General features: G+C 41.6%; 3 protein-coding genes across 5 annotated transcripts in view; 1 reads left to right on the plus strand and 2 right to left on the minus strand.

Annotated features, from left to right (window-relative positions):
* Positions 1-5,184: 5,184 nt before the first annotated feature.
* Positions 5,185-18,573, minus strand: LOC135513712 (interferon-induced GTP-binding protein Mx2-like). Its single transcript, XM_064936590.1, is given in 14 exon segments — positions 5,185-5,801; positions 6,586-6,783; positions 7,293-7,369; positions 9,443-9,601; positions 10,020-10,152; positions 13,992-14,114; positions 14,237-14,315; positions 15,573-15,771; positions 15,908-16,046; positions 16,334-16,488; positions 16,707-16,841; positions 17,095-17,276; positions 17,497-17,534; positions 18,510-18,573. Coding segments are annotated over 13 exon segments (1,827 nt in total). The 5' UTR covers positions 17,523-17,534; positions 18,510-18,573; the 3' UTR covers positions 5,185-5,579.
* Positions 18,574-22,056: 3,483 nt separating this feature from the next.
* LOC135513714 (interferon-induced GTP-binding protein Mx2-like) lies at positions 22,057-44,329 on the plus strand. 2 transcript variants are annotated; one of them, XM_064936596.1, is made up of 13 exons: positions 22,057-22,134; positions 31,181-31,377; positions 33,731-33,865; positions 35,521-35,675; positions 35,856-35,994; positions 36,130-36,328; positions 36,419-36,497; positions 37,714-37,836; positions 37,942-38,074; positions 38,327-38,485; positions 42,419-42,495; positions 42,682-42,891; positions 43,285-44,329. In XM_064936596.1, exons 2-13 carry the CDS (start codon positions 31,212-31,214, stop codon positions 43,519-43,521), a joined length of 1,812 nt encoding a protein of 603 aa, XP_064792668.1. In that variant the 5' UTR covers positions 22,057-22,134; positions 31,181-31,211; the 3' UTR covers positions 43,522-44,329. The 2 variants fall into 2 exon arrangements, with proteins under 2 accessions (XP_064792668.1, XP_064792667.1); XM_064936595.1 differs by lacking the exon at positions 22,057-22,134 and adding an exon at positions 30,133-30,371.
* A 1,063-nt stretch (positions 44,330-45,392) lies between these two features.
* LOC135513713 (uncharacterized) overlaps positions 45,393-72,089 on the minus strand; it is a 31,415-nt gene continuing 4,718 nt past the window's right edge. Inside the window, exons 3-17 of one of the 2 annotated variants that reach the window (XM_064936591.1) lie at positions 69,935-70,051; positions 66,733-66,849; positions 60,821-61,382; positions 60,618-60,672; positions 59,594-59,686; positions 56,892-59,330; positions 56,570-56,720; positions 53,939-54,370; positions 53,408-53,659; positions 53,042-53,296; positions 52,489-52,734; positions 52,068-52,364; positions 51,486-51,746; positions 49,212-49,292; positions 45,393-49,026 (exon numbers count right to left, since the gene is read on the minus strand). In XM_064936591.1, the coding sequence (XP_064792663.1) occupies positions 48,945-49,026; positions 49,212-49,292; positions 51,486-51,746; positions 52,068-52,364; positions 52,489-52,734; positions 53,042-53,296; positions 53,408-53,659; positions 53,939-54,370; positions 56,570-56,720; positions 56,892-59,330; positions 59,594-59,686; positions 60,618-60,672; positions 60,821-61,382; positions 66,733-66,849; positions 69,935-70,051 (5,440 nt within the window). In that variant the 3' untranslated portion in view covers positions 45,393-48,944. The remainder of the gene's footprint in view (positions 49,027-49,211; positions 49,293-51,485; positions 51,747-52,067; positions 52,365-52,488; positions 52,735-53,041; positions 53,297-53,407; positions 53,660-53,938; positions 54,371-56,569; positions 56,721-56,891; positions 59,331-59,593; positions 59,687-60,617; positions 60,673-60,820; positions 61,383-66,732; positions 66,850-69,934; positions 70,052-72,089) is intronic. The other variant, XM_064936592.1, reaches the window with a different exon arrangement.

Genomic DNA, 72,089 nt, shown 5'->3' on the forward strand with positions numbered 1-72,089 from the left:
TAATACTCTTTACCATATCGGAACGACATCCAGACGTAGGTGTAGAGAAGGAACGCTGCCGTAGTTCCACCCCAGCTTGGTAGCTTTGGCTAGTCGTCCTATCGTCCTCCCCAAGTAGGCAGTTGTTGCATTTAAAATTGGGTCGGTCCACAGTGTCCCGGGAAAGAGCACCTCAAAAACAACACTATACATAGAAGTCATTCGACACAGTGAGACAGACGCAGAGAGATGTAGAGAGGGACTTGTGGAACATACAGGATTCCAAAGCTGAGAGACACCAGTCTAGGACGTGAGGAACAACTCACACATTCAATTGACCTATAGCGCTGAATGTATGTGATACGGGTTAAATCAAGCCCTAAATTACCACAAAAACAACTAACTTTGGATTCTGGGAGGTATTGTAATATTGTTATTGTTTCAGAGACAGATTCAGGCTACAAAATAACCCACATGAAAGCTGTAATTCTTCATTAAAAGTTTTTTTTTTGTTGCTTTATCTCATGTATTCCTGCCTGCTAGAACATCAACCTCATATCAAAACACAGAATACAGTATAAATGTATTTAATGTAAAACAGACAAACATTTAAAACAACTGGGTACGACACTTAAAATGATTAACAAATGATTATGGCCATTACCATTGAAACGTGCTGAAGATAAGGAAAATTCTCGAAGCTGTCTTTGGACAAATTAACAAATTGTGTTCAAGAGAGAAGAAAACAACAACATAGCAAGGCAGCAACACATGACAACACAGCATGGTAGCAACACAACATGACAACAACATGGTAGCAACACAACATGATAACATGTAGGGGTCGGGACGAGACAGACAGGCAGCTTTTCCCAGCCAGCCAATCATGACCCTGTATTATTTGTTATTTATATATATTAATAAATGTCAATAGGAAAACATTAAATGCAGCTAGTTTGCTGTCATTCCAGCTTCAGGTTGAAGTGATTGTGTGAGCTATGTAGTTGGCTATCTCTTCTGAACAGTGACCTGGCAAGAAAGCAAATGTTCTATGACAGGCGAAATCGCACGTCATTAGCTCATTGTTATGGATGTATCCCCCCCAAAATAACTAGAAAACAAGTTAAACAAACAGAAATGCAGCTACTTTGCTGTTATTCTGGCTGCACTGTTTGACGTGTTAGCCAAAGTTGGCTAGCTAGTAAGCAAGGGCAACGGTACATTTATAATGAACGACTGGGTTGCGTCTCTGGCAACCGAACCAATTGAACGAACGACCAGCCGGCTTGGGTAGCAACCCTAGATTTGTGTCGATACTTTATCTTGTGGAAGAATGAAATAGGATGAATAAATTCATCAAAATAACTTTTTTAATGAATATACAGTACCAGTCAAAAGTTTGGACACAGCTACTCATTCAAGGGGTTTTCTTTATTTTTACTATTTTCTACATAGTTTTCTACAATGAAATAACACATATGGAATCATGTAGTAACCAAAAAAAGTGTTAAACAAATCAAACTATATTTTAGATTGTTCAAATTAGTCACCCTTTGCCTTGATGACAACTTTGCACACTCTTGGCATTCTCTCAACCAGTTTCATGAGGAATGCTTTTCCAACAGTCTTGAAGAAGTTCCCACATATGCTGAGCACTTGTTGGCTGCTTTACCTTTACTCTGCGGTCCAACTCATCTCAAACTATCTCAATTGGGATGAGGTCGAGTGATTGTGGAGGCCAGGTCATCTGATGCAGCACTCCATCATTCTCCTTGGTCAAATAGCCCTTACACAGCCTGGAGGTGTGTTGGGTCATTGTCCTCTAGAAAAACAAATAATAGTCCCACTAAGCGCAAACCAGATGGGAGGGCTTAACGCTGCAGAATGCTGTGGTAGCCATGCTGGTTAAGTGTACCTTGAATTCTAAATAAATCACAGACAGTGTCACCAGTAAAGCACCATCACACTACCTCCTCCTCTATGCTTCACAGTGAAAACCACACATGCGGAGATAATCCGTTCACCTAATCTAATGTCCATTGCGTGTGTTTTGTGGCCCAAGCAAGTCTCTTCTTATTGGTGTCCTTTAGCAGTGGTTTCTTTGCAGCAATTCGACCATGAAGGCCTGATTCACGCAGTCTCCTCTGAACAGTTGATGTTAAGATGTGTCTGTTTCTTGAACCCTGTGAAGCATTTATTTGGGCTGCAATTTCTGAGGCTGGTAACTCTAATGAACTTATCCTCTGCAGCAGAGGTAACTCTGGGTCTTCCTTTCCTGTGGCGGTCCTCATGAGAGCCAGATTCATCATAGCGCTTGGTGGTTTTAGCGACTGCACTTGAAGAATCTTTCAAAGTTCTTGAAATGTTCTGTATTGTCTGACCTTCATGTCTTAAAGTAATGATGGACTGTAATTTTTCTTTGCTTATTTGAGGTGTTCTTGCCATAATATGGACTTATTATTTTACCAAATAGGGCCATCTTCTGTATACCACCCCTACCTTGTCACAACACAACTGATTGACACAAACACATTAAGAAGGAAAGAAATTTCACAAATGAACTTTTAACAAGGCGCACCTGTTAATTGAAATGCATTCCAGGTGACTACCTCATGAAGCTGGTTGAGAGAATGCCAAGGGTGTGCAAAGCTGTCATCCAGGCAAAGGGTGGCTCCTTTGAAGAATCTCAAATATAAAATACATTTTGATTTGTTACCTTTTTGGTTACTACGTGATTCCATATGTGTTATTTCATAGTTTTGATGTCTTCACTATTATTCTACAATGTATAAAATAGTAAAAATAAAGAGAAACCCTTGCATGGGTAGCTGTATCCAATCTTTTGACTGGTACTGTGTCAATCATTGTTTGAATATGTTGGTAACCCTGTTGTATAAAACTGATAATGCCCTCGAAGCTGGTGTTGGGAGGATATAATGGCAGGGTTTGCCAGCCCTCGGCTTTGTCCTACCCTAACATCCACGCCAATATATCAATCCTCCAATCAGTAGCTTCTCAGACATTATCACTGAATCAGATGTCTGTTACATGTCTTGCTAATAGATGTTCTCTTCTCTCTCGTTCCACAGATCTACTCTGCTAAGTAGAGTCTAGAGTTTCTGAAGGAGGAACCAAGTCAACCCAGTCTGACAACCAAGCCGTGCCCTGTGGGGATGCCCAAATAACAGAAGTCCTGTTTGGATGGGAAACGACAATCTGACCTGTTCTGTTGAGCAGATCAGGAACTTTTCTGTTCTCCGGTCATGGAGAGTTTGGTCTTCTTCATGTTGTATGTTTCCAGGGAAACTTTTTTCATCTCTTTTGAATGAATTTCTATACTTTAAATTATTTTGGAAACAAATAAATAATAAGTTACGACCATCGTGAGGAGGAGAGGAAAGTCCAGGGAAACTTTTTGTTGTTGTCCTTTTGGCTACGTCTGTTGAAAACGTAACAAAACACACCGTGTATTTACACCAGGTGACACTGTTCTCCGGACATTTTGAAGATGTATTTGACTTTCTACAGGAGTTGAGAGTTGGCTGCTGGATGGCCAACTGATTCAGTCCTAACGTGTACAACGAACAGGCTGCTTTCTCTCTCTCTCTTTGTCTCTCTTTCTCTCTCTCTCTTTGTCTCTCTTTGTCTCTCTCTCTTTGTCTCTCTCTTTCTTTCTCTCTCTCTTTCTTTCTTTCTTTCTTTCTTTCTTTCTTTCTTTTAAAAAGCCAGCATTGTGTTTACTGGGAATCAGGATACTGTATAATGGTGTCAAAGCTAAGCTACAGCAGGGTTGGTATAGAAAATATGAAGCTAATGTTTGTGTGTGTATGTGTGTCACATGTACCGTTATACGTGACTCTCTTGCTCCAGTCGGTGTGGTCGGCCAAGCACTGAGAACTTTACTGCTCAGTATGTTTACAATGCACTGAGTGCATATGGATTGGAAACATGATGTCCATTCTTTTGTTTGTATAAAAGCTTTGTGATACTCTACAACAGGAAGCGACACCTTCCTTCTCCTCTCATCCTTTATCAATGGGACACTCAGCCATGGGCAGAAACAGAGGGGTGGGTGGGGATGTCAAGATGGTATTAACGTCCACCCCATGAAGTCCCCGGGACCGAGTTTGGGAAACACTGATATAGAGAATAGTGTGCTATTTGGGACGCAGCTCCTGATGATCAGTGTTATGGTGTTCTGCCACTAACCAGTGTGATCCTGATGACCAGTGTTATGGTGTTCTGCCACTAACCAGTATGATCCTGCTGATCAGTGTTATGGTGTTCTGCCACTAACCAGTGTGATCCTGATGATCAGTGTTATGGTGTTCTGCCACTAACCAGCCACTTTGATGGAATAAATATAGCTTTGGAGGACTGTCCTGTGCTGAACACTCAAGATGATCCATGCTGTGATAGTGGCGTACCTAACCACTATGCCCCTCCCATGAGTATGGTAGTATAGAAATGCAATGCGGTTGTATCGCCCCCTTGTGGTTGAGTTAAGTAAGTGCTGTGGCGGAGCAGAGTTGAGTCGTGAATGAGTTGATTTATGTAATGGTGGAGATTGTGTTGTGAGCTGAGGAGTTGGACATTTTTTTTCCTCAGTTAATACTGGATCAAACGTTCTTCCTAATAGGTTGTACTTTCTTCATATTATTGTTTTCATCATGTTTGTTTTATTTATGATCCTCTCTGTAGTCGTCATTTTTTTAATATTATGGATATATACAAATATTTTATTGTATTTGTTATATCATTTTGTACGAGGTACATTTCATTGTTATTAGATTTTGCCCTAAACTGATTATTTTTTGTTCAGGTTTGTATGAGAACACTTCATTTTTAGAATTCGAGTAAACACTTTGAAGTTAAACATGTTGGTCACGTTCCAGGCCCACTACATTGTAGGCGTGGCAAAGCTGATATCTGTCCAGGCGTCTGCAATGTCGTCGTTCTGGAACGCGGCCATTGACTGACGTATAGCTTTGCCTTGTCTTTTGCAGTTTCTCCTCTCTACATGATAATGTGGTTTGACTGTGTAAATACAGTCAAATCAGACTAATCAGACTAATTCAATTTCCATGTGAATTGACATATTTCATGGCTTGACCTTGTATCAAACTGAGTTGACAGAGGAATCTCCATCTGTTATGGTGGTTAGGTGCTATATTAACCCTATAATCACTGACAATGGACTACTGGTAGAGAATATACTGAAGCTGCCCCTACCTTTTTTTATTGAGGTTATTATTCACAATTCATGAGCATTTGATCCGGAAACATTTTGAGACTAGGGAATCATATTACTCACATTTCTGCTGAATAGGAATAGACAAGCTATAGCTTCGTCGTCGTCGTCATCATCATCATCATCATCATCATCATCATCATCATCATCATCATCATTATTTAAAGACATTGCATTTGGAAATTACTGCCACTTCAAATAAAACAGTGTATTTTGCCTGTCTGTAGACCATTTGTAAAATAGGAATGACATCAAAACATTTTTGTGTAAAATTGAATCAGATTATACTTAAACTAATATTTTGTGACAAAATCTCAGATTTTTGGCATTGTCAAAACCCACTCTGTTCTCATAGGCTACTGATCTTGTCATTGGCCAGTCCAAGACGCTCCACACGGGACAGTAAAGCTGATCTTCTTCGGCCAATCTCTGATTCCTCCGTCAGCATCTCGTCCAAGTCATCGCTGTTCAGCAGGCCCAACATCTTACTGCAAAGGATCCTGGCTGACTCCTTCAGGATGAAGTAACGGATCAGCATGGGCACCTGGTCCGCCAGTCGCTGCACCACGATCTGAGAGAGAGGTAGGCGGGAGAGGAAAAGAAAGTTTAAGTGAGACCGAGAGTGACGACTGACAATTCTCTGTTTTGTCGGGGCTAATCTCGTGGCCAGACTACGTAAACATGAATGGTACCATAGGTCTGTCTTTATACTATTGGACAACGAGCAGCAATAGTTCCACTGCTTGTTTTTTTTTCATAACTGGTTATTTAGACAAATCACAATTTCACAGATGTTAGCATTTGTTTTTGCATTTCGGGAAGGGGTAGGGGATATTCGGCCCGTAAACGTCCCGTAATTTGTAAAGAGAGAGATGATGGAGCATCTCGATCACTGCATCGCTTCTTTTAACGCGTTTGGATGGACTCAAAACGTCATTGAGCAGTTGACCAATTACGTGAGACTTTTAGTTCTGGGTTAACCAAGATTGTCAGAACTAGCGTGTTAACTTCAGAGCGAGCAATCAATTGTTAGGGATGTTAGGGGTTAATTTGTGACTATGGGTATTTTAACCACGAAGGTTAAAGGGATACTGTGAAATTCTGGACATTAAGCCGTTTATTTATTTATCCAGTCAGATTAACTGGAGTTGGCGCAATACCTGTTAGATGCTGCATGGTTTTCATCCTGGTATATATCCTTCTGCATGTAGCTACTGTACTTTATATCTCCAAGTTGAAACTCACACACTGGTCGAATCAACGTTGATTCCACCTCATTTCGAGGAAATGACGTCGAACCAATGTGGAATAGACGTTTGAATTGACGTCTGTGCCCAGTTGGTAGTCCATTCTACCTCATAGTATGCCTTGAGCAGCTCGGGATATTTGCTCCTGGTGTCGTAACCGGAGCAGTCTGGGGTTTCCTCCTCTGGATTCAATGTTTCAAAGAAGATATCATCCTGTGTGTAGACCTGCATCTCCATTTTAAACTGCTCCTCGATCCTCTTCATCACTATGTTTGACTGCAATTCCTGGATGTTTTCAATGTTTTTCTATGAGTTCAAACAAAAAGTAAGTGCTCTATTCAGTCTTTATTGTGGATGTTCAGCTCTATTCAATCCGTAATTGCCATTTAAATGCAATTTTCCGATTGACCTGACGTATTCAGCGTTGACCATGAATGCAGCCTCCGCCAACGCCTGAACAATGCCTTTAAATTTCAATTGACCAATAGCGCTGAACTTCAGCGATACTGGTTAAATCAAGTCCTAAATTACAATGAGAACAAAAACAACTAACTTTGGATGCAGGAAGGTATTGTAATACTGTTATTGTTTCAGAGACAGATTCAGATCCAAGTATCTTGTGGTGGGTTTATTTTGAACATTTTACGCTACAAAATAACCCACATGTACTCGTAATTCTTCATCAAAAGTATATATATATATATATATATATATATATATATATATATATAAATGTATTTAATGTAAAACAGACAAACATTTAGAACAACTGGGTATGATACTTAAAATTATTAACAAATGATTATGGCCATTACCATTGAAACGTGCTGAAGATAAGGAAAATTCTCGAAGCTGACTTTGGACAAATTAACAAATTGTGTATGCACCATTTCTGAAAAACACAAAGGAATGCATTTGTTAAAGGGATATAGACTAAATGTAACATTATTTTCTATTGACCTTTTAGTTGTTGCTGATTCACCAAAACGTCCTTTACTGAGTGCTTAATAAGCATGTTTGTCTTGTCAGAAGTTCCTCAGAGCCCCCCCATACACGATGCATCAGAGCCCCCCGCCCATACATGATGCCTCAGAGCCCCCCCATACACGATGCATCAGAGCCCCCCCCATACACGATGCATCAGAGCCCCCCCATACACGATGCATCAGAGCCCCCCCATACATGATGCATCAGAGCCCCCCATACATGATGCATCAGAGCCCCCCATACACGATGCATCAGAGCCCCCCCATACACGATGCATCAGAGCCCCCCCATACACGATGCATCAGAGCCCCCCCATACACGATGCATCAGAGCCCCCCATACATGATGCATCAGAGCCCCCCCCATACACGATGCATCAGAGCCCCCCATACACGATGCATCAGAGCCCCCCATACACGATGCATCAGAGCCCCCCCCCATACATGATGCCTCAGAGCCCCCCATACATGATGCCTCAGAGCCCCCCATACATGATGCCTCAGAGCCCCCCCATACATGATGCCTCAGAGCCCCCCCCCCATACATGATGCATCAGAGCCCCCCCATACATGATGCATCAGAGCCCCCCATACATGATGCCTCAGAGCCCCCCCCATACATGATGCATCAGAGCCCCCCCCATACACAATGCATCAGAGCCCCCACATACATGTTGCATCAGAGCCCCCCCCCATACATGATGCCTCAGAGCCCCCCCCTACACGATGCATCAGAGCCCCCCCATACATGATGCCTCAGAGCCCCCCATACATGATGCCTCAGAGCCCCCCATACATGATGCATCAGAGCCCCCCCCATACATGATGCATCAGAGCCCCCCCCCCATACACGATGCCTCAGAGCCCCCCATACACGATGCATCAGAGCCCCCCCCCATACACGATGCATCAGAGCCCCCCCATACACGATGCATCAGAGCCCCCCATACACGATGCATCAGAGCCCCCCCCATACACGATGCATCAGAGCCCCCCCCATACACGATGCATCAGAGCCCCCCATACACGATGCATCAGAGCCCCCCCATACACGATGCATCAGAGCCCCCCCATACACGATGCATCAGAGCCCCCCATACACGATGCATCAGAGCCCACCCATACACGATGCATCAGAGCCCCCCCCCATACACGATGCATCAGAGCCCCCCCCATACACGATGCATCAGAGCCCCCCCATACACGATGCCTCAGAGCCCCCCATACACGATGCATCAGAGCCCCCCATACACGATGCATCAGAGCCCCCCCATACACGATGCATCAGAGCCCCCCATACACGATGCATCAGAGCCCCCCATACACGATGCATCAGAGCCCCCCCATACACGATGCATCAGAGCCCCCCATACACGATGCATCAGAGCCCCCCATACACGATGCATCAGAGCCCCCCATACACGATGCATCAGAGCCCCCCATACACGATGCATCAGAGCCCCCCCATACACGATGCATCAGAGCCCCCCATACACGATGCATCAGAGCCCCCCCCATACACGATGCCTCAGAGCCCCCCCCATACACGATGCATCAGAGCCCCCCCCATACACGATGCATCAGAGCCCCCCATACACGATGCATCAGAGCCCCCCCCATACACGATGCATCAGAGCCCCCCCATACACGATGCATCAGAGCCCCCCCATACACGATGCATCAGAACCCCCCATACACGATGCATCAGAGCCCCCCATACACGATGCATCAGAGCCCCCATACACGATGCATCAGAGCCCCCCCATACACGATGCATCAGAGCCCCCCCCATACACGATGCATCAGAGCCCCCCCATACACGATGCATCAGAGCCCCCCCATACACGATGCATCAGAGCCGCCCCCCCCCATACACGGTGCATCACAACAATACATTTCACAGGTGCAATGAAGGGACTTTCAGAAATTGCAATGCAGTATGGGACATCACATGGAATCTTGGGCTTCTGGTCAGTTACCTCTGATTTTCTGGAGCGTCATCATAGCTGGTTCCCTAAGTTCAGCCACTAGTATTCGAACAAAGCGTTTAAATACCATGTAGTTAGTGAATCCTGGCAGCTCACTTCCCCTGTGCTTCAGATCATAATCATCCACCACTTGCTGCACTACTTCGTGGTCTAAATTGAGAAAAAAAAACAGAGATTTAGAGAAATTGTTAAATGTTAATAATTTTGGAAAATATAATCGATTATAATTACTTTTTGTATGACGTTACTATTAGTATAATAACAATAATATTGTGATTGAATAATTATGTTGTACACAGTGTTGTAGTAGAGGGTAAATGCCTGTAGGTGGCGTTTACTGACCTATCGCAGAAAAATGCTTTGAAAATACAAGGGACATTTTTTTTCTTCACCACGAACAGCGATCAATGTTTACTCACCAATTTATTGTTGTGCATCTTACTGGTTGTGTGTCTTACACAGTTAACAATACTAGTGTACATATCTGTGTGCGTGTACTGTAGTATCAGTACAAGTTATGGATATAGACATGTTGAGCAATAGCCTGTCTATTCAAAAGTGTACCTACAATTTGGCTTGGCGTTTTGAAGACATTTCATCCAATCTGCAAATTCACTTCGCATGAGGACAAATAGATTTTCCTCGACAATATTATCCCCTGTGGACAGATGAGTAATCTTCTCATTGAACTCTGTTATGATCTGAAGGGAGAAAAATAACAAACACCTTCTGACTCCTCTGTAGTTCACATTTAATCCTCTTTTAAAGAACTAAAGTTAGTATTACTTTTAGTAACAATGTTTATTGATTTTTTTTATTTAAACTTGATTTAACTAGGCAAATTAGTTAAAGAACAAATTCTTATTTACAATGACATCCTACCAAAAGTCAAAAGACCTCCTGCGGGGATGGGGGCTGGGATTAAAAATATATATATATATATATGTAAAAATATAGGACAAAACACACATCATGACAAGAGAGACAACACAACATTACATAAAGAGAGACCTCAGACAACCACATAGCAAGGCAGCAACACATGACAACACAGCATGGTAGCGAAACAACATCACAACAACATGGTAACAACAAAACATGGTAAAATTTAATGTTTTAAATATGAGCAATAATATTGACAACGTTGTTATTTGTATGGAGGAAAAAATATACTTTACTCCTACTAAAGGTGTGTTTGGATCCTTTTCGGGGGAACTCGTAGTTGGTGAATGCATTGGAGTGCTTTTGAAGTCGGAAAAACAATGAATCCAAAGAGATTTTAACTAGAATTGAGCAAGATGCCTAAGCTAGGTAAAATTGCTAATAATATTAGCTTGCTTATGTTGACATTGGGTCAAACTAGATACATTGTCCACATTATTGGGATTTTCAATATTGTAACGACTCTGGGTTTATAGGGCGGAAATCGACCTTGCAGAAGGAGCATGCTTTTGCGGCACAGTCGAAGGCGCACCGGACCTCGGGCTCGAGACCTGCTCCCTGCTGTTTCATTACATTGGTGTCAGAAGTGATCGGACCTCGTGTAACAGTATAACTTTAGACCGGCCCCTCGCCCATAACCGGGCGCGAACCAGGGACCCTCTGCACACATCAACAACTGACACCCACGAAGCATCGTTACGCTATTTAGCGCGCACCGCTAACTAAGCAAGCCGTTTCACATCCGTTACGACAGTGCGTGTGTTTGACCGGCGCGTTCCTGTAAGACGTAGACTCTCAAGCTAGCGCGAGGACGCGCTCTTTGAAACGAACCGGGGTTTATAAGCCGGAAATCGACTCTGCGGCAAAGTCGATAGCTCGAAGGTCGAGGGTTCGAGACCTGCTCCCTGCTGTTTCATTACAATATGTTTTACCGTCTTTTGATCGGAAAGGTGAGTGATGAAACATATACAACGCGCAAACTCGGTATAATCATTCTGGTCCGAGTTTTCCATTTCGAACTCGGAGGATCATTCTAGTAGCTATTTCTAACTCGTATCTCAGAGTTTCCGATAGCATCCGAACGCATCAGCAATTGATGTGTTCTGTGAGCTCGCAATGAGTCATCGAGCCACGGAGCGGGAGGGGAGGACCGAGCCGGCCTGGAGGATAGGGGACATAGAGAGTCAAAGGATGCAGAAAGGGAAGAGAGGAGGGTTGAGGAGGCAGAGTCAGGAGAAAGGTTGGAGAAGGTATGAGCAGAGGGAAGAGATGAAAGGATGGAAGAGGAAAGAGTAGCGGGGGAGAGAGAGCGAAGGTTGGGACGGCGCGATACCATCCGAGTAGGGGCAGTGTGGGAAGTGTTGGATGAGAGCGAGAGGGAAAAGGATACAAGGTAGTGGTCGGAGACTTGGAGGGGAGTTGCAGTCCCTTCCGTCTTCAAGAGAGCGAGAGTTGCACCCCTTCTGAAGAAACCTACACTCGATCCCTCCGATGTCAACAACTACAGACCAGTATCCCTTCTTTCTTTTCTCTCCAAAACTCTTGAACGTGCCGTCCTTGGCCAGCTCTCCCGCTATCTCTCTCAGAATGACCTTCTTGATCCAAATCAGTCAGGTTTCAAGACTAGCCATTCAACTGAGACTGCTCTTCTCTGCATCACGGAGGCGCTCCGCACTGCTAAAGCTAACTCTCTCTCCTCTGCTCTCATCCTTCTAGACCTATCGGCTGCCTTCGACACTGTGAACCATCAGATCCTGCTCTCCACCCTCTCCGAGTTGGGCATCTCCGGCGCGGCCCACACTTGGATTGCGTCCTACCTGACAGGTCGCTCCTACCAGGTGGCGTGGCGAGAATCTGTCTCCTCGCCACGCGCTCTCACCACTGGTGTCCCCCAGGGCTCTGTTCTAGGCCCTCTCCTATTCTCGCTATACACCAAGTCACTTGGCTCTGTCATAACCTCACATGGTCTCTCCTATCATTGCTATGCAGACGACACACAATTAATCTTCTCCTTTCCCCCTTCTGATGACCAGGTGGCGAATCGCATCTCTGCATGTCTGGCAGACATATCAGTGTGGATGACGGATCACCACCTCAAGCTGAACCTCGGCAAGACGGAGCTGCTCTTCCTCCCGGGGAAGGACTGCCCGTTCCATGATCTCGCCATCACGGTTGACAACTCCATTGTGTCCTCCTCCCAGAGCGCTAAGAACCTTGGCGTGATCCTGGACAACACCCTGTCGTTCTCAACCAACATCATGGCGGTGGCCCGTTCCTGTAGGTTCATGCTCTACAACATCCGCAGAGTACGACCCTGCCTCACACAGGAAGCGGCGCAGGTCCTAATCCAGGCACTTGTCATCTCCCGTCTGGATTACTGCAACTCGCTGCTGGCTGGGCTCCCTGCCTGTGCCATTAAACCCCTACAACTCATCCAGAACGCCGCAGCCCGTCTGGTGTTCAACCTTCCCAAGTTCTCTCACGTCACCCCGCTCCTCCGCTCTCTCCACTGGCTTCCAGTTGAAGCTCGCATCCGCTACAAGACCATGGTGCTTGCCTACGGAGCTGTGAGGGGAACGGCACCGCAGTACCTCCAGGCTCTGATCAGGCCCTACACCCAAGCAAGGGCACTGCGTTCATCCACCTCTGGCCTGCTCGCCTCCCTACCATTGAGGAAGTACAGTTCCCGCTCAGCCCAGTCAAAACTGTTCGCTGCTCTGGCCCCCCAATGGTGGAACAAACTCCCTCACGACGCCAGGACAGCGGAGTCAATCACCACCTTCCGGAGACACCTGAAACCCCACCTCTTCAAGGAATACCTAGGATAGGATAAGTAATCCTTCTCACCACCCCCCCCTTAATGATTTAGATGCACTATTGTAAAGTGGCTGTTCCACTGGATGTCAGAAGGTGAATTCACCAATTTGTAAGTCGCTCTGGATAAGAGCGTCTGCTAAATGACTTAAATGTAAATGTAAATGTAAACCAACGTGTTTCTTTTGCTAAGCGTCCTTGTGAGAGTAACGCAAAATTAACATAAGTAAGACACAACTTTCCATAGAAAATAATATTGTAATAATAAGGTGTTTATTTTATTGAACAAGTCATTTTTACTGGACCCCTACACTGCTCATAAGGGTTTTATATCTTTGTTATCTGTTATATTACTGTTTACTCCTGAAGAATCAATGGGCACCATTGGATTGGTTGAAATTGAACTGACCATTGAACAGTAGGAAATATACCAGATGTGCTTTATGTTAGTTAAAACATAGACTTAACATTTGGGAGACGGAAAAAACAATATGTATATTTAAGACGTCATAGTATAGGTGGAGACGGGAAAAAATATGTATATTTATTAAGATGTCGTAGAATAGGTGGAGACGGGAAAAAACAATATGTATATTTAAGACGTCATAGTATAGGTGGAGACGGGAAAAAATATGTATATTTATTAAGATGTCATAGTATAGGTGGAGACGGAAAAAAATATGCATATTTAAGATTTCATAGTATAGGTGGAGAATATTGCACAGAGAAGAATCTTCCCAAGTTGATTCAGGTGAAAGACAGAGAAAGGTGAACGGTTACTTACGCCAATGAGGAACTCCTTCCTTTCTGCAAGGTCTGACGGGGGCCCACCCTCACACTCTAACAACGCCTACCTCACGTTCCACAGCTGCTTTTTAATCTGATTAGACATATCTGGTAGGGATTTCTGACCAAAAACAAACCAAATACACAACTTAAACAGACTGTCAGACACCAGACCTGGGGTGTACATGAGGCATACGGTAAAGGACAGATGCTCGAATGATAATAGCACGTGGTTGGACTAACTTTGATGTGGCTGACCAGGGTATAGGTTAGCTTTGTGGCTAGGTGCTTGGTGGTTGCCCTTTCCTCAAGCAGGAGGGATCTATACATTGAAAAGGAGAGGAATTTAATTAACACATTTTAAAGTGTTACAAAAATGAAATGTAATCACAATAATATGGCAACATGTACAGTTAGGTCCACAATTATTGGCACCCTTGATAAATTTGAGCAAAATAGGCCGTATAAAGTATATAATACAAATACGAAGCTATATTGTATGCTAAAAATAATGAAAATTATATTTTAGACTCTAACCCAATTGCTCCAAAAAATATATTTTGTCTAATAAGTAAAAACATGTTTTTCAAAATTACTGGCACCCCTGTTTTCAATACCTCACCTTGCCAGAATAATGGCACTGAGCCTTTTTCTCAAATGTGTTTTGAGAATGGAGAACAGATTAGGAGGGGTCTTAGACCAGTCCTCCATACAGAATCTTTCCAGATCCTTGATATCCTTCATCTGCCCTCTTCAATTCAAACCACAGGTTTTCAATGAGGTGGATATTGCAAAATGTTGATTTTTGGGTCAATTAATGATTTCTTTGTGGATTTTGATGTGGCCTTGGGGTTATTGTCTTGCTGGAATATCCACTTGGGGACACGATTCAGCCTCCTGGCAGAGGCAACCAGGTGTCTGGCCAAAATGTCCTGGTACTTGGTAAAGTTCATGATGCCGTTGACCTTAACGTGGGTTTAAGTACCATTGAGACTTGCCGCAAGTGGAGCTTCCAGCAAGACAATACGTTGAAAGTCATTGCTTGCTATTAAAAAGGTTTTAATGGTTAATCATAGCATAATGCATTTGAAAAACAACATCAATTCAAATGTACTTTACAAAATGCTAAAGGCTACCGTAGGTACTATCAAATGCCTTGTACATCTGAGCAGTGATCTGGTACTGGTACTTCCTGTATATAGCTCCACATTGATTTGGTACTGGTACTTCCTGTATATAGCTCCACATTGATCTGGTACTGGTACGTCCTGTATATAGCTCCACATTGATCTGGTACTGGTACTCACTGTATATAGCTCCACATTGATCTGGTACTTCCTGTATATAGCTCCACATCGATCTGGTACTTCCTCTATATAGCAACATTCTTGTGATTTTATTATATTCCTCGTCTTACTATTTTATTTTGTATTATTATACTTATTATTATTTTTTACACTCTGCATCTTTGGGAAGGGCTCGTAAGCAAGTATTTCAGAGAAAAAAGTCTACACCAGTTGTATATTCGTGGCATGTGCCATTTGTTTTTTGTTGCTGTTGATTTCATTCGAAATTTTACTTGAAGTGCTCGTGATCTTGAAAGAAGTCAAACTCCTCTTCAAGTGCCTGAGCTATGGACATTTTATCATCGATCTGCTTCTGACCACGACATTTCACCATGACGTAGCCCATATTGAGTGGAAGGGTTTTATTGCGGACAATTTCCAACACGTCCTTCTCCGTCCCCTTGTCTATCAGGTCTGGCTTTGTCAGAATGGCTGGAAGAACAAATGAAAGAAATGAAATGCGTTACGATACGTAGATATCTAAGTGCTTAATAGTGACTAACCATTTTCATCAACTGTATTAAAAAAAAAAAAAAAAGGAAAGAACTAATCTTTATCATTTTTTTACCCAGAGTTCTCGTTCCTTCAGGATCCACTTTTTGCACCATTTTCAGGGCTTCTGTTGTTGCTATGTCATTATAACATGGTATTACCACTAAGTTAATGGTTTTCTTTTTCGAAATGTATTTCATGATTAGACTTTTGATCTGCGGAAAAAGTAGAAGAGCAGGGAGCCACGTGGTACATTATCGTTTCGTGTTACATTATCATTACATGGTACATAATCAGAAGTAACACTGCTTTCCTTTCCTTCACCTTCTACTCTACATTACCAGGAAACAACAGAAACATGACTCATTTTAAGGTTAATTCACATCCGCATGAAGGTAAACCTCTGTAATCAAAATGGTGGACTGTTATGATGAACTACAGTACGAGAGAACCAAGAAAGTCTACTGGACAAACTCCAAAAAGTGATCAACTCGAGACTCACTTGGGCTTCAATGTCTTCTGGTTGTCCTGGTACTGGTACCCTGGCGATCCCAGGTAAGTCAATCAGACTGAGATCACATACCATGGAAGACTTGATTTTGAGAGTGATCAGATCTTCACATATCCCCACTCCCCTTCCAGCTAACTCGTTCTGAGCTGTTAAATCAATGTGAAAATTGTGATGGGAATACAACTGCCTCATGCACAGAAAAACTGTTAAAAAACCCCACAAAGGACAAAGGAAAATCCCTGATATCACAATCGTACACTGTGTAAACCAGGGTTGGTCAACCATTCTCCCGGAGAGCGACTGAGTGTACTCCTCAAAGAGGTAGTTTCTGGTCTAAATCCGTCCTCGTTTTTACCCATCATACCTTGCTCGACGTGCCTCGCAACTTCTTCTCGGTCATCAAATTCAAAAGTTTTGTTTTTGTATGAGATGACAGCCTTCCACGCCACTCCGCTGACATAACAGAGTCTGAGTTCCAGGGGACACCTGGTGACAATACCTGGATGGGGAACAAGACCGTACTAATGACAGATCAGTATAAGGTAATATAACACTGTCACGTCTAGCCCAAAGAGGTTTTAATGCCCTGACAAGACCCCTATCTGACACCTAACATTATTGGTAGTGTATGTTAAATAGTCTCTCAGCGGCAATTCTAAGAGAACAGTCAACAGGTTATGCTATAGCTTACACACACAAAAAAGAAATGCTTCACCGTTTGATAATGACATTGTGTCAACATAATTACTCACCATTCCCTCTGGGCAGTGCCACCCCAGATAGGGCCTCAAGCACAGAGCTCTTTCCTGAACTCTGGTCTCCCACCACAGCAATGGATGGCAGAGGCAGCTCCTTCTCTATCCCAATGGATCTCAGGTAGTCTATTAATTCAATGAAGGGCCGGACCTTCTTCGCCAACTGGTCTTGAAACATGCTTGGGGTTATGTCGGGTACAAAACAACGACATGTTAAATGGTTAATTTGTTGATTAGACTAATGTATGGCTAAATTGATTGAAAATGCAGCCGATGTAAAACTATTGTGTTACAGATATTTTTTTATTATTGCGCTGCGAGAGTGCAATAACAGATTGTAAATAGAGGCCAGTATGCCTTTGTCATTAAAATCCAAAAACTGAAAGAATGTTGTCCCACCTTGGTCCATCTTCATCATCTGACATTTCTTTTCCTGTCTGAAATCCAAGAGAGGGCCCAATGAAATACCATTTTAGATTAAATGAAACAACTGAAATTTCCCTAAATGTTTTCTCTAGATAGATAGATAGACAGACAGACAGACAGATAGACAGATAGATAGATACCCAAGCATATGTCATATTTCATCAATGTATTTAAGTATACAGAAGTATGTCTGTGATAAATATACTCGAGTATATTTAAAATGATTTAAATTGGAACAATTTTAAATAGATTTAATGCATTTTATGCTAACTTAGTGTTTTGTTAACATTTAAGTATTATAAATACATAAATTATCTACATTTTTGCTTCTTTTACTTTCGGTTTTGTACATCAGCTGAAAATACAATATTTTTTGGTTTATCGAAAATATATTTCAAAGCAGTTTAGAGTGTACACTGATTCTCTACAACTATACTTGCTTGTTTTGTCACATAAACTAAAATAATGCCAGCTATTTGAATTTTAGCAACCAGAAAATGGTGCAGCGATTTCTGCATAGTGCATCTTTAAGTGTAATGCTAGTGAACATACAGTATACTTAAAGACAGAGAAGTGTGTTGAAGTCTAATGATAGTATATGTATAGTATACTTAAGATATACTAAAAAAGTGCATATCCTATTTAAAGTATATTACATTAATTTGTAGTATTTGTAATATATTAAAATATACTTTTTTTCCCCGCTTGGGTAGATAGATTGAAAGAAATGATTTATGACACTACCTATGCCCAGTTCTGAAGTATAAAATGTAACCTACAACATTTCCATGAATAACACCGACTTGAATTTGTTTGCACCTTGTCAGCTCTGGGCGGCAGGGTAGCCTAGTGGTTAGAGCGTTGGACTAGTAACCGAAAGGTTGCAAGTTCAAATCCCCGAGTTGACAAGGTACAAATCTGTCGTTCTGCCCCCTCAGTTAAGAATTTGTTCTTAACTGACTTGCCTAGAAAAATAAAAATCTTACCTCGTTTTAAATCGAATCACTTAAGACTCTAAACTGACCTCAGTCAAGACGTTATCTTGTGGTTTCTCTTGGGGATACAGTGAAAATGACTTGTTCAATTGCATTTTATAATCCAGGCAGTTCAAAGAGTAATGATATGAAGCATATTAAAACTAGGTTCAAATTCCTCAGGTCAATGTGACTTTCCATTGATTTCTAAGGTCCAACTCAGTTAAAATACAGTAAAATGTGTAAAATACAGTCTAAATGGAGAATACATATTCATTTGATTTGTCCTGCAGTGATGAAAGATAGGTGCGTTTAGGCTTAGACATCCTCAGCTTACAATTGGCTCATTCATCCCCTCTCTTCTCCCCTGTAACTATTCCCCAGGTCTTGGCAGTAAATGAAAATGTATTCTCAGTCAACTTACCTGGTAACATAAATGTAAAATAAAATAAAATATTGATTGATTTACATATGCAGAGTTGGACTATTGGTCGTAGAATTATCTAGGAACAAGGCAGGGGCTTCCCCTATTAGCTTATGTGTTTTGATCATGGAGTATAACGTTTTGGGGACCAGAGTAATTGACACATACATCATGGCAGCTTGACCTTGTATTAACTTTTGAGTTGATGGAAGAAGCTCCATATTATGGATGTTAGGTACTGTAGTAAAGCTATAATCCTATGAATCTTTATATACAGTATATTGGCCCAAATTTTATGATTTCCTTTGAGGGTTGTTATTGTCATTTGTGAAAACGGAAGAATCAAATCAAATCAAAATGTATTAGTCACATGCGGGGGGGGGTCAGGAAGACCAGGATCCAGTTGCAGAGGGTGGTGTTTAGTCCCAGGGTCCTTAGCTTAGTGATGAGCTTTGAGGGTGCTATGGTGTTGAACGCTGAGCTGTAGTCGATGAACAGCATTCTCACGTAGGTGTATAAGTAGTTACAGAAGTCAAAGACGCAGACAGATGGACAGAAAGAAGACAGTTGGTGAACAAGAGAAGATGATGGGAATAAAGGTGACAACATGAAGACAAATCATTTGAAGATAAAGGGAGGAGACAAATAAAAAACAGAGTCGGGTTGGGCCGGCAAGCAGTAATGCCATATACCAGTTGTGGTTTATTACTCCAGTCATTCATACTGTACATTTTTATAAACTTACAGTTGAAGGTATAAAGTTTTTATGGATTTACTATGCTGCTATCTGTCGTTGCTGGAATGCTGACTTGCGTCTTTCAAAAGACACTTTAGAGGGTTGCCAGGGTGATGTATGACGCTTACTGGCGGCCATGTTGGAAGACCACCCACATCAATTCTTCTGTCAACAACAGCTGAGTGGCTAGCCCAAGCTGTGTGACGGGAATGGGAATTCATTGCCAAAGACCTGGCACAGCAGCTGTGGCACTGTTAAACAAGAATGGAATTGGAGGAGGCACGGATGGTCTCATCCTTCCTGGAGAGGAGCGAACAGGGAGTTGACCTGACCACCCCTCCACATGGACCTGACCTGTCTGCCTTTCTTTCCCAATCTGCCCCTCTGGTACGGCATGGCACACAGTCCCCGGAGGCTCCCGAGGTCAACAGCCAACATGGAGCACGGGGGACAGGCCACTCCACCAAAGCCCTCTATGCCAGTGACACAAGTTAGCATACCTCCATCTAGACAAAGCATCATTCCTTCACCTGAGTTGGAGGCATGCATGGCCACGCAGTCATGGGTGAACAGGTTAGTACAGGAAGGGGCTGAGCACGCACTCTTGTGAGGCCACAATGTTGAGGATCAGCGAAGTGGAGATGTCGTTTCCTATCTTCACCACCTGGGGGACGGCCCGTCAGGAAGTCCAAGACCCAATTTCACAGGGTGGGGTTCAGATCCACAGCCTCAAGCTTAATGATGAGCTATGGTGTTGAATGCTGAGCTATTGTCAATGAACAGCATTGTTAAATATGTATTCCTCTTGTCTAGATGGGAAAAGGCAGTGTGCAGTGTGATTGCAATTTTTTCTAAAATGGAAAACAAATCTGTTTTTCCTTTGCCTTCATGTGGTATTGTGTGTAGATTGATGAGAAAGACAAACAATTTAATTCCTTTTAGAATAAGGCTGTAACGTAACAAAATCTGGAAAAAGTCAAGGGGTCTGAATACTTTCCGAATGCATTGTGTATAAATAGGTGGACATTTATGATTTCCTTTCTCTTTGATGGTACGGCAACTGCTCCGCCCACAACCGCAAGGCTCTCCAGAGGGTAGTGAGGTCTGCACAACACATCACCGGGGGAAAACTACCTGCCCTCCAGGACACCTGCACCACCCGATGTTACAGGAAGGCCATAAAGATCATCAAGGACAACAACCACCCGAGCCACTGCCTGTTCACCCCGCTATCATCCAGAAGGCGAGGTCAGTACAGGTGCATCAAAGCTGGGACCGAGAGACTGAAAAACAGCTTCTATCTCAAGGCCATCTGACTGTTAAACAGCCATCACTAACATTGAGAGACTGCTGCCAACATACTGACTCAAATCTCTAGCCACTTTAATAATAAAAAATTGGATGTAATAAATGTATCACTAGTCACTTTAAACAATGCGACTTTATATAATGTTTACATACCCTACATTACTCATCTCATATGTATATACTGTACTCTATACCATCTACTGTATCTTGCCTATGCCGTTCGGCCATCACTCATCCATATATTTATATGTACATATTCTTATTCATTCCTTTACACTTGTGTGTATAATAAGGTAGTTGTTGTGAAATTGTTAGATTACTTATTATATATTACTGCACGGTTGGAACTAGAAGCACAAGCATTTCGCTACATTCGCATTAACATCTGCTAACCATGTGTATGTGGCAAATAAAATTTGATTTGATTTGAAGCCACCCAGGTCATAGACTGTTCTCTCTGCTACCACACGGCAAGCGGTACAGGAGCGCCAAGTCTATGACCAAGAGGCTTTTTAAATAGCTTCCACCCCCGAGACATAAGACTCCTGAATTTTGTTTTCTCTTTTTCCTCTTTAAAAAAAAAATTTATTCAGTGAATATTTTTATTTCTTAACTCTTATTTTTCTTAAACATTGTTGGTTAAGGACTAAGTATTTCACTGTGAGGTGAAACACCTGTTGTAATTCGGTGCATGTGACAAATAATATTGCATTTTATTTTATTATTATAGTGAAGTCAAACATAAAGACAAAGAATGTGAAGAAAGGGAGGAGACAAATAAAAATTTGAGTGGTATATCATTTCTGTTTTATTACTTGAGTCATTCATACTGTACATTTTTATAAACTTACAGTTGAAGGTATAACGTTTTTATGGATTTACTATGCTGCTATCTGTCGTTGCTGGAATGCTGACTTGTGTCTTTTCAAAGTTATTATTACGGAATTCTTTCAATGTGTCATTATGCTCATATGATCACATATCACATGTCAGAATGATTTTGTTTATGTAGTTTTACGAAAGTTCAATCCGGTGGGCTCATCGTCATTCAGCATAATATGATTTCCTTTGTTTCCTTTTCTACAGGCGTAGTGGGAATGAATACAAAACATATCATCATTATTGTCACGGTTGTCATCGTGGAAATGACTGGACCAAAGCGCAGCGTGGTGAGCGTACATTTTCTCTTTATTTATAAAAATGTCACCAACAAAACAAGAAACAAAGAAACGACCATGAAGCTTACAAGGGCTGTAGTGCCATTAACAAAGATAACTACCCACAATAACAAAAGAGAAAAAGGCTACCTAAGTATGATTCCCAATCAGAGACAATGATAGACAGCCTGTCCCTGATTGAGAACCATACCCCGGCCAAAACATAGAAACAGAAAAACATAGAAATTAAGAAACTAGAATGCCCACCCTAGTCACACCCTGGCCAAACCAAAACAGAGAAATAAAACGTCTCTCTAAGGTCAGGGCGTGGCAATCATAGTGGGAATGAATACAACGTAGCGTCTTGTTTCTTCTCCTCTTTCCAATGTGCGGAATGTTGTTCAGCAACAGTTTTCAAATAACGGTCTCTGCTTTCCGTGTTGTTTAAGTCATTTCAGACGCCGAAAGGGTCGATTTAATACATTTTAGACGAAGGCTGTAATCTAAGAAAAATGTGGAGAAAAAAAAAATCAAAGGGGTCTGAATACTTTCCAAATGCACCGTGAATATACACAGGATAGACGTGTGTAAGGCTTCACCGGTCAATTAAATGCTTACTGGCAGCAATCTCATTCTCTCATCAAGTCTATTTGAATCATGTCATGTTTCTTCCAGGTGTGTAACCCACTGGCCGACTCTTTCCCCTTAACGTGTCGTTCTGTTTCCTCTCCCCTCGCCTCCACTCTCCTCCTCTCTATACATTATATTGGAATGCCATATAACACCTGAAACACAACGAAAAAACAAACAGAAAATGCACCCCAAAAAGGTTTGAAGAGTCACAAGTTTGAGGTAATCATTGCGTGGTAGGAATATGGGACCAAATATTAAACTTTTGACTATTTTAATACACACATACATGAATTTGTCCCAATACTTTTGGTCCCCTAAATTGGGGTGACTATGTACAAAAAAGTGCTATAAACGGTTCACCCGATATGGATGAAAATACCTTCAAATTAAAGCTGACAGTCAGGCACTTTAACCTCACAGGCATTGTATCGTTTCAGAGTACAGAGCCAAAACAACAAAACTATTGTCACCGTCCCAATAATCAACTAACTGTGACTTTCAGCTTCAGTTATGTTGCCTGTAGCCTATTCCTGTTAATTATCATTCTAATAATTTATTTCATTGTTACAGGCGAAGTTTCTAAGAACCGAGTTACATCTTGCCCAAACTGATGATTCGGGGAAATGCATCTCTATGCAAGCTTCAAACCTCATACCCATCTAACAACGGTTGGTCCCACAGTCACCTGTAACGTAATACGAAAACCGAAACAGCCTAACACTGTTGCTAAGTAACACACGACAGAAAAAGGACATAAGGACAATCACCCAGAAATCCCAACACCAAACAGGATACCTAAATATGGTTCCCAATCAGAGACAATGACAAACACCTGCCTCTGATTGAGAACCATATCAGGCCAAACACAGAAACAGACAAACTAGACACACAACATAGAATGGCCACTCAGGTCACACCCCGACCAAACAAAACATAGAAACATACAAAGCAAACTATGGTCAGGGTGTGACATCACCAACCTCTGTTTGCAAATGAAAGCTACCCAGCAATGGATTCCACCTCGGTGTTTCCCTTACTGCTGGCGGGGCAAGGTTCATTTGGAACCTGCTTGTCCTGTTTTAGCACTCAGAACTTTATAACACTTTTACTCAAGTGCCTTTTCACGGTTGGTCTTACAGTTTCTATGGATTATCAGGGTGATTCCCATCCGTGTACTTTTAGGGGGTTTTCAGGCTCAGTAGTCTGCAGTTCATTGAGCTTACGTTACGGGGAAAATGGTAAGTCTATAGTGGGCCTCAACTCACAGGCCTAGCCAAAGCACACTAGGTGAATCACAATATTTCAGGCAACTATTAGGTCCGGTTGCTTTGTCTCGTGCCACTTTTGCCCATTCATATTCAATCAGCATGACTGATACTAAGCTACTTTCTATTCTATAGCGTATAGGGCTCGCAGCCCTCAGGCAGTTCTGTCTGCCTCTGAACAGGCAGTTAATCCACTGTTTCTAGACCAGTTAACCCACTGTTTCTAGACCAGTTAACCCACTGTTTCTAGACCAGTTAACCCACTGTTCCTAGACCAGTTAACCCACTGTTCCTAGACCAGTTAACCCACTGTTCCTAGACCAGTTAACCCCACTCTTCCTAGGCCAGTTAATCCACTCTTCCCACTGTTCCTAGACCAGTTAACCCACTGTTACTAGACCAGTTAACCCACTGTTCCTAGACCAGTTAACCCCACTCTTCCTAGGCCAGTTAACCCCACTGTTCCTAGGCCAGTTAATCCACTCTTCCTAGACCAGTTAACCCCACTGTTCCTAGGCCGTCATTGAAAATAAGAATGTGTTCTTAACTGACTTGCCTAGTTAAATAATGTAACAATTTGAAGCATTCACAGGCCGGCATAGAGTCAGACACTTTGTCATGTGTCCCTATTGTTTGATAGGGTTCAAATCACATTACAGCATACGTGGTGTTGTTCTATGGCTAAACACATCAGCAAATGTTTTGTTCAGGCACTCAGCGCGCCATACTTTATTAAAAAAAATGCAATATAATACTTTCCATTACAGTACAATCTCACTGTTGTTATTTTCCTCGCATGCATCTCTTTTTTTACCTCAAATTAATAATTGATTTCAATCTTTAGATCCAATTGTTGTTTAGTGGTGTCCCCTCTCCTGCGCCTCTCACCGAGACGCACCTTATCACATCTCCCTCGTAAGTATCTTACTTAAATTCCACCCTCGCTCTCCAGAAACTAGGTTACTGGTTATGTTCTGCTACACCTCATATGTCTGGCCCAAGCCCAATCTATTGGCTATCCTCTAAGCTCAATGGTTCTTTTACCATAGCTAGCCATTGGCTACATTAGTTGGCAAGTGTCCAATTACTCATGCATATAGCTGCAGGGGCCCTTCATTATTGTATTTGCAAAGCACTCAGCAGGTCTGAACTGGACGGAGACTTTTAAGACTGGGACTTTTCCCACATTTTCAGCACTATTGGGTTCAACAGCTAGTGTTTCATGTTAATCATACATATCACATTACGTGGTTGTGTAGCCTGTCGTGACTTTACTTTCGTTAATCTGATGACTGTTACTTATTTAGTCCACTTACTATGTTTAATTGTTACCCGATTTAAATGAATCATGTAACAATTAACTCATTAGGAATTTGTGGCACAATGGAAGAGGTTATTTAACTTCATTGGGATAGGAGGCAGCATTTTCACTTTTGGATGAAAAGCGTGCCCAGAGTAAACGGCCTGCTACTCAGTCCCAGATGCTAATATATGCATATTATTAGTAGTATTGGATAGAAAACCCTCTGAAGTTTCTAAAATTGTTTGAATGTCTGTGAGTATAACAGACATCAGGCAAAAACCTGAGAAAAAAATCCAATCAGGAAGTGGGAAATCAGGTTTGTAGTTTTTCAACTCAGCCCCGATTGAAGATACAGTGGGATATTGTTAATCTTGCACTTCCCAAGGCTTCCACTAGATGTCAACAGTCTTTAGAACGTTGTTTCAGGCTTCTACTGTGAAGGGGGGCTGAATGAGAGCTGTTTGGGTCAGGTGTCTGGCAGAGAGAACGGCTCGTGACGCGCGGTCATGTGAAAGTTACCTCTCGTTCCATTGCTTTTCTACAGACAAAGGAATTCTCCGGTTGGGACATTATTGAAGATTTACATTAATCAATCTTTAGGATGTTGTTCTGTACTTCGTTTTATATGTTTCTACGACCAATAATATAACTTTTTGGACTTTGGACCTTTCCGCTGGACTTGCACGCGCGTTTGGATTTGTTTACCAAATGCCCTAACAAAAGGAGGTATATGGACATACATTATGAACTTTATCAAACAAATCAAACATTTATTGTGGAACTGGGATTCCTGGGAGTGCATTCTGAAGAAGATCATCAAAGGTAAGTGAATATTTATAATGCTATTTCTGACTAATGTTGACTCCACAACATGGCAGATATTTCTTTGGCTGGTTTGGGCTCTGAGCGCTGTACTCAGATTATTGCATGGTATGCTTTTTCCGTAAGGTTTTTTGACATCTGACACAGCGGTTGCATTAAGGAGAAGTTTATCACCAATTGGTTTAATTATTAATTAATTATTAATTTTTTAGCTAAGTAAAATGAGAACACAGGATAACATAATACAGGAGAAGAAAGTCCCTAGCGGACTGACAATATGACAGCGTTTTACTCAGAAATGGAGAGGGGGGGGAGAGATATTATCTATTGTAGATATTAACTATTCTCCCATTAATCATATACTGTGCACACAAACCACCGCCTGTTTAGAATAAGAAATCATGAATGTATTTACTTGTGAGTGCTCATTTGCCCTCCACCTCTGTTGGAATCAGGCCTTCTTAGGAGGGAGGTGGGTTGGCCTTTCAGAGGCAGGCTTGTAAGGGTACGGACCCGTCTCTTCTACTGTTGTTCACTCTGGAAGACAGTCAGCCGTGTCGACGATTCCCATTGGTGATGATAGTCGGAGAATACAGTGATTTGAGACTTGTAGTAGGATGGGATGTTTTGAAGCGTAGTAGGATGGTCCCTCTTAGATTAGCTTTCCTCGATATCTGACTTAGGACAGCTAATCAGCCGTGATTGTCTGCGAGAGGGGAGCTTCTCGCCTACACCTCGTGTTGATTATTCAGGGTTCAGGATTCAGACCACTTTACACGCACAACAGCAACCTGGCAATGTTCTGGTCTAGTATGTTAATTCTTAGTCAATCCTTTTAAGCACTCTGGTCAAAAAGGATGGTTCCATCAGACTGGCACGCTCTTCTGACCTCACTCGGGACGTGGCTACTTACTGTGCAAAGGTATATGATTGGAAGTTATCACATTCCTATTTAAACAAAAATACAAAAATCACAATTTTCCATATCATATGCACAACATATTGGATGAACACTTGACAGATAATGGGGATATACTTTCCAAGTTACAGTATTTGGTCCATACAGTTTTTAATGACATCACAAAATGAAAAACAATATGACATTAGTTTTCTACAGCTACCCCACTGACCATTCCTCAAATTCTTATGTTAGAAATATTGTTCCATTATCCATGTTAGAGTTTCAGCAGGAAAAGTCTGTTAACAAAGAACATTCCTTAGTTTAAATACTTGGAGGGGAGAGAATGCCTCCTTCTCCTGTAATTTACAACAGGTTGTGAACGGTTGACCATCCAGCAGCTCCCCCTCTCCCCTCTGTGGGAGAGATGGAGGCCTGGTTACTGTCACCTCCCACCAGTCTGATCTGACCATTCTGATCCTTACAGGACAGTCATGAAAATGCAGATGTCTGATTTCAACCAATCAGATTAAACAATGTTTTGATTTCTGCACTCAGTGCGCTTTCATTAATAAACATTTCCTATAATACTTTTCATTACAGCGTAAAACACCTTTGTTCTATTCTTCACATCCATCTGTTTTACATCTAATTATCATTGTCTTTAATCTTCAGGTCCAACTGTTGCTCCACGTGTCCCTTCCCCTTAGTAAGTTATTTATGTTGGGGGGGGGGGGTTCGGGCTAACTGTCATCAGCATTTGGCTCCAAGGAGCATTCCTTCGGAGATGAGACCATAGCCCAAACTATTTAATAAAATTAAACAATAATAAATAATGCATTCTATCTCTGGTGTTCATTCATTTAAGCCAGTACTCGATGAAACTGTACTTGAGTGTGCTGTTCTGTACATTACAATGCACTTTTAAATTAAATGTTTGTAGGATTTAATACAATTTATTGTGGCGGATTTGAGGGGTAGCCCCGACCCGGTCTTGAACACAGGTCCCTGCGACTGTCAGTCTAACACCTTTAGGGTCGTTTGACCAATTAGGTGCCTTTTTGGAGTGTAACTTGGTAAAAAAACAAACATGTTATTTCACCTAATTTTAACATTCTGTCATAAAGAGCACATGTTTTTTCACCTAATTTTAACATTCTGTCATAAAGAGCACATATTATTTCACCTAATTTTAACATTGTCATAAAGAGCACATGTTCAACTTAATAAAAATGACATCTTAAGATGTTAAAAAGTGTGCATATATATATATATACTTACACTTACTCATATATATATATATATGAGTAAGTGACTTAAAGTAATAGGGATTGAAATAATATTAAATCAGCCATAAATCCCCTTTGTTACAGGGGGAATGCAAGCTTGTTGTGTGCAACAGAGAGGGGCAATTGAATACAAGCTTCACAAAAAAAATTCAAATAGTTAAAAACGTTTCTATCCTGTCTATCTATGGTTAACAGAGTTGATGTGTTATGCTCAACTTGCTCAGTTTTCCACCACAAAACACCAGACAGAGTAGAACCAGCTCACCTGCTTTTACACCATGATTTGATTATTAGATATTCAATGTTTCTTTTGGGAAAAAAAAAACTATTCACCATATTAAAACAAGAGTTCAGTTCACGTAACAGGGTAGACTTTAAAATGAGGGACATGGTTGCGTTATTGGAGAAATTTTGGGGCTAGGTGGATTAAAATCATCCTAGAAGATATGTCAAAATTATGAATTAGCAAGTCTTTATTCATATAACACAATCTGATTTATTGAATTGTTCATGTGGTCTATATTAAAGGGCACTTCATTCAATATCACATGCTTTTAAAATTCAATATTTATGCACAATTTATACTTAAAATATCGAAGTGACGCAAAAGGCACTAATTTCATGGAACGACCCTTTAAACCAATATGCCAAAAAGGTCAAAACCTCTTTGAAAAGTCGCTAGGTATTGTACAGTCACTACACTACACCCTTTCTTCGGTGTGGGAAAAGCACGTCTACAGAAACCAGTTTAATTGGCCTCACTCAGTACAATCCCATTTCTGACACCAATGTAGGCCTTGGCGAAATCAGGGGTGACCCTGACCAAGACTTGAACCCGGGAACCTGAGATTTTTAAGAATGTTTTTTTTTGTTGTTGCTAAAGATGGCAAAAACACACAAAAAAATACATTAAGAAACACATTTTTGTGAGACAATTTTTAACTGACGAAGGTGAATGTAGGTGAGAATGTCAGTGAAGCAGCCATACAGTTTATAGGTATCAATAAACGTTGGATGGTTATAAAATTATTACTGTTTATATCGATTGCATTCTTCAAATGTTGCCAACTGAAACTGTTATGTAAAGCCTTTATTGTTGCTGAGTTGATCAGAGAGACTGATGATCTGATTGGCTCTTCCTATAGAGATAAAGTTATGTCCACTCACTGTTTCCTTTCTCCGCCAGGGATCTGAAATGTTGAACTGACAGGTTTCGCCTTGATTTTTCTTCCTCCTCATTAAGAAATTTGACCGAGAAGAGAATTTTGGGGAATTTTAAAACACTTCTGTGTTTTTTCTGATTTTGAGTATAATCCAATCCAAGTCTATAAACTGACAATTTTACGAATACAAGTAGCTTTGTAGCCTAGGCATTACCATCCTGTGTTAGTGGGCGTGATTGAAATCAAAACCCAACCATCAAATATCCCAAGGAAAGTGGAGACGTCATCGATTCCTTAAATCTCAGATATTCTCGTAAAAAAACAAATGCTGACTTCATGACCAAAGTTATCCAATTTACAGTTTTTAGTCAATTCTGGGACTCAAAACAGATGTTTATGACTTCCACCACTCGCCAGATAGACCATTTCTTTTATCAGATTTATTTGTTTATTTTTGCTTAATGCCCCTTTAAATTCCGTTTTTTTTTAAAGTATCTTGTAAACTTGTTAGAGAATCACTTTGGAAGTAGAAAACAGACAGCACACTTTTTTTAGGGGGGGACAAACTTCTAAATATTTACCTGACACCCAAACTACTTCAATTTGCAAGTTTGACCGTTGGTGTAAGTGGAATGTCCTAGAATGCCACCAAGATTATTTTACAACTCCGAGGATATCACCATCAGGAAAAAGAAAGGGTGGTGTGCAAGCACTTTGGAACAATATCCCAACTACGCTGAGGTTTATGGGTATTCAGGACAAAATACATGTGATTGAGCATGTCGTTTTCATAGAAGTGATTTCATCCAAGAGAAGATACTCTTATTAACGTTTTTTTGTTTTGTTTCCTTGGCAATTCAATTTTTTAAAAATGAGGTGAGATTATTTTAAAACTAATCCAAACCAATTGTTGAATAGTTCTTGTGTACAATATTTTGATATTTTATATGATTTTGTTAATACAAATTCTAAGTTTAGGAACTGGGCATGTACATAAATTACAACAGTAAACAGTCATAATCTAAATGTAAAATGTGATTTGATGATACATTGTGTTGAGAGGGAAAGGATAATAAACAAGGTAATGATAAATAAACAAATCGTGAGAATGGATCAGGTGTAACGTTATTGCAGGTTGTGATAATGACATACTGGCTTAATTTCTAACTTCTTTGGGCACCGTAACAATGTACAGAAACACTGTATTTCTCACAACAGTTGAAGATATTCTGAAAACTCTCATTTATAAAAATATAAAAATAAAAAATAAATCTGCATGTGGAACTACATTTTTTTCACGCAATAATACGTCGGCTGAATTTTTTGAATACCTGCATTTGGCAAAAGGATTCAACCATTAGTCCATGATAATTATTCATGCATATATTAAGTAAAACAGTGTGAAAGTGTTTAAATTTAAGTGTAATTAATAGAACATGTTATAGTTCCTTTCTGCACGTTTCAATTAGAGGAAAATCTATTTAGCCATACATTGGTAATTTCAAATAATCATTCATCATTTCAAATCAACCAATCAATCAAATGTATTTATAAAGCCATTTTGACATCAACCGATGTCACAAAGTGCTTATACAGAAACCCAGCTTAAACCCCCCCCCCCAAACAAGCAAGCAATGCAGATGTAGAAGCACATTTCATTGCTTTAAAATGCTTTTTTCCCCCAGTGAACCAACAAGTGGACAATTCCAGGACCAGATGGTTGAGCGGGTCAGGCCCTACATTGACTTAATAGACTACCTGAGATCCATTGGGATAGAGAAGGAGCTGCCTCTGCCATCCATTGCTGTGGTGGGAGACCAGAGTTCAGGAAAGAGCTCTGTGCTTGAGGCCCTATCTGGGGTGGCACTGCCCAGAGGGAATGGTGAGATACTCTGTTCTGTGGCGTCTAATGTTATTATGGAACTATAGGCTATATTGCGATCCAGTTATCGAAACTGTTCCATTACTTGAGTGAATGTTATTTTTTGGGGGGCGATATTTCTTCGTTTTGTTGTGGGACTATTTTGACAAAAAAAGCTTTGTTATAAATTAAACTAGATTATCCTTGTGACATTGTTACCAACAAGGATATACTATGACATTTGACAGACTTAATTTAAATAAAACAACAAACTTTTGAAACTAGTTTTTAATACTGGTGCATTGATTTACTTCTGCTGTGCATTTATCCCTCCTGGCTGCCCTGACAGTGGTATACTGTTGTCCCCACTTCAAATAGCAATTCCACGCATGTACCTAACAGAGTTTCCACAAGACCTGACACGGATCCAATGGCGGACTGGCCGTCGGGAGCACCGGGACATTTCCCGGTGGCCTGAGGGTCGTTTTGGCTGCGGTGAATAGTCAACTTAACCAGCAAAAATATAGCAAGCAGGAATAGACTACCTGAGATCCATTGGAATAGAGAAGGAGCTGCCCCTGCCAGCTGCCCCTTGTCTGTTCCTAGGCCGTCATTGAAAATAAGAATTTGTTCTTTAACTGACTTGCCTAGTTAAATAAAGGTAACATAAAAAATGAGTTGACGGAGAATCCACGCCTCAGGCGCGGATCTCGCAGCAGTGTCCCCGCACCAAAAATGACATCAGGTCTCTCCGCAACCTACATAGTCTACGGTCTACCTGCCTCTCTACGGATAACATTTTAGACAAGTCGCACGGCGAAATGGACTGTCAGAAGAGGAAAGGTGGAGCAGAGGGAGAGAATATAAAAAAAGAGAAAGGCCCTTGCCACAGACGCTGCAAAATAAGTGACATGTTCGCCAGTAAGGGACCAGGTCAGTCAAAAACACGAGCTAAACCACTGACACACACACACACACACACACACGCACACACTGACACCCAGCATGTCTAACTAAGTAGCCTAGCTAATAATAGTGATACAACGGCCGGTAGACTAAACAGTTTGCACGTTTTACGTCTTCGTGGAGGAATTATATCATAGCAATGAGTGCAACATAGCGATCATAATATGACATTGAAGTCAATATGTTTCAACTAGTAAAAAAGAGTCAACCTAGTCAATGGACTTGCCGGCATTAGTTCATGACTCATGCCACAAACTAGGGAAAGTGCACATCCACTGTACAGAGAAACAGGCTACAGTAACCTAACCATAAAACATCATGAACGTAACACAGTAGCTTGTGTGACACAGCACAGGAAATGACAAAGATCATTAGCGCCATTAGTACCAGCATTACAAGTTACGACAATCATATACAGCTCTGGGAGAAATTAAGAGACCACTCCAAATTAAAAAAGAGACCACTCCAAATTAAAAAAGAGACCACTCCAAATTAAAAAAGAGACCACTCCAAATTAAAGAGACCACTCCGAGTTAAGAGACCACTCCAAATTAAGAGACCACTCTTAATATAGCCTACTGATACACGAATGATAGTGAGTATGATAATAGAGTATTTTCTTTGTAAAGGTGGAGGAAGGAAGGAAGCAGCAACACTAGAGCTTCAGGTTCCTGCAGAACTGGAGGTGATGGTCAGTGCAGACTCAGAATAGGAACCTTCAGAGCACAAACCTAAACATGGAGGCTATGATTTCAGATTAATATGTGCTTTATTATGAGATCATCAGTAGGACTGTAATCTTGGAGGGACATACAATCTATGACTGCACAAGTAATACAATGTTAATCTCATTCTGCAGAGCAACTAGATGTGGAGAGAGAGAGAGAATCAGACAGAGAGACAGAGAGACAGAGAGACAGAGAGACAGAGAGAGAGACAGAGACAGAGAACTGAAAATCCATTTCATTATTTTGCCCGTCCTCAGTCCAAGGATTTGTTTTGTGTGTCGAGCCTTGTACATTTGTATGTGCTATGATTGGTGTATTCCTAGAGAGTTTATGAGGGTGCACCCATAGCCATACATTACCTTGAAAACTCAGTGTTCAGATAGGCTACTTGTTGGTAAGTCCCAAATGTTTGTATTTTGTCATGTGGATAACTTTCTTCCCAGATGAACATAGTGGCCAAATTTATAACCAGTTTGTTATCCGTTACATCAACAAATAGGGTTGGCCTACAAAATTAGTGTTCTGGTGGTTTGCGTGAACAGGGTGGCTTGGGATGGAGTCAAATTCCCAGCTTGAATGACTGTTCTGTACAGGGGCAGGCTGAAACAATGCTCACCAGAAAACTTTTTTTAATTTTTATATAGCATTGGTTGTATTGTAATTTCATGTTAAATGTCCAGGTATTGTCACCAGGTGTCCACTGGAACTCAGACTCTGTTATGTCAGTGGAGTGTCGTGGAAGGCTGTCATCTCATACAGAGACAAACGTATTCATATTGGTGACCCCTCAGAAGTCGCGGGACACGTTAAAGAAGGTTGGATTAAATGTTACTATTTGTGTAATCTATTTAAAAATAACATCAAATCTTGTGGAAACGATGTATTGTATATTTACATGCATTTTCTGATCATTTAGCCGGATCTTGAACATATACAATGTGTTTAGTACATGTAAACAACATTTACATTGGTCTGTAGACGACAGTAATTATGCTTTTGTTGAGGGGGTTTAAAAAAAATAAAAAAAAATAGTCCCAGTTCGATAGTGCTCGTTTGTCTGGTCAATCCATAACTGACTGTACCGTTGAGGTTCTAGTGTACATACATACAGTGGGGCAAAAAAGTATTTAGTCAGCCACCAATTGTGCAAGTTCTCCCACTTAAAAAGATGAGAGAGGCCTGTAATTTTCATCATAGGTACACTTCAACTTAGTAGCGTGCCGTGGTTCTGGGGCCTGGGCCTTCAGTGAAGTCCTACACAGTCCCACCCGAATTAATCCACCTCTTATTACCATCATTATGATGCCATGGCTCTAGACACTATACATTTAGACAGAAACGCAGTATAACAAGGCGTTGCGTCACCTTGAAATTCACATTTTTATTCAGAGAATTGCAGGGGAAGAGTACAATACCTTTTCATTGTGCAGCTTCGTTGCCCTGCGCGCTTTTTCGTTGAGCTGTAGATCCACTCGGGTGTCCCCAAAAGTTTTCAAAAAGTACCTTTGCGTGTAAGTGCCCAGCCGTACTTTGGTGTCTCGTTGCTGCCTTGGTTTGACAACTCAGGTTTGCAAAGCCAGTGTGGCTCCAAACACCAAATCGATCACTTGCAAATAGACATTCCCAGCAGTACAGTTTGCAGTGCTTCTCGGAGCCTGTCTTTGTAGCGTCGGCTTTGTAGCGTCGGCGTCTACCTCTCCTGACAATGTCTAACTTTTCTTGAAAAGTTTGTCTTGAGAATGCCGTTATAATTATATCCTCGACCAAATCGATATCTTCTCCTTCCGCCATTGTGGGTTGAAAAAACAGTTTAGTAGTACGCAAATTAATTTGTTGATCAATTTCAGTTTCCTAGTTCTGAGACCTACCCATATAGGACCTGCCTCTCAATATTGGTAATCCAATCAAAAGACGTGCAGGCACTACGCCTGCTAGCTGGCTCCTGTGTAACACTGGAGCCAGCCAGCAGACGTACAATAGCCAAATAAAGCTGATTGGTTGACACTAAATTTCCATTCACTTTAAGCTACAAGCGCCAGCACTGTTGATTCTGAAGGCCTGAGGGCAGATTTTAGACCCCTGGCAACACATGATGGCTGAATATGATTGGATAAAATATCTAACATAAAGACCAGCCCTCCAAATCTCAACCTGGGGCTGGAAGCAGTGCAACCAAGAGGAACGCTATGAAATGAAGAGTGTAACTCTTACTCTGGGGAATAATTTAATACATATTTGTGGGAAATTATATTTAAAAAAATATATATATTCTGATGATGTTTAGGCCAGCAGAGAAGGCCTTGCTGGCCCTGACAGCCCACCACTGCTTCAACTATGACAGACAAAATGAGGGAAGAAAAATCCAGAAAATCACCATGTAGGATTTTTAATTAATTAATTTGCAAATTATGGTGGCTGACTAAATACTTTTATGCCCCACTGTACATATTTCTTCAATTGCATTTAACAGCCCAGAACGAGTTAGCAGGAGAAGGAGTGGGGATATGTGATGAACTGATCAGTTTGAAGATCATGTCCTCTTCAGTGTGTGACCTGACTCTGATAGACTTACCTGGGATCGCCAGGGTACCAGTACAAGGACAACCAGAAGACATTGGAGCTCAAGTGAGACTTGATTTTGTTAACTTTCGGATTTTAGCCAATCTTTTTTTCGATTCAAGTAGCGTGATCTCGACATATCAATACATAAAACATCTGTCACATTAAAACATCCATAAAAAGTGACATTACCAAGATTGATAAAACAAAACCACACCAGTCATGTCTTCTGGCTTTTCTCTCTAGATTAAACATCTCATTCTGAAAATATTATCAAAACAAAAAACCATTAACTTGGTGGTGGTGCCATGCAATGTTGACATAGCAACAACAGAAGCTCTGAAAATGGCCAAAGAAGTGGATCCTGAAGGCACAAGAACTCTGGGTAAATAAATCATAGAAAGTAGACTAAATAATAACAACATACTACAGGGAAGGTTTATTTGCACTGAAATGTCTTCAATGTGTTGTTGCTCAAAGAGTAATGTTTTCTTTATTTGTGTCTTTTTTTGTCTTACAGCCATTCTGACGAAGCCAGACCTGATTGACAGGGGAACAGAGAAGGACGTGTTGGACATTGTTCGCAATAAAATCATCCCTCTCAATATGGGCTACGTTATTGTGAAATGTCGTGGTCAGAAGCAAATTAACGATGGCGTCACCATAAATGACGCCATTGAGGAGGAGAGGGACTTCTTCGAAAATCATGACGAATTCAGGTGAACCGTTTACCTGTTTCTCGACCTCTTGACACTCAAGTTACAATGATGTCCTTCCACTATATCTTGTCTCTCTTTTTCAATGTATAGCTCCCTCCTGGATGAAGAAAGGGTAACCACCAAGTGCCTAGCCGCTAGACTCACCCAAACCCTGGTCAACCACATCCAAGTTAGGCCAACTTCTAATCATCTGTCCCTTATGCATTCTAGTTTAGAATGGAGGTAGTTATTTGCTTAGGAGCACAGTTAGATAGAACACTTCCACATCCCATCCCTAGGGGGCAGTAGCAACCAGAATAGGTGCTTAACCTCTAGTGACACACCATCCCGTGAACGGGACCGTTGTCATCATGACACTAATTAGCATAACGCAACGGACATAAATCTTCCTAGAAAATATTCCTATTGATGAAAATCACAAGTGAAATATATTGGAACACAGCTTAGCCTTTTGTTAATCACCCTGTCATCTCAGATTTTCAAAATATGCTTTACAGCCAAAGCTGGACAAGCATTTGTGTAAGTTTATCGATAGCCTAGCATAGCATTATGCCTTGCTAGCAGCAGGCAACCTTGTCACGAAAATCAGAAAAGCAATCCAATTAAATCGTTTACCTTTGATGAACTTCGGATGTTTTCACTCACGAGACTCCCAAAGTTCATTTTTTCCCAAAATATTATTTTTGTAGGTGAAATAGCTCCGTTTGTTCTTCACGGCTGAGAAATCGACTGGAAATTGCGGTCACGACAACACCAAAAATATTCCAAATTAGCTCCATAATATCGACAGAAACATGGCAAACGTTGTTTATAATCAATCCTCAAGGTGTTTCTCAAATATCTATACAATAATATATCAACCGGGACAATTGGTTTCTCAGTAGAAGCGTTTGGAATAATGGCTACCTCTGTATTTTACCAGAGAATTTCTCTGGGAGCATCAGGTGACCACTTGCGCAATGAAGCCGCCTACGGGTATTCTTCAACATAAATGCGTAAAACTACGTCACAATGCTGTAGACACCTTGGGGAATACGTAGAAAGCGTAATCTGGTTGATAGGGCATTCACAGCTCAATAGGGATGCATCGGAACGCAGAGCTTTCAAAAGATGAGTCACTTCCGGATTGGATTTTTCTCAGGCTTTATACTCACAGACAATATTTTTACAGTTTTGGAAACTTTAGAGTGTTTTCTATCCTACGCTGTCAATTATATGCATATTCTAGCATCTTGTCCTGACAAAATATCCCGTTTAATTTGGGAACGTTATTTTTCCAAAAATGAAAATACTGCCTCCTAGTGACAACAGGTTTTAAGGCTTCTTGAATGACAATAATGTTATATATCAGATGAAACCGTGTTTTTTTTTTTTTTGTCTTTCAGAAATCCATGCCACAGATGTCTGATCAGATAAAACAGCAGCTGTGGGTTTATCAGACAGAATTGACTAAGTATGAGGGTGGTCCTCCGGTGGATCCTGTAGGGAAGAGGAAGTACCTTATTGAGGTGAGTAATCACTCAACCTATCAGCTGTCATCATTACTATAAAGTTGTATCAGTAAAACAACAACACATCACCGGCTATTTACTGTGGTCTGTTTACCCCCGCAGGTGATAAAACAGTTCAATTACAAGATTGATCAGCTGTGCAGAGGGGAGCTGAAGAACGATGAAAATCTATTCATTAACATGCAAAACATATTTGCAAAATGGTTTGAAAAGCTTGGACACTCCAGGGCAGGTTGTAAGTACACTATTTTAAATCGATAAACAGGTTATTGTCGGGATTGCACAGGAATAACTATTTTCACTATATTTCACAAATATTCATGTTTGTACTATAAACAGATGTAATGCTGGTAAATGTGTAAGCATGCGCCCCTTCATAAATCAATTCTTATTCGCAATAAGTAATGGAACACAATAGTATTTATTTCTCATTATTTAATTTATTTTACCCCCCAAAAATGATTAACTTCCATTTCCCTCAATTTAGACCACAAAATGACCCAAGATGTGGTCAATGAATTTGACCAGAAGCACAGAGGACGAGAACTTCCAGGTTTCAATAACTACACTTTATTTGAAAGTGTAGTTCAGAAACTGGTGGGGGAACTGAAAAATCCAGCTATGGACACACTACAGAAAATCAAAGGTACTTTCACTTCATTTTTTACTATACTGATTGTTTTTAATACACTAATATTTGGCAAAAAATATTTCATCATGTCATATCTTGAGGGACAGTGAGTGACCATTAGATACCAATGTTTCATCATGTCATAGCTTGAGGGACAGTGAGTGACCATTAGATACCAATGTTTCATCATGTCATAGCTTGAGGGACAGTGAGTGACAGTAAGGGACAGTGAGTGACAGTCAGGGACAGTGTTTGACCATTAGATAGAACACACACACATGCTATTCTTCGGATGTACATCATTACATTATTTACTTTTGATATATTTATTTTTTTAAACACACAAAACACTTCATTACCTCCACGTGATATTGATCCTCACTCCGTGGTGGGGGGTTCGGGTGTAGGAGGTGAATGACACAGCCGTCCAGAGACCCCCTGCTAGTCGAAGACAACAAACACTCCCATTCATGTTTTTCTTTTTCGTTCCATTTGTATGTCTTGTAATTGTAAATGTTTTGGATGCTTTGGTAATACATAATGCCTGAATGTCATGCCAATAAAGCAACATTGAATAGTACCTTAGTGGTGGAGGTAAGGGAATTGAATAGTACCATAGTGGTGGAGGTAAGGGAATTGAATAGTGCCTTGGTGGTGGAGGTAAGGGAATTGAATAGTGCCTTGGTGGTGGAGGTAAGGGAATTGAATAGTGCCTTAGTGGTGGAGGTAAAGGAATTGAATAGTACCTTGGTGGTGGAGGTAAGGGAATTGAATAGTGCCTTGGTGGTGGAGGTAAGGGAATTGAATAGTACCATAGTGGTGGAGGTAAGGGAATTGAATAGTACCTTAGTGGTGGAGGTAAGGGAATTGAATAGTACCTTAGTGGTGGAGGTAAGGGAATTGAATAGTACCTTAGTGGTGGAGGTAAGGGAATTGAATAGTACCTTGGTGGTGGAGGTAAAGGAATTGAATAGTACCATGGTGGTGGAGGTAAGGGAATTGAATAGTACCTTGGTGGTGGAGGTAAAGGAATTGAATAGTACCATGGTGGTGGAGGTAAGGGAATTGAATAGTACCTTGGTGGTGGAGGTAAAGGAATTGAATAGTACCTTGGTGGTGGAGGTAAGGGAATTGAATAGTGCCTTGGTGGTGGAGGTAAGGGAATTGAATAGTGCCTTGGTGGTGGAGGTAAGGGAATTGAATAGTGCCTTGGTGGTGGAGGTAAGGGAATTGAATAGTGCCTTGGTGGTGGAGGTAAGGGAATTGAATAGTGCCTTGGTGGTGGAGGTAAGGGAATTGAATAGTGCCTTGGTGGTGGAGGTAAGGGAATTGAATAGTGCCTTGGTGGTGGAGGTAAGGGAATTGAATAGTGCCTTGGTGGTGGAGGTAAGGGAATTGAATAGTGCCTTAGTGGTGGAGGTAAGGGAATTGAATAGTGCCTTGGTGGTGGAGGTAAGGGAATTGAATAGTGCCTTGGTGGTGGAGGTAAGGGAATTGAATAGTGCCTTAGTGGTGGAGGTAAGGGAATTGAATAGTACCTTGGTGGTGGAGGTAAGGGAATTGAATAGTACCTTGGTGGTGGAGGTAAAGGAATTGAATAGTACCATGGTGGTGGAGGTAAGGGAATTGAATAGTACCTTGGTGGTGGAGGTAAAGGAATTGAATAGTACCTTGGTGGTGGAGGTAAGGGAATTGAATAGTACCTTGGTGGTGGAGGTAAGGGAATTGAATAGTGCCTTGGTGGTGGAGGTAAGGGAATTGAATAGTGCCTTGGTGGTGGAGGTAAGGGAATTGAATAGTGCCTTGGTGGTGGAGGTAAGGGAATTGAATAGTACCTTGGTGGTGGAGGTAAAGGAATTGAATAGTACCTTGGTGGTGGAGGTAAGGGAATTGAATAGTGCCTTGGTGGTGGAGGTAAGGGAATTGAATAGTGCCTTGGTGGTGGAGGTAAGGGAATTGAATAGTGCCTTGGTGGTGGAGGTAAGGGAATTGAATAGTGCCTTGGTGGTGGAGGTAAGGGAATTGAATAGTGCCTTGGTGGTGGAGGTAAGGGAATTGAATAGTGCCTTAGTGGTGGAGGTAAGGGAATTGAATAGTGCCTTGGTGGTGGAGGTAAGGGAATTGAATAGTGCCTTGGTGGTGGAGGTAAGGGAATTGAATAGTGCCTTAGTGGTGGAGGTAAGGGAATTGAATAGTGCCTTGGTGGTGGAGGTAAGGGAATTGAATAGTGCCTTGGTGGTGGAGGTAAGGGAATTGAATAGTGCCTTAGTGGTGGAGGTAAGGGAATTGAATAGTACCTTGGTGGTGGAGGTAAGGGAATTGAATAGTACCTTGGTGGTGGAGGTAAAGGAATTGAATAGTACCATGGTGGTGGAGGTAAGGGAATTGAATAGTACCTTGGTGGTGGAGGTAAAGGAATTGAATAGTACCTTGGTGGTGGAGGTAAGGGAATTGAATAGTACCTTGGTGGTGGAGGTAAGGGAATTGAATAGTGCCTTGGTGGTGGAGGTAAGGGAATTGAATAGTGCCTTGGTGGTGGAGGTAAGGGAATTGAATAGTGCCTTGGTGGTGGAGGTAAGGGAATTGAATAGTGCCTTGGTGGTGGAGGTAAGGGAATTGAATAGTACCTTGGTGGTGGAGGTAAGGGAATTGAATAGTACCTTGGTGGTGGAGGTAAGGGAATTGAATAGTACCTTGGTGGTGGAGGTAAGGGAATTGAATAGTACCTTAGTGGTGGAGGTAAGGGAATTGAATAGTACCATAGTGGTGGAGGTAAGGGAATTGAATAGTACCTTGGTGGTGGAGGTAAGGGAATTGAATAGTACCATAGTGGTGGAGGTAAGGGAATTGAATAGTACCTTAGTGGTGGAGGTAAGGGAATTGAATAGTACCTTAGTGGTGGAGGTAAGGGAATTGAATAGTACCATAGTGGTGGAGGTAAGGGAATTGAATAGTACCTTGGTGGTGGAGGTAAGGGAATTGAATAGTACCATAGTGGTGGAGGTAAGGGAATTGAATAGTACCTTGGTGGTGGAGGTAAGGGAATTGAATAGTACCTTGGTGGTGGAGGTAAAGGAATTGAATAGTACCATGGTGGTGGAGGTAAGGGAATTGAATAGTACCTTGGTGGTGGAGGTAAAGGAATTGAATAGTACCTTGGTGGTGGTGAGGTAAGGGAATTGAATAGTACCTTGGTGGTGGAGGTAAGGGAATTGAATAGTGCCTTGGTGGTGGAGGTAAGGGAATTGAATAGTGCCTTGGTGGTGGAGGTAAGGGAATTGAATAGTGCCTTGGTGGTGGAGGTAAGGGAATTGAATAGTGCCTTGGTGGTGGAGGTAAGGGAATTGAATAGTACCTTGGTGGTGGAGGTAAGGGAATTGAATAGTACCTTGGTGGTGGAGGTAAGGGAATTGAATAGTACCTTGGTGGTGGAGGTAAGGGAATTGAATAGTACCTTAGTGGTGGAGGTAAGGGAATTGAATAGTACCATAGTGGTGGAGGTAAGGGAATTGAATAGTACCTTGGTGGTGGAGGTAAGGGAATTGAATAGTACCATAGTGGTGGAGGTAAGGGAATTGAATAGTACCTTAGTGGTGGAGGTAAGGGAATTGAATAGTACCTTAGTGGTGGAGGTAAGGGAATTGAATAGTACCATAGTGGTGGAGGTAAGGGAATTGAATAGTACCTTGGTGGTGGAGGTAAGGGAATTGAATAGTACCATAGTGGTGGAGGTAAGGGAATTGAATAGTACCTTAGTGGTGGAGGTAAGGGAATTGAATAGTACCTTAGTGGTGGAGGTAAGGGAATTGAATAGTACCTTAGTGGTGGAGGTAAGGGAATTGAATAGTAACTTAGTGGTGGAGGTAAGGGAATTGAATAGTACCTTAGTGGTGGAGGTAAGGGAAAACATCATAAGTCTAACGTATGCATTTGTATGCGTTTTTCCAGATCTGGTGCAGAAGCACTTTTTTGTTGTGTCCAAAAACAGCTTTGAGAATTATCCTTGCCTTCAGCGTTTTTCAATGGTAACGTAACAGTACATTAACAACTGTGCTATGATCTGTCACAATACACACTGTTCATCCATCTAAATTATGTTTTTTGTTGTTTTTAACAATTTTATTTTGTGAATAGCCGTTTCTACACCTATTACGTGACATGAGTTGTTTTTAAATACACACTACATCCTTACTCTTTGTGTGATCTCCTAGACCAACATTGATGACATCCAGAAACAGCAGTTAACCACTGTGATGGACAGGATCGAAGAGCAGTTTGAGATGGAGATGCAGATGTACACACAGGATGAAATATTTGCCCGAACACTGACGCCAGCACAGAATGAATCCCCAGGGGAAACCGACTGCTCAGGTTATGACACCAGGAGCAAGTACCCCGAACTCCTCAATTCATACTTTGAGGTACAACGCAACACTAGTTCCAACATGGAGATCCAAATGTCAGTAGACGTAGATTAAAGAGCACAGGAGGAGTTGTGCCAGGAAGCAGAGTCTCTAGCGCCACTGATGACAAGTTGTATTTTGAATGAAAAGATGAAGCGGTTAGGACGGCAGCAGTACGACTCCCAGCGTGTTGTTAATCTAAGCCAACCCCTTTAATTCTACTAACCATAGTGGCTCAAATAGCTGACTCTTAAGTCACTAATTAACCCCCACTAATTAACCCATAACAACTTGATCACTTACTAGTTCTGATGTTCACACGCTAGCTTTGACAAAACCAATGTTTACATCTAAATCGTTAGTCCTCTCCCTCGCGCCTTACCTCTCCCCTCCCGCCTACCTCTCTCTCAGATCGTGGTGCAGCGACTGGCGGACCAGGTGCCCATGCTGATCCGTTACTTCATCCTGAAGGAGTCAGCCAGGATCCTGTCCAGTGAGATGCTGGGCCTGCTGAACAGAGAAGACTTGGACGAGATGCTGAAGGAGGAATCAGAGATTGGCCGGAAACGTGAAGCCTTGAGGGAAAAAGTCAAGCGTCTTGGACTGGCCAATGACAGGATCAGTAGCCTCTGGGATCAGAGTGGTTGACATTGTGATGTAACCAACAAGGGCTGAATAACTGTTCCACAATAATTTTACCTGCAATTAATCAACATACAGAATATTTTTAAAGATAGACATTTTAGTGGTGTCAAATTTGGGATTCAGAGCACTGAAAATGACATGCCCATTGTCACAGAACACAGCTATACTCTCAAGAGCTCTGGCCTGTTATACTATCATCACATATCCGCAAAATATTTAATCTCAAAATTGACAAATGAAAGATGTTAAGACTGATTTGTCAGTTTTAATCATATCAAAAACATTGCTGATGTACAGTAAGTAAACCTTGTATCTACAAAACGTAAACAGCCGTACCATTAATGATCATACAAGCAACAAAACTCTAGAAGCTATTTGAGTACATACTGTAAAAGGGACTACTTATAATTCATGTAAACATGTTGGGCAAAAATTAGAGTCGCAGGGTTTTCTTTTTCGACAGCAACGAATGGAAATAAATGTTGTATCCCGTCCTTTTCTAATTGGTCGAAGGGGCATCAGCATTGAGAATAATGTTATGATAGCATCATGTATACTTGATGCCTGTAAATACCAACGGTGAAAATGGACACACTTGTCTGGTTCCTCTTTGACACTGGAATGGTTTAGATGTATACATTAGTTATATCTGCTGTTTTGAGATAATTGTATTCAGTTGATTATAAAACACCTATTCCAGGGTGTTTTTAAGGAACAGAGGAGACTCGAGCAGAGCCTAATAATGTTGGGTGAACTGCAATGAAATAGCAATTGATTATTTAGTAAATTGGCTTTCGTTGTGGAAACAGTCTGGCTACTCTACCGTAGTTGTATTTTGTGTGTGTGTGTGTGGGAGGGGGGGGGGGGGGGGTCTGAAATATCAGGTAATATTCTCATGCTTTTGAAATGATCTTGAATACTCAGTCCGCAGAGGATGCTCTGATTGACTTGTAAACAGGGAACTAACTATAAGGGAAGTGGGTAATACCTGAGAGAGGCTGGGTTGATAGTGCCATTTCCTGATCATTTATTGTAGTATGTGAATGTGTATATAAAAATTTGATGTTGCTTCCAAATGTATTGTTTATATCAATTGAATAAAACACATAAAATAGGCCATATGGTATATGTGTGACTATGATACACAATGCCAATGTCCTACCAAATATGTGAAGTAGGAACACTTAAGATTTTTGCAACTGATAAGTTCCAAATATGGCAGTATTCTAAGTACAGTTAGTTCTAAAATGGTGGGTATTTTTGGGGGGCGGGGCAAAGACAAAACAGATTTAGATTGAATTGTACCGACTTGACGTCACACTGATGTTACACTGAAATCAAAAACTTGTAAACTTATATAGCGTCCAGAATAAGTAAAAAAAAATATATATATATAATAATAAATATATATATATATATATATTTCTATTATTTATATATTTATATATATATATATTGTCTGTAAAAATCTGCTTAATATTGTAGCCTGTTTTTCCCATATAGAAGCAGGATACACCTTGGGTGCATTCATTAATTCACTCTGACTACTGCAATTTCAGAGTATTTCGCCTGAGTGTTTTTTTTTTTACATTTATTTAACTAGGCAAGTTAGTTATTAAGAACAAATTCTTATTTTCAATAACTGCCTAGAAACAGTGGGTTAACTGCCTTGTTCAGGAGCAGAACAACATATTATCTTGTCAGCTCATGGATTCGATCTTGAAACCTTTCAGTTACAATTCCAATGCTTTAACCACTAGGCTACCACCTGAGTGTCCACCCAGAGTGCAGAATAACTGAAGAATTTACAAACGCACAAACAGCCGTTGACCATGACCGGTGTCGGTAAAGGTCAACAAAAAAAACACAATGTATTTGTTGTTAGCAGTACAGTTACCAACGCTCTAAAAATCACATTTTATTAGTCACATACACGTTTTTAGCAGATGTTACTGCGAGTGCAGCAAAATGCTTGTGTTTCTAGCTCCGACAGTGCAGTAATATCTAACAGTTTCACAACATATACCCAAAATACACGTAAATCTAAGTAAGGAATCGATTAAGAAAATATATACATATACACTACCGTTCAAAAGTTTGGGGTCACTTAGAAATGTCCATGTTTTTGAAAGAAAAACACATTTTTTTGTCCATTAAAATAACAAATTGATCAGAAATGTGAGTGTAGACATTGTTGTAAATTACAAGTGTAGATGGAAACAGATTTTTTATGGAATATCTACATAGGTGTACAGAGACCCATTATCAGCAACCATCACTCCTGTGTTTCAATGGCACGTTGTGTTAGATAATCCAAGTTTATCATTTTAAAAGGCTAATTGATCATTAGAAAACCTTTTTGAAATTATGTTAGCACAGCTGAAAACTGTTGTTCAGATTAAAGAAGCAATAAAACTAACCTTCTTTAGTCTAGTTGAGTATCTGGAGCATCAGCATTTGTGGGTTCAATTACAGGCTCAAAATGGCCAGAATCAAAGAACTTTCTTCTGAAACTCGTCAGTCTATTCTTGTTCTGAGAAATGAAAGCTATTCCATGCGAGAAGTTGCCAAGAAACTGAAGATCTGGTACAACGCTGTGTACTACTCCCTTCACAGAACAGCGCAAACTCTCTCTAACTAGAATAGAAAGAGGGGTGGGAGGCCCCGGTGAACAACAGAGCAAGAGGACAAGTACATTAGCTTATCTAGTTTGAGAAACAGACGCCTCAAAAGTCCTCAACTGGCAGCTTCATTAAATAGTACCCACAAAAAACACCAGTCTCAACATCAACAGTGAAGAGGCGACTCCGGGATGCTGGCTTTCTAGGCAGAGTTTCAAAGAATCTCAAGGCCATCAGACTGTTAAAACAGCCACCACTAACACAGAGGCTACTACCTACTTACAGACTTGAAATCATTGGCCACTTGAATAAATGGATTACTAGTCACTTTAATAATGTTTACATATCTTGCATTTCTCATCTCATATGCATATACTGTATTTTATACCATCTATTGAGTCTTGCGTATGCTGTTCAGTCATTGCTCATCCATTTATTTATATGTATATATTCTTATTCTGTTCCTTTACTTAGATTTGTGTGCAGTTGTATTAGCATACCTACACAACGTTTTAGAATACCTACTCATTCAAGGGTTTTTCTTTATTTTGACTATTTTCTAGTCAAAATAAAGAAAAACCCTTGAATGAGTAGGTATTCTAAAACTTTTGATCGGTAGTTTGTATTTCTTGATAAAAATGTGTTTTTTTTTATAAAATAAAATTATATTAGCAGATGTTATTGCGAGTGAAGCGAAATGCTTGTGCTTCTAGTTCCGGCAGTGCAGCAATATCTAACAGCTAATAATAGTGAAGACATCAAAACTATGAAATAACAAATATGGAATCATGTAGCAACCAAAAAAAAAAAAGTGTTAATAAACAAATCAAAATATATTTTATATTTGAGATTCTTCAAATAGCCACCCTTTGCCTTGATGACAGCTTTGCACACTCTTGTCATTCTCTCAACCAGCTTCATGAGGTTGTCACCTGGAATGCATTTCAATTAACAGGTGAGCCTTCTAAAAAGTTAATTTGTTGAATTTCTTTCCTTCTTAGTGCGTTTGAGCCAATCAGTTGTCTTGTGACAAGGTAGGGGTGGTATTGTCACGTCCTGACCTTAGTTCCTTTTTTATGTCTCTGTTTTAGTTTGGTCAGGGCGTGAGTTGGGGTGGGCATTCTGTTTTGTTCTGTTATATTTCTATGTGTTTCGCCTGGTATGGTTCCCAATCAGAGGCAGCTGTCAATCGTTGTCTCTGATTGAGAATCATACTTAGGCAGCCTGTTTTCCCACTATGGGTTGTGGGTAGTTGTTTTCCATTTCAGTGTTTGCACCATATGGGACTGTTTCGGTTTTCATTTATTCTCTTGTTCTTTTGTATTTAGTGTTCAGTTAATTAAAGGAAATATGAACACGTACCACGCTGCACCTGAGTCCTCACCTTCTTCCACCAACAGCCATTACAGGTATACAGAAGATAGGCCTATTTGGTAAAAGACCAAATACATATTATGGCAAGAACAGCTCAAGTAAGCAAAGACAAACGACAGTCCATCATTACTTTAAGACATGAAGGTCAGTCAATACGGAAAATGTCAAGAACTTTTAAAGTTTCTTCAAGTGCAGTCACAAAAACCACCAAGCGCTATGATGAATCTGTCTCTCATGAGGACCCGCCACAGGAAAGGAAGACCCAGAGTTACCTCTGCTGCAGAGGATAGGTTCAGTAGTGTTACTAGCCTCTGAAATTGCATCCCAAATAAATGATTCACAGAGTTCAAGTAACAGACACATCTCAACCACAACTGTTCAGAGGAGACTGTGTGAATCAGGCCTTCATGGTCTAATTGCTATAAAGAAACCAATACTAAAGAACACTAATAATAAGAAGAGACTTGCTTGGGCCAAGAAACACGAGCAATGGACATTAGACTGGTGGAACTCTGTCCTTTGGTCTGAAGTTCAAATGTGAGACTTTTGATTCCAACCGCCGTGTCTTTGTGAGACGCAGTGTGGGTGAACGGATGATCTCCGCATGTGTGGTTCCCACCATGAAGCAAGGAGGAGGAGGCGTGTTGGTGCAGAGGTGTTTTGCTGGTGACACTGTCTGTGATTTATTTAGCATTGAAGGCACTCTTTACCAGCATGGCTCCCACATCATTCTGCAGCGATACGCCATCCCATCTGGTTTGGGCTTAGTGGGACTATCATTTGTTTTTCAACAGGACAATGACCCAATACACCTCCAGGCTGTGTAAGGGCTATTTTACCAAGAAGGAGGTTGATGGAGTGCTGCATCAGATGACCTGGCCTCCACCAAATTGAGATGGTTTGGGATGAGTCAGACCTCAGTGAAGGGAAAGCATCCAACAAGTGCTCAGCATACAGAATGTGGGAACTACTTCAAGATTGTTGGAAAAGCATTCCAGGTGAAGCTGGTTGAAAGAATGCCAAGAGTGTGCGAAGCTGTCATCAAGGCAAATGGTGACTATTTGAAGAATCATATATAAAATATATCAAATATATTTTGATTTGTTTAACACTTTGTTGGTTACTACATGATTCCATATGTGCCATTTCATAGTTTTGATGTCTTCACTATTATTCTACAATGTAGGAAATAGTACAAAAAATAAATAAAACCTTGAATGACGAGGTTTTCTAACATTGTATATGACATAGTATACATTTTTGGGGATCCATTTTGTCTCCTGGGCACTACTTTCAGAACAACTCACTAAAAAGTAGGACAATCCTCCGGGAAAGTCTCTTTACATAGTTCTCAATAATAAAACTGCCCTCCAACATTTTATGAATATTGGTATGAATGACAATTTTCCCCACAAACGTGTGTGTGCAAGATTACATGGAGAAAGATTCTGTCATGTTAACGACGTACGTCGACTGGGACAGTGGTTTGGCTTTCACTCTGTTGTTTGTGAGCCTGTAAAAATATGAAAAACTGCATATTACAAAAACAGAGTAGCCTACCACGCTGTTTTAACGTTAAATCACCTTAAAAACACATTGTTCTCACTTCCCAATCATGAATTAATAAATAAAAATTAAATTCTAATGGAGAAAGATTTACACAGAGGACAGACAGTGAGCAAACCAATCACAACTCACCAAACTATGTGGCCTTTACTGGTGGAGACAGCTTTCAGTATTTTCTTACTCAAACCGTTGGAAATTGCATTATGACTTAGACTAAAACAAAGAGAGAGAGAGAGAGAGAGAAGGAGAGAGAGAGAGAGAGAAGGAGAAAGGAAGGAGAGAGAGAGAGGACAGAGAAAGGGAGGGGGGGAATAATGTCATTAAGTACAGGGAATATATTGCATAATAATTTCTTTACATACAGTAGCCTAGTACTAGTATACAACAGAACACGTCTTCATTAGGGAAGGAAAACTACCGAGCCCTAGCAGCATGTGCATAGTGAATTAGCAACAGAACATGTCTTCATTAGGGAAGGAAAACTACCGAGCCCTAGCAGCATGTGCATAGTGAATTAGCAACAGAACATGTCTTCATTAGGGAAGGAAAATTACCGAGCCCTAGCAGCATGTGCATAGTGAATTAGCAACAGAACATGTCTTCATTAGGGAAGGAAAACTACCGAGCCCTAGCAGCATGTGCATAGTGAATTAGCAACAGAACATGTCTTCATTAGGGAAGGAAAACTACCGAGCCCTAGCAGCATGTGCATAGTGAATTAGCAACAGAACATGTCTTCATTAGGGAAGGAAAACTACCGAGCCCTAGCAGCATGTGCATAGTGAATTAGCAACAGAACATGTCTTCATTAGGGAAGGAAAACTACCGAGCCCTAGCAGCATGTGCATAGTGAATTAGCAACAGAACATGTCTTCATTAGGGAAGGAAAACTACCGAGCCCTAGCAGCATGTGCATAGTGAATTAGCAACAGAACATGTCTTCATTAGGGAAGGAAAACTACCGAGCCCTAGCAGCATGTGCATAGTGAATTAGCAACAGAACATGTCTTCATTAGGGAAGGAAAACTACCGAGCCCTAGCAGCATGTGCATAGTGAATTAGCAACAGAACATGTCTTCATTAGGGAAGGAAAACTACCGAGCCCTAGCAGCATGTGCATAGTGAATTAGCAACAGAACATGTCTTCATTAGGGAAGGAAAACTACCGAGCCCTAGCAGCATGTGCATAGTGAATTAGCAACAGAACATGTCTTCATTAGGGAAGGAAAACTACCGAGCCCTAGCAGCATGTGCATAGTGAATTAGCAACAGAACATGTCTTCATTAGGGAAGGAAAACTACCGAGCCCTAGCAGCATGTGCATAGTGAATTAGCAACAGAACATGTCTTCATTAGGGAAGGAAAACTACCGAGCCCTAGCAGCATGTGCATAGTGAATTAGCAACAGAACATGTCTTCATTAGGGAAGGAAAACTACCGAGCCCTAGCAGCATGTGCATAGTGAATTAGCAACAGAACATGTCTTCATTAGGGAAGGAAAACTACCGAGCCCTAGCAGCATGTGCATAGTGAATTAGCAACAGAACATGTCTTCATTAGGGAAGGAAAACTACCGAGCCCTAGCAGCATGTGCATAGTGAATTAGCAACAGAACATGTCTTCATTAGGGAAGGAAAACTACCGAGCCCTAGCAGCATGTGCATAGTGAATTAGCAACAGAACATGTCTTCATTAGGGAAGGAAAACTACCGAGCCCTAGCAGCATGTGCATAGTGAATTAGCAACAGAACATGTCTTCATTAGGGAAGGAAAACTACCGAGCCCTAGCAGCATGTGCATAGTGAATTAGCAACAGAACATGTCTTCATTAGGGAAGGAAAACTACCGAGCCCTAGCAGCATGTGCATAGTGAATTAGCAACAGAACATGTCTTCATTAGGGAAGGAAAACTACCGAGCCCTAGCAGCATGTGCATAGTGAATTAGCAACAGAACATGTCTTCATTAGGGAAGGAAAACTACCGAGCCCTAGCAGCATGTGCATAGTGAATTAGCAACAGAACATGTCTTCATTAGGGAAGGAAAACTACCGAGCCCTAGCAGCATGTGCATAGTGAATTAGCAACAGAACATGTCTTCATTAGGGAAGGAAAACTACCGAGCCCTAGCAGCATGTGCATAGTGAATTAGCAACAGAGTCTTTTTTGGATTCGTCACATTATGCTGATGATTGGAGCAAATAACATTTTCTTAAAAGATGCACAAGCAGTGAGTGAAACGTTGTGTTTTTATAAAATGTTAAAACCACATTCACATTGTAATCTTTATATACCCAACATCACAATCTATTGACGTTCCCAAAATATATGCTTTAAAAAAATGTTTTTAACTAGTAATATGTATTTTCTTGAGTTTGATTTTCATTATGATCTTCAAAAACACTCACTCCAGGACTTGGACTTTGTGCAGGTGTGCGAGCAGAGGCTGTAGGTGGTGGTCTGTGAGTTGGCAGCGGCTGAGGTCCAGTTCTGATAGCCCCTTTGAATACTCCAGAACCAGGGCCAGAGAATGACAGGCCTTCTGATCCAGCATGGTCTCACTGAGGTCCATCTCCCCGCGCAGGGCTCTGACCAGGGATCCTGCATGACGCACTGCATTATTCTTGTTACAAGTTTGTACAAGTTGAACCAATATGGCTTTACTGGGGCTGAGTCAGAGAGAAAAGAGAGAGACAAGGTCAGCCAGTTAAGATGGAGAGATGCAACGTTTTTGAAAATGAAAAATGTCATTCATAACCAAGCCTGTAAAGCCAAAGTCTGGGATTCTAAAAACAACAAGTTAGCCTGGACTGATCTATTGAACTATTATCATTGGGTTTACTTGATAGCTACCTACACAAATAGCTAGCTGGAACAGTGTTAATAAGATAAATTCATTAAAAAGATTAAAAGCAATACAAATAAGTTCTCCAGTAGACATCTACAGAGGGAGCTAAGAGCTGTGTTGTCAGTCATTGCATGTCTCTAACCTGAGATTAACTCTGCATGGGATTTTCATCAGCAGCTTCCTGAGTGCTCTGTCTGAAATCTCACAATCGCTTAGGATCAGCTCTGTGACGTAACGGCTCTGCTTCAGGACTCTGGCGATGACCTTGCAGTCAGCAGAGCTCAGACACAGAGGCTTCCCCTGGTCCTTTGTTGACAAGTCCACAGAGGAGGAGAAGTCCAGTCTATGCTGCAGAGCCCCAAGCAGGGCTGTTGCCCCTGGCTGGATCTTTGAGGCAGAGTAGCAGTGGAGGAACAGCAGCAGCAGTTTCCTCTCAACACTGCATCATGGGAAACAAGTCACTGCTCTTTTAAAATGACGGTTCTTTAACACGAAAACCAATGTATTTAGTTTCTTAAGATAAACTAGGATTTAAAAAAGTGGCAAGTAGGAAAAACCCATACCTCTTTAAAGTAATCCTGCCTAGAAAGGGACGAAGACCTGTGATGTTTCTCACTGAAAGCCTGTTCTCTCTGAGATTCACAGTGATTTTGTGGTTTGAATACTGCAGCAGAGAAATAAGCACTTCCCAGTCCAGCCTGCAGGAGGTCAGGTCTCCACCAACTTTCTTTAAGAATGAATGAGTCAGGTCCTTGTCCCGAGCTTCATGCACAACTCCAGCCAGCTGCTGCAGAGTGTCCGGACACAGTCTGTCAGGTGAGAACATACATTTTATGTATTTTTTTTATTTTACTAGGCAAGTCAGTTCAGAACTAATTCTTATTTACAATGACGGCCTAGGAACAGTGGGTTAAACTGCCTTGTTCAGGGGCAGAACGACAGACTTTTACCTTGTCAGCTCGGGGATTCGATCGAGCAACCTTTCGGTTACAGGCCCAACGCTCTAAACCACTAGGCTACCTGCCTCCCAACATACATAAGAGCATGCACACATATAAATCCTAAAACATAAACCTTTCACCAGACTACAGCAATAACGGTCTTCTGCAGACTCACTTGAGTTTCAGAGGTCCCCGGTAACCCAGCAACAGGATGAGAGAGTGACCGTGGATAGTACACTTCGTCAGGTCCAGACGCTGCACAGTCCAGACTCTCAGCAGGGACGCCACACTACTCAGGACCCTAGAAAGCACATCCTCCGATAGTTGTGAGTTCTCAATAACCAGCGAAATCTCCTCAACCCCCATTGGAGCACTGACTCTACCAGTCGCAAGCAGTCTGGTCAGTTTCACTGTCATGATCTCATTTAGTCTGAAAATTGTAATAATAACAAAAAACTGTGATTAGCAATGAAAACTTGAGAGGGAAAATCAATGAAATGTATAGATTTGTGTTTCTTGAAGTTTTGATACATTTGCATACATGAGGTTGTGTAGCATCAACGGATGTCTGAAGAGAATCGAAGCTCCTCCGAGAGAAATCTTGCTGGGTGTGAGACCGAGTTTCACTCCTGAGGCACAGAGGGCCAAGATTCTCCCCACAGAAGTGCAGGTTTGCCTGGATAACTCTCCTCCCAATGACAGGGTGAAGCCATGAGCTTGGAAGAGAGCGGCAAAATGCTCGGCCTGCTCTCCATTTTTCCGTAGGAAGTATACAAGATTGTTGTCGTTAAAACTGAAAAACACAAAATAAAATACATAATGTTAAAACATGTTGAAAGCAGGAAGCAAAGATGTTAAGTTTTGTTGCACACAATATACATTTTTGTACTTCAGGCGAATTCAAATGATCACTCTCGTCTGTCTTGATGATGTGTATTGCTACAGATATTCCCTGGGCACTACTTTCATTAAACAGTGTATCGTTTTATGGTAATTTCACTGATTGTGTGTGTAGTTTTATTATGGATGTTTATTTGTAGATACCAGTGTTTGTTTGAGGTAGATAACTCACCTCAGCTGTGAGACGTAGGGCAAACACTGAAAGAAACGCCTCACTTCACTTTCTTTATCTGACCAACATTTCACCTGCATTGGCCTTTTCACTGGTTGGAGTTTCAGAACTTTGAGGAAGACGGAGGCCTTTCTTCCAGCCAGATTCACGTACCAGACTGCTGGAGCTGACTGGTAAACTGGCCGAAGTAATGGAATGAGACTCCTGGCCTTTTTAATCCCAGATGCCATTGCACACGAGTAAAGATCCAGAAGGAAGTGACATTGATCTGAAGGATGAACATCTTCATTGAATGGGAAGGAGCTGTAGCTCCATACCAGGGATAGGAACTTCGAACAATTCCATCCTGTCCTTGCATCGTGGTCTGCTGCTGCGACACTCAGATTGAGCACAAACTGGATAACGCCTGCGTTGTTGTCGTTGTTCACGAACCTCATTTTAAGCAAAGAAACACATTTTAATATCATTACCCACGGTTCAAAAACAGATTCAATCCATTTAGTTCCCACGTCATTTTAACCAACAAAATTCTCTGATTAAATCAACACGGGAAACTGATTAGATTTACAGAAAGTTATCTACGTAAGGTATATAATTTTTAATATTAAGATTTTAAATCAATCACCTTTTAACCCAAATCCAATAACATTTAGTTAGTTGACAACTCAACCAAATGTAAATCAAAACTAGGATGTTAAAACTGTGATTTATTGGCAAATGTGTATTAGGCCATTTAAAACACTGATAAACATTTTTATATCACTAAATAAATCCCTAACTCATTAATACATTCTTACGTCCGGGAACAAATAGAAATGATATTATTCTGAGACACTTCGTCAGGTAAGGCATTTCAGATGTATACTACTCAGCCACCAGGGGGAGACTCGTCGAGGCCTGGTGACACACGGAGGATACATCACGAGGCGATGGCGCCATCTGCTGGACGTGCCAGGTCTCGACGGGCTCTCCGGCCAGAACTAATTGGGGCTGATTGGGAGTTCGTGAGTAATCAAGGGCTGATTGCTCACCAGCGTGCGAGGCCCATAAAGCTGCCAGAAGGGCAGCACACAGGGGAGAGACTGGGGGAGGAAAGGACTCCAGTATAGTTGGGGACGCTTGCGGAGGTGTGAGTTAATTTTTTTGTGTGCCCGACAGGATACAGCAAGACCCGGAGCCCAGAAGACGGTGTCCCGGAGAGGGTCTCATGGGGGAGACCTATCCTTTTCTTTTTTTGATTTATTATTTAAATAAAACACCCTTGAAACAGAGCTAATCCTACTCTGTCCGTGTCTGATCTGTGTTAACGTCGATAGCATACGATCATAGATTCATTTGACAACACAAGCTTACAAAACAATTACAATGGCAAAGTCACAATAATCACAAGAATGGCTTCAGATCAAAGTCTACGTTGAGACCAAATCCCTTCGGGTCTTTAAATTAAAGTATTTAAGTCTCTTTTTTTGCCTTTACCTCCCTTATCTCACCTCATTTTCTCACATCGTATATAGACTTGTTTCTACTGTATTATTGACTGTATGTTTTGTTTATTCCGTGTGTAACTGTGTTGTTGTATGTGTCGAACTGCTTTGCTTTATCTTGGCCAGGTCGCAATTGTAAATGAGAACTTGTTCTCAACTAGCCTACCTGGTTAAATAAAGGTGTTCTCAACTGGCCTACCTGGTTAAATAAAGGTGTTCTCAACTGGCCTACCTGGTTAAATAAAGGTGAAATAAATAAACAATAAATAAAATCAAAATTCTTGAATATAATTATTTTGTTCTATAAAGGGTCTCGCAATTTGGTGAGGTGATATCTTGACTTCCAATAGTGGATATATGACTATGACAATTTACCATAATTTACTCCAAAGAGCAGCCATGTGGATATAAATAGAATTCTGTATTTCCACACGGTTTAAAGAAATAATTCGATTTCACCTCCTTCCTATGAGTAACATTTAGACTGTTATACAAGAACAATGTGCATATCAGATTTTTAATATCGTTTAAGATTTGGTCCCGTATATTTATGAATGGATATGCCTGATGTTCTATGTGGTGGGCTATCTCATGAATTGATGTGATCTATTTAGGTGAGCGGGCACCTGGGACGATTGATTTGTGAATTGGCCTTCGTGCCTGCTCCCATACTCTATAATTCTGTATTTCTTTGTAACTAATTTGTACACAGGTAGATCGGAAAAGCCACATCCCCGATTGACAGATGAGTGACAATCCTGATTAGAATCACCTGCTGCTCATCTGCTGTTCTTTACAAATGCTGTTTTAAATTAAAATACAATTGTACCTAGATCCTGACGAAGGCCGTATAAAGCCAAAACGTCTGTGTACGCTATCCCTGATGCATTGAAAATGTATTTAAAACACAAAATAATACATTTTTATGCGACATCTTCGAGTGCAAACCCATTACACCCCTTTGTTTGTCAAAAAATAACTAACCAGAGCTTTTCAAATGAACGTCATTTGCGTGTAATTCTGAGTCAGAAATGGTTAAGCCAATGACTGGCTCTTAGACGGAGATTTTATACGTCAGGAACAAAAAAGGAAGAGTCGCTCACGAGTAAAACAATGATGATCTTCTAGTTGCCGGGAAAACACTCACCTCAGCTGTGAGATGTAGGGCAGACACTGAAGGAAACTCCTCACTTCACTCTCGTCATCTGACCAGCCCTTCAGCTCCACTGGTTTCTTCTCTGGTTTCAGCACTTCTAGGAGGAAGGAGGCTTTCCTTTGTGAGAGGTCTATGGACCAGACTGAAAAAGAGAAATCAATATTGTATGGACTTAAATTGCTTCAATATGATGCATGGAGAATGTTTGCCAGATGGTTAATGCTACTGATTATAGTAATGGATTTTCGAGAATAATCACGTCTTATGAATTAATGACAAATATTAAGTTATAAAATCCATAGTGATTACTCACCATTTACAGGGATGTCTGTTTCTGTGCTGGGTTTACTTGTGTCCCCCTCTCCATAGACTGCAGAGACTCTGACACGGTAGCAAGTACTGGAGGTCTGAGATAAGGTGCATGTACGTTCAGGCCCTGTTGTTGACACACTGGACCAGCCTTCAAGCCCTGCCTCTTTGAACTCCACGGCATAACGTAGCACGGGACCGCCATCTTCCTCTTCCTCCATCTGCCATGTGACTCTGACCTTTTCTCCGTCCAGCAGTTTCACACAGGGCTGTCCAGGTGTGGACCTTGGGTTTGTCTTTACCATGGTGACCGTGCTGAAGTCACTCATACTAGAGCTGTCCACGGCACTGTATCTAACCTGGTATTTAGTGTCAGGTTTCAAACCGGGCAACCTACAAGTGTTACACTGGTCAGGACCCACAGATCCAGGACCAGGTGGTAAATATCCAACAGTCCATTGAACATCACTTTCTGCTTTATACTCTATTCTGTACTTCACAGGACTCATGACCTTTGACTGAGGAAATTTCAGACGGAAGCTGGTCTGTTTTATCTCTGTTACTTCGGCTGGATTTGGCTTTGATCCAAGCTTGAAATTGCGGCCTATAAGACGACCATTTTGATAAAGACCAATGCAGGATCCAGGAAAGGTGACATCAGGTATAACTGCAACAAGAAAATTGAATTTCTCTCCATCTCTTCTGTCTTCATAGGATGTGGTGAACACGTGGAGGTCAGACTGTATTTTTTCAGTTAAATCTGGAGGCTTGAAGGCATGATGTGTCTGCTGCTGTCTGGTGATCCCTGATTGGTTTGTGGTGGTCTCTAGTGCAGAATGTATGTATTGCTTCATGGTGGAAAGGTATGGATCTTCACCCCTCAGTGAGGTGAGCGTGAAGCACAGCGTCCTGTTTGGGGTCAGCACCTCCCTCCATGTGGGGATGTTGTTTGCTTTCTCCTGGACCTTCTTCCCCGTGGGGATGTTGTTTGCTTCCTCCTGGACCTTCTTCCCCGTGGGGATGTTGTTTGCTTCCTCCTGGACCTTCTTCCCCATGGGGATGTTGTTTGCTTCCTCCTGGACCTTCTTCCCCGTGGGGATGTTGTTTGCTTCCTCCTGGACCTTCTTCCCCGTGGGGATGTTGTTTGGTTCCTCCTGGACCTTCTTCCCCGTGGGGATGTTGTTTGCTTCCTCCTGGACCTTCTTCCCCGTGGGGATGTTGTTTGCTTCCTCCTGGACCTTCTTCCCCGTGGGGATGTTGTTTGCTTCCTCCTGGACCTTCTTCCCCGTGGGGATGTTGTTTGCTTCCTCCTGGACCTTCTTCCCCGTGGGGATGTTGTTTGGTTCCTCCTGGACCTTCTTCCCCGTGGGGATGTTGTTTGGTTTCTCCTGGACCTTTAAAATGTGGATGTTTTTTTCTTTGCAGATAAGCAGAGCCTTTATCTCCTCCTCTTTGTTGCTAACCCACTGATGTGTGTGCTGAGAACAGAATGGTGATTGGTCATGGTTCTGGAGAATGTCTCTCAGGCTCTTTTCATCCATCTCTTCACTCTCTCTCACGGTCTTTACTGCCACAGCCAGCCCTCTCTTAAACTCGGACTGGTACATCTGCAGCAGCTCAGAAAATTCTGCAAATTTTTCTTTCACACTGGGGAACCATTTCATCACATCATCGTTGACGTGTAATAATGTCATTGTGTCCTGGCATCTCATGGTGACCTGCCTCAGATGCTCCACCACGTCCTCGGCCTCGGAGAGAAAGCCTTGAGTGATCTGAATTGAAGTGTCCAGATTCCTCAGAGGATAGAGCCATGCGTACAGAGGCACTGCTTTCTCTCCCTGTTGTGCAAGGTGCTTCGGGAGAGTTTCAAGAGCTTGTACTGCTTGGTCATAAGTCATGGAGCCGTTGATATGGTCTACATCACTGTGGAGTGTACACTGATACAACAAACGGTTTATTTTCTCATTGTCACTCAAGCTGGATAACATATGATCTGCACTGAAGGAGGAAGCCATCTTCTTGATAACACTGTGCATATCGGCTTCTCCTCCACCAGCCCTTTTCTCTCCACTGACACATTTGTCAAAGATACAAAATGCGTGAGCTCCATAGAGAACAGCCATCACCACGTGTGTTGCCTTTGATTCCCTTTTGACGGTCTCTTCAAATACCCTGTGACTGAGCATGTCCAGCCTGGTAGTGGTTCTGTACTGTAGAGTGACCCGCTCCGTGTTTTTGGACTGAACAGGATGGTTCAGGTATTCAGCAGCACCACCAACCTTCACCAGCCCAGACAAGACACTGGCCCTGAGAGAAGTGGAAACATCCAGAGCCCCGAATCTGTCCTGTAGGGAGTCTCCTTCAATACACGTCACCTCTTTGTGAGGCCGAGGCAGAGACTGACGCATGTTGGCTATTGTGCTCTCATCCCATAGACCGACATCTTAGGAGATAAAAGGATATTCATTTCACAGCAGAATTGACAGAATTACAGTTTTTTTAATTATCTGGGTCAATGTTCTCAAATAATTCAAATTATTTCCCTTCAAAATAAAACCCCACAACCCAAAAACTAAATCAAGGTCAGAAAAGTCGCAGAGATAATCAGCAAATCCAGCTGTCTGGAAAGACCTTGCTTGCCAACCTTTGCTTTATTATTAAACATATTATTTCCGATATATGCACTCAAAAACACAATAAGTGTACCTGAGCAAAGACTATCATTGCAGCAGTCATACATCATCCCAAGGTCTAGGGGGCGACCAAGGGCAGCCAGCACAAAACAGTCGTTTGCCCAATCTGAGAATCAAAGGAGAGAGAAACACACTACAGGAAATACAAATCACTGTACTATCATTCAACAGGAGAACTGTGGACGTCGGGAAAAGGAGGACCGAGCACGTCCCCATTCTCATTGGGGCTGTAGTGGAGCGGGTCGAGAGTTTCAAGTTCCTTGGTGTCCACATCACCAACAAACTAGCATGGTCCAAACACACCATGACAGTCGTGAAGAGGGCACAACAAAACCTATTCCCCCTCAGGAGACTGAAAATATTTGGCATGGGTCCGGATATCCTCAAAAGGTTCTACAGCTGCACCATCGAGAGCATCCTGACTGGTTGCATCACTGCCTGTTATGGCAACTGCTCGGCCTCTGACCGCAAGGCACTACAGAGGGTAGTGCGTATGGCCCAGTACATCACTGGGGCCAAGCTTCCTGCCATCCAGGACCTCTATACCAGGCGGTGTCAGAGGAAGGCCCTAAAAATGGTCAAAAACTCCAGCCACCCTAGTCATAGACTGTTCTCTCTGCTACCGCACAGCAAGCGGTACAGGAGCGCCAAGTCTAGGTCCAAGAGGCTTCTAAACAGCTTCTACCTTCGAGCTATAAGATTTCTGAACAGCTAATTAAATGGCAACCCAGACTATTTGCATTGCCCCCCCCCTTTTATGTGGCTGCTACTCTGTTATTATCTATGCATAGTCACTTTAATAACTACCTCAATTACCTCGACACCAGTGCCCCCGCACATCGACTCTGTATTGGTACCCCCTGTATATAGTCTCGCTATTGGTATTTTACGGCTGCTCTTTAAATACTTGTTACTGTCATCTCTTAATCTTATCCATATTTTTAAACTGCATTGTTGGTTAGGAGCTCATCAGTAAGCCTTTCAATGTAAAGTCTGCGCATGTGACTAATAAAAATTTGATTTGAATTGTATCTTACCTTTGGATGACCTCTTTGCATAACAGGTTAAGTCAGTGGTTGGATTCTTTACATTCTGGGGAGAAAATGAAATCATAATCGCTACTGTAAAATATAAGTAGGATACTGATTATCTAGTTAGTCCGGCCTAGTACAGAGAGGAAATACTATTAGTTATTAGTTTCCTCTAGTTAATAAAGTAAAGTGTTGATAAAATAGTGTACCTGCATCAGTTTGTTTTTGTGTGTTTTTTCCTCAGCAAACTCTTTATTCATCTGTTCAAATTTAGCTTCCAGCCTTAATGCAGTCTGTTGTTCTTCATCGCAGAGTTTTTGATCCAGGTTTCCAGTCACCTCCACCAGTGTGTGTCTCTGCAGTGCCGCTACGGTGTAGTGCTGCCTAACGTGGCTCTCACAGTAGGAGGCAGCGCAGGTCAGACAGAACTTCACAGCTTTGAGCTGTTTCTCAGTGCAGAGATCACAGGCCACATCTCCGGGTCCAGCGTAGCGGTGAGGGGGAAGTGCAGGGACCTTGAATCCTGTCTGACGGAGTTTCCGGATCACTTTGTCCAAGGCTGAATTGCTGGAGAGATGGGGACATGTTCTGAATCTACATTGGCACCCGGGACAGTCGTAGACCTGTTTATTCGCTGGTTTGTTCCAATAGGTCTCAATGCATTGCCTGCAGAAACTGTGTCCACAGGGGATGGAGACTGGCTCGTTGAGAACCTCTGTGCACACTGAGCATCTGAAGTGGTCCTCTGCCAGCAGACTGGCTGTCAGTGCACTGCACAAAGGGGGAGAGATTATGTTAGCTGGTAGCAATAGCATATATAACACGTACTTCCTCAACTTTAACATTCACAAGACTGAAAAAAGTACCTGAATACCCCTTGGTTTTATGTCTTAAAGGGTACCTTGATAAATGGACACGAGGTTTCCTAACTTACAGTACGCTCCAACAGGATTGGGAAAGTGACACGTGTTTGGTTGTTTTGGCTCTGTACTCCAGTATAATGTATTGTGTCATTTTGGAGTCACTTTTAATATAAATAGGAAGATAATATGTTTCTAAAACACGTCTAAATTCATGTAGATGCTACCATGACTACGGATAATCCTGAATAAATAATAATGAGTGCGAAAGTTACAGAAGCACAAATATCATACCCCCAAGACATGCTAACCTCTCACCATTACAATAACAGGGGAGGTTAGCATTTTATATCACACCCCCAAGACCTGCTAACCTCTCACCATTACAATAACAGGGGAGGTTAGCATTTTATATCATACCCCCAAGACATGCTAACCTCTCACCATTACAATAACAGGGGAGGTTAGCATGTTATATCATACACCGAAGACATGCTAACCTCTCACCATTACAATAACTGGGGAGGTTAGCATTTTATATCATACCCCGAAGACATGCTAACCTCTCACCATTACAATAACAGGGGAGGTTAGCATGTTATATCATACCCCGAAGACATGCTAACCTCTCACCATTACAATAACTGGGGAGGTTAGCATTTTATATCATACCCCGAAGACATGCTAACCTCTCACCATTACTTTAACAGGGGAGGTTAGCATTTTATATCATACCCCGAAGACATGCTAACCTCTCACCATTACTTTAACAGGGGAGGTTAGCATTTTATATCATACCTCCAAGACATGCTAACCTCTCACCATTACAATAACAGGGGAGGTTAGCATTTTATATCATACCTCCAAGACATGCTAACCTCTCACCATTACAATAACAGGGGAGGTTAGCATTTTATATCATACCCACAAGACATGCTAACCTCTCACCATTACAATAACAGGGGAGGTTAGCATTTTATATCATACCCCCAAGACATGCTAACCTTTCACCATTACAATAACAGGGGAGGTTAGCATTTTATATCATACCCCGAAGACATGCTAACCTCTCACCATTACAATAACAGGAGAGGTCAGCATTTTATATCATTCTCCAAGACATGCTAACCTCTCACCATTACAATAACAGGGGAGGTTAGCATTTTATATCATACCCCCAAGACATGCTAACCTCTCACCATTACAATAACAGGGGAGGTTAGCATTTTATATCATACCCCCAAGACATGCTAACCTCTCACCATTACAATAACAGGGGAGGTTAGCATTTTATATCATACCCCGAAGACATGCTAACCTCTCACCATTACAATAACAGGGGAGGTTAGCATGTTATATCATACCCCGAAGACATGCTAACCTCTCACCATTACAATAACTGGGGAGGTTAGCATTTTATATCATACCCCGAAGACATGCTAACCTCTCACCATTACTTTAACAGGGGAGGTTAGCATTTTATATCATACTCACAAGACATGCTAACCTCTCACCATTACAATAACAGGGGAGGTTAGCATTTTATATCATACCCCCAAGACATGCTAACCTCTCACCATTACAATAACAGGGGAGGTTAGCATTTTATATCATACCCCGAAGACATGCTAACCTCTCACCATTACAATAACAGGGGAGGTTAGCATTTTATATCATACCCACAAGACATGCTAACCTCTCACCATTACAATAACAAGGGAGGTTAGCATTTTATATCATACCCACAAGACATGCTAACCTCTCACCATTACAATAACAGGGGAGGTTAGCATTTTATATCATACCCACAAGACATGCTAACCTCTCACCATTACAATAACAGGGGAGGTTAGCATTTTATATCATACCCCCAAGACATGCTAACCTCTCACCATTTTTTTTTTTTGGGGGGGGGGGTTATTTCACCTTTATTTAACCAGGTAGGCCAGTTGAGAACAAGTTCTTATTTACAACTGTGACCTGGCCAAAATAAAGCAAAGCAGTGCGACAATAAAAACAACATAGAGTTACACATGGGATAAACAACCGTACAGTCCATAACACAATAGAACAATCTGTATACAGTGTCTGCAAATGAAGTAAGGAGGTAAGGCAAAAAAAATAGGCCAATAGTGGCAAAGTAATTACAATTTATCAATTTACACTGGAGTGATAGATGTGCAGATTTTAATTTTTTTATTTTACTAGGCAAGTCAGTTAAGAACAAATTGTTATTTTCAATGACGGCTTAGGAACAGTGGGTTAACTGCCTGTTCAGGGGCAGAACGACAGATTTGTACCTTGTCAGCTCGGGGATTTGAACTTGCAACCTTCCGGTTACTAGTCCAACGCTCTAACCACTAGGCTCCCCTGCCGCCTCTACGCTCTAACCACTAGGCTCCCCTGCCGCCTCTACGCTCTAACCACTAGGCTCCCCTGCCGCCTCTACGCTCTAACCACTAGGCTCCCCTGCCGCCTCTACGCTCTAACCACTAGGCTCCCCTGCCGCCTCTACGCTCTAACCACTAGGCTACCCTGCCGCCTCTACGCTCTAACCACTAGGCTACCCTGCCGCCTCTACGCTCTAACCACTAGGCTACCCTGCCGCCTCTACGCTCTAACCACTAGGCTACCCTGCCGCCTCTACGCTCTAACCACTAGGCTACCCTGCCGCCTCTACGCTCTAACCACTAGGCAACCTGCCGCCTCTACTCTCTAACCACTAGGCTACCCTGCCGCCTCTACGCTCTAACCACTAGGCTACCCTGCCGCCTCTACGCTCTAACCACTAGGCTACTCTGCCGCCTCTACGCTCTAACCACTACCCTGGGACGTGCGGGTAGAAATACTGTTGTGCAAAAGAGCAAAACAATAAAAAACAAATTTGAGGATGAGGTAGATGGTTGGTTGTATACAGTATGGGTGAGGAGGTAGTTGGATGGGCTATTTATAGATGGGCTGTAAGCTGCTCTGACAGCTGATGCTTACAGCTAGTGAGGGAGATATGAGTCTCCAACTTCAGTGATTTTTGCAATTTGTTCCAGTCATTAGCAAGCAGAGAACTGGAAGTCAAGGCGGCCAAACAAGGTGTTGGCTTTGGGGATGACCAGTGAAATATACCTGCTGGAGCGTGTGCTATGGGTGGGTGTTGCTATGGTGACCAGGGAGCTAGGATAAGGCGGAGCTTTACCTAACAAAGACTTATAGATAACCTGGAGCCAGTGTGTTTGGCGGCGAATTTGTAGCGTGGACCAGCCAACGAGAGCATACAGGTCGCAGTGGTGGGTAGTGTATGGGGCTTTGGTGACAAAACGGATGGCACTGTGATAGACTGCATCCAGTTTGCTGAGTAGAGTGTTGGAGGCTATTTTGTAGATGACATCACCGAAGTCGAGGATCGGTAAGATAGTCAGTTTTACGAGGGTATGTTTGGCAGCATGAGTGAAGGATGCTTTGTTGTGAAATAGGAAGCCGATTCTAGATTTAACTTTGGATTGGAGATGCTTAATGTGATGCTTAATGTGAGTCTGGAAGGAGAGTTTACAGTCTAGCCAGACACCTAGGTATTTGTAGTTGTCCACAAATTCTAAGTCAGAACCGTCCAGAGTAGTGATGCTGGACGGGCAGGCAGGTGTGGGCAGCGATCGGTTGAAGAGCATGCATTTCATTTTACTAGCATTTAAGAGCAGTTGGAGGCCACAGAAGGAGTGTTGTATGCCGTTGAAGCTCGTTTGGAGGTTTATGAACACAGTGTCCAAAGAAGGGCCAGATGTATACAGAATGTTGAACCCTGTGGCACCCCTATAGAGACTGCCAGAGGTCCGGACAACAGGCCCTCCGGTTTGACACACTGAACTCTGAGAAGTAGTTGGTGAACCAGGCGAGGCAGTCATTAGAGAAACCAAGGCTGTTGAGTCTGCCAATAAGAATACGGTGTTTGACAGAGTCGAAAGCCTTGGCCAGGTCGATGAAGACGGCTGCACAGTACTGTCTTTTATCGATGGCGGTATGATATTTGTGATTCTATAACTTTCTCAGTCATCATTTTTCACAATAAAAGTGACTCCAAAATGACACAATACATTATTTACAATTAATTTATATTGGGCACAAAATGATCTGAAACACAACCAAAACAGCAAATGCATCTAACCAATTTGTAGAGTCACAAGCTTGACGTAGTCATCGTGTACTATGAATATGGGCCCAAATATGTAACTTATTACTACTTTAGGGAGGTGTTTAGTCCCAGGGTCCTTAGCTTAGTGATGAGCTTTGAGGACACTAGGGTGTTGAACGCTGAACTGTAGTCAATGAACAGCATTCTCACATAGGTGTTCCATTTGTCCAGGTGGGAAAGAGCAGTGTGGAGTGCAATAGAGATTGCATCATCTGTGGATCTGTTGGGGCGGTAGGTGAATTGGATTGGGTCCATGGTGTCTGGGATGATGGTGTTGATGTGAGCCGTGACCAACCTTTCAAAGCACTTCATGCCTACAGACGTGAGTACAGGCGTGAGCGCTACGGGTCGGTAGTCATTTAGGCAGGTTACCTTAGTATTCTTGGACACAGGGACTATGGTGGTCTGCTTGAAACATGTTGGTATTACAGACTCGGTCAGGGACATGTTGAAAATGTCACCTGCCAGTTGGTCAGCACATGCCCGGAGCACACGTCCCGGGTACTGAGAATGTTAACCTGTTTCAAAGGTCTTACTCACACGGAGAGTGAGATCACACAGTCGTCAGGAACGGCTGGTGCTCTCATGCAGGGGCAGTATTGCTTGCCTTGAATCGAGCATAGAAGGCACTTCACTCAATCTTGGTCCTGTATTGACGCTTTGTCTGTTTGTCGTCGTGATATATATATATATATATATATATATATATATATATATATATAAATAGTGTGATTTCTAATAAGCGTCCAATTGAAACTCCCATTCCTTGAAAACGGCAACTCTACCCTTAAGCTAAGTGTGGATGTTGCCTGTAATCCATGGCTTCTGGTTGGGCTATGTACGAAATGGGTAGACGTCATCAATACTTTGTTCTGCACAATATTCTCTACCTATATGGTGCTCACATTATTCAAACCAATGAGGGGTTGGAACTTTAAGCCAATTATTTCAGTCATCTTTTTGGTGAAAGAACCTTATAATTCTCGGTCATGAAATCTTCCTGTTTTGCATATTCCATTTGAACTAAACTATATTCACATCTTCTTTCTATCAATACTTCCCTTTGAATTGTTAAACTCACCTAAACTCTCCGTCCAAAGCTCTATCTTTGAAATTAATGGGCTGACCCATTGACTGGCCACTCTTCATGGACAGATAGCTGTGTGCTGGAGATGCTGCTGACTGCACAGACTGGTGGCTGTAATATAAATTGCATCAATGAAAACATGAATCTGGTGAACACAAACCTCGTGTTTCTCAGGTACAGTCAATAATATCTAACGTGGGTAACTTTCACATTAAGGTTTACCTACAATGATTTATAAAAAGGTTTAGAATGTAACTAAGCTTTTGATGGAATTCAATTAGACCTCAACAATGTGTCTTTCAAAAGTAATTTCAGATTGAGCATTCAGAAAGTATTCAGACCCCTTCACCTTTTCCACATTTTGTCACGTTACGGCCTTATTCTAAAATGGGTTAAATACATTTTATCTTCATCGGTCAACACACAATATCCCATAATGACAAAGTGAAAACAGGTATTTAAAAAAGATTGCAAATGTATTCAAAATTTAAAAAAACAGGATACCTTATTTACATAAGAATTCAGACCCTTTGCTATGAGACTCTTAATTGAGTTCAGGTGCATCCTGCTTCCATTGATCATCCTTGATGTTTCTGCAACTTGATTGGAGTCCACCTGTGGTAAAATCAATTGATTGGACATGATTTGGGAAGGTACACACCTGTCTATATGAGGACCCACAGTTGACAGTGCATGTCAGAGCAAAAACCAAGCCATGAGGTAGGAGTTGAGGAGACAGGATTGTGTCGAGGCACAGATCTGGGGAAGGGTACCAAAACATTTCTGCAGCATTAAAGGTCCCCAAGAACACAGTGGCCTCAATCATTCTTAAATGCAAGAAGTTTGGAGCCACCAAGAGTCTTCCTAAAGCTGGCCGCCCAGCCAAGCTGAGCAATCGGAGGAGAAGGACCTTGGTCAAGAAGGTGACCAAGAACACGATGGTCACTCTGACAGAGCTCCAGAGTTCCTCTGTGGACATGGGAGAACCTTTCAGAAGGACAACCATGTCTGCAGCACTCCACCAATCAGGCTCTTATGGTAGAGTGGCCAGACGGAAGCCACTCCTCAGTAAAAGGCACATGACAGCCCTCTTGGAGTTTGCCAAAAGGCACGTAAAGGACTCTCAGACCATGAAAAACAATATTCTCTGGTCTGATGAAACCAAGATTGAACTCTCCGGCCTGAATGACAAATCAAACCAAGCAAGCGTCAAGTCTGGAGGAAACCTGGCACGATCCCTATTGTGAAGGGTGGTGGCAGCATCATGAGGTGTGGATGTTTTTCAACGGCAGGGACTAGGAGACTAGTCAGGATAGAGTGAAAGATGAACGGAGCAAAGTACAGAGATATCCTTGATGAAAACCTGCTCCAGAGCGCTCAGGACCTCAGACTGGGGCGATGGTTCACCTCCAACAGGACAACAACCCTAAGCACACAGCCAAGAAGATGCAGGAGTGGCTTCGGGACAAGTCTTTGAATGTCCTTGAGTGGTTCAGCCAGAGCCTGGACTCGAACCCAATCGAGCATCTCTGGAGAGACCTGAAAATGACTGTGCAGCGACGCTCCCCATCCAACGTGACAGATCTTTAGAGGATCTGCAGAGAACAATGGAGGAAACTCCCCAAATACAGGTATGCCAAGATTGTAGTCATACCCAAGAACGCTCAAGGCTGTAATCGCTGCCAAATGTGCTTCAACAAAGTACTGAGTTAAGGGTCTGAATACATATGTAAATGTGATATTTCATTTTATTAATTTTTTAAAATAAATTTGCAAACATTTCTTAAAACCAGTTTTTGCTTTGTCATTACGGTGTATTGTGTGTAGATTGATGAGAATTGTTTCTATTTTGTATGTTTTATTTAATCAATTTTAGAATAAGGCCGTAACGTAACAAAGTGGAAAAAGTGAAGGGGTCTGAATACTTTCAGAATTCCCTGTATGTACCTATATGAAACCATAGAAGAAGAAATGCCCTGTATGTACCTATATGAAACCATAGAAGAAGAAAGGCCCTGTATGTACCTATATGAAACCATAGAAGAAGAAATGCCCTGTATGTACCTATATGAAACCATAGAAGAAGAAATGCCCTGTATGTACCTATATGAAACCATAGAAGAAGAAATGCCCTGTATGTACCTATATGAAACCATAGAAGAAGAAATGCCCTGTATGTACCTATATGAAACCATAGAAGAAGAAATGCCCTGTATGTACTAATCTCCACTAATGCAGGAAGATTGCCTTTAAACGCCGGATTGTCAACCACCCTCAGTCGGATTGAATCCTGGCCCTAGTTTATAAAGTGTTAATTAGTTATGATAACAATATTATTCTTGACTGCAACTGTGAAACACAAGACATCATTGTTTTTTTATGTTAAACAGACAAATCATAACAAATTTATTGTTTGTTTAATTTAATATTCCTTTTAAAATATTCCTCAATGCAAAATGAAGCTGAGCTTGCCAAGGTGACAATCCTGTTAGCCATCATCAATTCAGTTTGCCTTCGTTTACAATGATGCTGATATGATTATGTACCAAATAAAGGGTGAACAGGGTTTGAGTTGTGAACTTAAACTACAGTTGAAAAACATTAATTCAATAAGAGTCATTTTGATATGAAATAAAATGTAGAATATTATTCGGAAAAGTATATACATGTTAATGTTTATCGAACCTCATTTCATTGTGGTTATTGTTCCACCTGCTGGCCATTTATATTAGCACCACTACAACCAGTGTTTAAGGGGTTAACTGGCACATTATAAATGTGTTTTCTGACATCACTATTATCCTGCAATCTGTTCAAATAACCTCAAAACAATCAATGCCATCATTCCCCAAACCTGGGAACTGAATGATGAGCTGGACCTTGTAAAACAAATGTGTGAATAATTGCAATCAAGAACTCTCAAGTTGTATTATTGGAAGATATTGATTCATTAGAAATGAATGAGTTGTATATTTTGGTGTCTAATAGAAATGGCTTAAATTAGAATGGTGTAACCAAAGCCAATAACAAATATAATATCAAAAGCAGATGATGCTCCTCCTAACAGCCTTTGTATTGAGAGGTAAAGTAATATTCTATAAAACAAATCTTTCTTTTTTCTTCTAATTTTCAGTTGAAACTAAACTGTATTCAGACCTTTCTATTACCACTTCCCTGTGCAAAATGTTCAACTCACCTAAACTCTCCGTCCAAAGCTCTATCTCTGAAATTAATGGGCTGACCCATTGACTGGCCACTCTTCATGGACAGATAGCTGCGTGCTGGAGATGCTGATGACTGCACAGACTGGGGGCTGTAATATAAATTGCATCAATGAAACAATAACATTCACATTAAAGGAAAAGTGAGACCGGAAAACTCTCTTTTGCTGTTTGTGTCATTAGTCCATTGTTGATATAATCCCAAAATGTTTTGCATATCAGCAATCAAGTTAAAATATATAACTTTCAAAATATAGAAATACAGCCGGAATAATGCATTTTGCATCCTGATGTTGCATCATACTGGCTGTATTTCTGTATTTTTTATTTTATTTCACCTTTATTTAACCAGGTAGGCTAGTTGAGAACACCTTTATTTAACCTGGTAGGCCAGTTCAGAACCTTTATTTAACCAGGTAGGCCAGTTGAGAACACCTTTATTTAACCAGGTAGGCCAGTTCAGAACCTTTATTTAACCAGGTAGGCCAGTTGGGAACACCTTTATTTAACCAGGTAGGCCATGTTGAGAACAGCTTTATTTAACCAGGTAGGCCAGTTGAGAACACCTTTATTTAACCAGGTAGGCCAGTTGAGAACACCTTTATTTAACCAGGTAGGCCAGTTGAGAACACCTTTATTTAACCAGGTAGGCCATGTTGAGAACACCTTTATTTAACCAGGTAGGCCATGTTGAGAACAAGTTCTCCTTTACAACTGCGACCTGGCCAAGATAAAGCAAAGCACTGCAACACAAACAACACAGAGTTACACATGGGATAAACAAATGTACAGACAACAACACAAAAAAGAAAATCTATATACGGTGTGTGCAAATGTAGAAGAGTAGGGAGGAAAGGCAATAAATAAATAAATAGTCCATAGAGGGCAAAATAATTACAATTTAGCATTAATACTGGAGTGATAGATGTGCAGATGATGATGTGCAGGTAGAGCTCCTGGGGTGCAAAAGAACAAAGGGAAAATATGGGGATGAGGTAGTTGGGTGTGGTATTTACAGATGGGCTGTGTACAGGTAGAGTGTTCTGACAGCTGATGCTTAAAGTTAGTGAGGGAGATATAATACTCCAACTTCAGTGATTTTTGCAATTCGTTCCAGTCATTGGCAGCAGAGAACTTGAAGGAAAGGTGGCCAAAGGAAGTGTTGGCTTATAGATGACCTGGAGCCAGCAGGTTTGGCGACAAATATGTGGTGAGGGCCAGCCAATGAAAGCATACAGGTTGCAGTGGTGGGTAGTATATGGGGCTTTGGTGACAAAACGGATGGTACTGTGATAGACTACATCCAGTTTGCTGAGTAGAGTGTTGGAGGCTATTTTGTAGATGACATCACCGAAGTCAAGGATCGGTAGGATAGTCAGATTTATGAGGGTATATTTGGCAGCATGAGTGCAGGAGGCTTTGTTGTGAAATAGGAAGCCGATTCTAGATTTCATTTTGGAATGGAGATGCTTAATGTGAGTCTGGAAGGAGAGTTTACAGTCTAACCAGACAGCTAGGTATTTGTAGTTGTCCACATATTCTAGATCAGAACCGTCCAGAGTAGTGATGCTAGTCGGGCGGGAGGGTGTGGGCAGCAATCGGTTAAAGAGCATGCATTTAGTTTTACTAGCATTTAAAAGCAGTTGGAGACCACGGAAGGAGTGCTGTATGGCGTTGAAGCTCTTTTGTAGGTTTGTTAGCTCCGTTTCCAAAGAAGGGTCAGATGTATACAGAATGGTGTCGTCTACGTAGAGGTGGATCAGAGAATCACCAGCAGCAAGAGCAACATAATTGATATATTACGAGAAAAGAGTCCCCCCGAGAATTGAACCCTGTGGCACCCCCATAAAGACTGCCAGAGGTCCGGACAACAGGCCCTCCGATTTGACACACAGAACTCTATCTGAGAGGTAGTTGGTGAACCAGGCGAGGCATTCATTTGAGAAGCCAAGGCTATTGAGTCTGCTGATAAGAATGCGGTGATTGACAGAGTCAAAAGCCTTGGTGTAGAGGTGTATTTAGAGGGCAAGTTGGTCAGGATGATGTCTAAGAGGGTGCCCATGGTTACGGAATTAGGGTTGTGCCTGGTAGGTTCCTTGATCATTTGTGTGAGACTGAGGGCATCTAGCT

This window comes from Oncorhynchus masou, chromosome 25, assembly GCF_036934945.1.
Source record: "Oncorhynchus masou masou isolate Uvic2021 chromosome 25, UVic_Omas_1.1, whole genome shotgun sequence".
Taxonomy (NCBI): domain Eukaryota; kingdom Metazoa; phylum Chordata; class Actinopteri; order Salmoniformes; family Salmonidae; genus Oncorhynchus; species Oncorhynchus masou.

Coding starts and splice junctions, on each gene's coding strand:
- LOC135513714 (XM_064936595.1), top strand. Junction 35,676..35,855: donor CAGAAGACATTGGAGCTCAA/GTGAGACTTGAT, acceptor TTTTCTCTCTAG/ATTAAACATCTCATTCTGAA. Junction 36,329..36,418: donor GAAAATCATGACGAATTCAG/GTGAACCGTTTA, acceptor TTCAATGTATAG/CTCCCTCCTGGATGAAGAAA.